We start from the raw sequence: 72,089 nt of genomic DNA on the forward strand, positions 1-72,089 counted from the left end.
AACAATGTGCACAACAATGTGAAAACAAATTTGTGCACAACATTTTAGAGAAATAAGCTTTTTGTGCGTATGGAACATTTCTGGGATCTTTTATTGCAGCTCATGAAACATGGGACCAACACTTTACATGTTGCGTTTATATTTTTGTTCAGTGTACATGGTCCTCCCGGATCAGCCTTTAGTATTTTTCATATTTGTAATTATGTTCCAGCCCCTGACCATCCAGTCAAAAAGAAATCAGCCGGCGGCCTCTGACCTCTGTTTTCACCTGACAGGTTGATCGTACCAGGTGATGAGCATAGAAATTGAATCCATATCCAATTCTAATTCTATTTCCATGGTGATGAGGAGACGATCAGTGTTTGCACCAAAGAAGTGTTCTTTCTCAGCACCATAATTTCTCCTTATGTGCTCTCTTACCACTGTTAAACTGACCATATACCATGCCTTTTAGAAAGTAGTCATACCCCTCGACTTATTCCACATTTTGTTGTGTAACCCATTTATACACAATACCTCATAGTGGCAAAGTGAAAACATGTTTAGACATTTTTGCTAATTTATTGAAAATTAAATATAGAAATATCTTATTTACATAAATAATCACACCCCTGAGTCGATACTTTGTAGAAGCACCTTTTGCAGAGAGTACAGCTTTGAGTCATCTTTGGTATGTCTGTACCAGTTCAGAGAGTACAGCTTTGAGTCATCTTTGGTATGTCTGTACCAGTTCAGAGAGTACAGCTTTGAGTCATCTTTGGTATGTCTGTACCAGTTCAGAGAGTACAGCTTTGAGTCATCTTTGGTATGTCTGTACCAGTTCAGAGAGTACAGCTTTGAGTCATCTTTGGTATGTCTGTACTGAGACAGCTTTGAGTTCATGTCTGTACCAGTTCAGAGAGTACAGCTTTGAGTCATCTTTGGTATGTCTGTACCAGTTCAGAGAGTACAGCTTTGAGTCATCTTTGGTATGTCTGTACCAGTTCAGAGAGTACAGCTTTGAGTCATCTTTGGTATGTCTGTACCAGTTTTGCACATCTGGATTTGTTTTTATTTTGTTCTCCCATTCTTCCTTGCAGATTTTCTCAAGCTCGGTTAAATTGGATGGAGAGTGGCGGTGAACAGCAATCTTTAAGCCTTTCAACAGATTTTCAATGAGATTGAAGTTTGGGCTTTGGCTGGGCCACTCAAGGACTTTCACATTCTTGTTCCGAAACCATTGCAGCATTGCTTTGGCTATATGCTTGGGGCCATTGTCCTGTTGGAACGTACATTTTCGCCCCAGTCTAAGTTTGTTTTCACTCTGAAGTAGGTACTCATCAAGAATTGGCCTGTATTTGGGTCCTTTCAAGTCAAATCAAATGTTGTCACATGCACCGAATACAACAGGTGTAGGTAGACCTTACAGTGAAATGCTTACTGACAAGCCCTTAACCAACAATGCAGTTTTAAGAAAATACCCACACCCCCCCAAAAAAAGTAAGAGATAAGAAAAATAAATTAATTAAAGAGCATCAGTAAATAACAATAGCGGGCTATATACAGGGGGTACCGGTTCAGAGCCAATGTGTCAACGGGCGGGGGCACCGGTGTCGAGGTAGTTGAGGTAAATATGTACATGTGGGTAGGGTTATTAAAGTGACTATGCATAGATGATAACAGAGAGTAGCAGCAGCGTAGGGGTGGGGTCCTTCCTCTGACACCGCCTGGTATAGAGGTCCTAGATGGCAGGAAGCTTGGCCTCGGTGATGTACTGGGCCGTACGCACCAACCTCTGTAGTGCCTTGCGGTCGGAGGCCGAGCAGTTGCCATACCAGGCAGTGATGCAACTCGTCAGGATGCTCTCGATGGTGCAGCTGTAAAACCTTTTGAGAATCTGAGGACCCATGCCAAATCTTTTCAGTCTCCTGAGAGGGAATAGGTTTTGTCGTGCCCTCTTCACAACTGTCTTGGTGTGCTTGGACCATGTTAGTTTGTTGGTGATGTGGACGCCAAGGAACTTGAAGCTCTCAACCTGCTCCACTACAGCCCCGTCAATGAGAATAGGGACGTGCTCAGTCCTATTTTTCCTGTAGTCTACAATCATCTCCTTTGTCTTGATCACATTGAGGGAGAGGTTGTTGTCCTTGCATAACACTGTCAGGTCTCTGACCTCCTCCCTATAGGCTGTCTCATCATTGTCGGTGATCAGGCCTACCACTGTTGTGTCATCAGCCAACTTAATGATGGTGTTGGAGCTGTACCTGGCCGTGCAGGCATGAGTGAACAGGGAGTACAGGAGGGGACTGAGCACACACCCCTGAGGGGCCCCCTGTTGAGGATCAGTGTGGCGGGTGTATTGTTACCTACCCTTTCCACCTGGGGGCGGCCCATCAGGACGTCCAGGATCCAGTTGCAGAGGGAGGTGTTTAGTCCCCGGGTCCTTAGCTTAGTGATGAGCTTTGAGGGGACTGATCGCTGAGCTGTAGTCATGGAATAGCATTCTCAAATAGGTGTTCCTTTTGTCTAGGTGGGAGGGTAGTATGGAGTGCAATAGAGATTGCATCATCTGTGGATCTGTTGGTGCGGTATGAAAATTGTAGTGGGTCTAGGGTTCATTGTCCCCTCTATCCTTACCAGTCTTCCAGTCCCTGATGCTGAAAAGCATCCCAATAGCATTATGCTGCGACCACCATGCTTTACGCTAGTAACCGAAAGGTTGCAAGTTCAAATCCCCGAGCTGACAAGGTACAACTCTGTCGTTCTGCCCCTGAACAGGCAGTTAACCCACTGTTCCTAGGCCGTCATTGAAAATAATAATTTGTTCTTAACTGACTTGCCTAGTTAAATAAAGGTCAAATAAAAAAGGGGTGGTGTTAAACAGGTGATGAACTGTGCCTGGTTTTCGCCAGACATAGCTCTTTGCATTCAGGCCAAACAGTTAAATTTTTGTCTCCTCAGACAACAAAATCTTTTGCCTTATGATCTCAGTCTTTCACGTGCCTTTTTGCAAACTCCAGGCTTGCTGTCGTGAGTGGCTTCCGTCTGGCCACTCTCCCAAAAAGCCCAGATTGTTTAATTGCTGTAGTGACGGTTGTCCTTCTGGCAGGGTCTTCCATCTCAGCCAAGGAACTCTATAGTTCTGTCAGAGTGGTCATTGGGTTATTGGTCACCTTTCTGACCAAGGTCCTTCTTGCCCAGTTGCTCAATTTGGTTGGATAGCCAGCTCTATGCAGGGATGCAAATACTTTCAAAATTTCTCAATGATGGAGAAACTTTCAACACTCTTGAAATTGTTTAATACCCTTCCCCAGATACATGCTTAGTCACAATTCTATCTTGGAGATCTACAGACAGTTGCTTGGACTGCTCTGACATGCACTGTCCACTGTGGGACCTTATATAGACAGGTGTGTTTCTTTCTTAATCAAGTCCAAACAATTTAATTGGCCCACAGGCGGACTCCAATCAAGTTGTAGCGACATCTCAAGGATGATCAAAGGAAATTGAATGCACCCAAGCTCAGTTTGGACTGTAATAGCAAAGGGGTGTGAATACTTATGTAAATTAGATTTCTGTATTCATCTAGGTAGGCCTCCCTGATACTGCCTGATCTAAGACCTCTCCATCCCTGGCGACAAAGCTTTAGTAGTGTCTCCATCCCTCACTATGAAGCGCTGGTGTGACCAGCTGACTTCCTCTGCAAAAATGATCCTGGTGTTTGGCTACAGAGAAGCAATGTAAATTGCTCTTCACTACCTCTTCTGGCTGAGGCCTAGAGCTTGGATGAGTGCCATTTCCCATCACAAAAGTGTTCTTAACAGAAGTCCACCGGCACATTCAGATAATCAGTCACAATATACTGACAGCAGTGGTTCGAAGCTAGTCATTCTCCTCCAGCAGCTGACTACCATTTTAAGGAGCTCAGGTAGCTTGTTAGTTGATCAGGCCCAGATGTGGCAGACCTGGACTAACTCCCGTCTCCAAGGAGACCAGCCAAGGGGGAGGAGTCTACAATACGTCAATTACAAAACACAAAAAGATGAAGAGGCACAGCAAACCATAGAAATTCATGCAAATTAGAATAAGGCACAGAAAATACATTAATTCAATAAAAGATCACTGTAAAGTCCTAAATAAGTAATACATGCACACAAAAAGGTCTGGTCTCCAATTGGGTAAAACTAGGTAGGGCAACATGTCACCAGCAGTAAAACAAAAAATACAAAAATATAAAGACATGATAACATCAATCATAACTACAACAAATACATTCTATATACAAATGACACTGGACCGGAATGGGAAAAGAGGACCCTATTTTATTGAACCATTATTTAACTTGGCAAATCAGTTACAATGACAGCCTAGGAACAGCTTGGGGATTCAATCTATGTCACGCGCTGACCTTAGAGATCCTTTTTATTTCTCTATTTAGTTAGGTTGGGGTGTGAGTTGGGTGGGCATTCTTTTCTATTTCTTTGTTGGCCGGGTATGGTTCCCAATCAGAGGCGGCAGCTGTCTATCGTTGTCTCTGATTGGGGATCATACTTAGGCAGCCTTTTTTTTTTTCACCTTTAGTTGTGGGATTCTGACTATGTTAGTGTGTAGTTGCGTTCTGCACTGCATGTAGCTTTTACGTTTGTTTTTGTATTTTTTTGGGGTGTCATTTAAAATAAAGGATAAATGTACGCCTACCATGCTGCACCTTGGTCCAATCCATCAAACGACGGACGTGACAATCTAGCAACCTTTCAGTTACTGGCCCAATGCTCTAACCACTAGGCAACCTATCACCCCTATAGGGCAACATTACCCAAACAAAAGGGTCCTAATTTGAAAATGGGGTCACCGGAGAAAGCGGTTGGGACGAACGAAACGGTTTCTGTTAACTTCCTACAAATTTGACTCTGACTTTTGAACGGTTGGAAGTAAAAAACCAGTGGGCACGAACTGATTGAATCCCTTTTCTGTGGAGAACATGTGGAACTCAAGCTGTCACTGTCATCAGGTTTCTACTCAGATGCAGCTAAACTATCAAGCTCAATCTATAAATGATCACTGTCGCTGTCCTCCATGTACGTCTAATATTGAAATGAAAACAATCAAATTTCAACTACAAAAAAATATTCAATGTGATGACATTCGATCAATGTGGGAAACTGATAGGATTTGCTAACAGTCATCACTGTAAAGGAATTTTAGGAATGTTTGTCTTTTTTTTTACCCAACTTTTAACCTAAATCTAATGACAAGGTTTTTTTTTTTTAATTTAACGTTCAATTCCCGTTAGACGACTCAGTCATATGTGAATCAAAATTAGACGTTGATCTTCCCATGACCTCTTGGCTGCATTTCATAATTTTTTAAAATGTATTTTCCTTCAGATTGAAATACTGTCAAAAATACTGTCACACTGACTTGTTATAACTGTCATTGCCCCAAATAAAAATGAACACTTGCTGGGTTTTTTTACATGGTGGGGTCACAATACTTTTCTGATATCAAAATAGAGTCGTGGGCCAAACAAGTTTGGTAACACCTGACCTGAGGTGTGTTGCAAAGAGGGGAACATGTATTGTATCTTCTCTGGTTGTGTAAAAACCTGTTAGTGATTCTACCACCAGGGGGTGCCAAAGTCCCATAACACAAACATAAACATCCCAGCATTGCAAATAAGAAAATGACTTTCAACCAGATTTAATCCCAAATTGGTGTATGATACACGTCAGTATTGACTTTTCTCTCATGTCTGAAATGTAAGGTGTTGGGCCAGTGCTGTGTTTAAACCAAGGGCCAAAACTTTGAGCGGTGAACAAATATACCATATTATTGCAATTTACGCAAAACCTTAACAGCAAAAAAATACTTTGGAAGACTGAGTTGTGTATTGTTTGTCACAGTAAGAATATAAGTGTAAAACGACATTCCAGTAGTTCGCATTCGATGCAGTGTTTCATGTGACCAGTGGGTGTGCTTGTTTAATGTCTCGTTTAGTTTGCACGTCGACCTTGGTTTCTCAAATTACTGCCTCGCCTGGTTCACCAACTTCTTCTCAGATAGAATTCAGTGTGTTAAATCGGAGGGCATGTTGTCTGGACCTCTGGCAGTCTCTATGGGGGTGCCACAGGGTTCAATTCTCGGGCTGACTCTTTTCTCTGTATACATCAATGGTGTCGCTCTTGCGGCTGGTGATTCTCTGATCCACCTCTACACAGCCGACACCATCCTGTATACATCTGGCCCTTCTTTGGATACTGTGTTAACTAACCTCCAGATGAGCTTCAATGCCATACAACACTCCTTCTGTGGCCTCCAACTGCTCATAAAGCAAGTAAAACTAAATGCATGGTCTTCAACCGATCGCTGCCTGCACATGCCTGCCCGCCTAGCACCACTACTCTGGAGGGTTCTGACTTAGAATATGTGGACAACTACAAATACATAGGTGTCTGGCTGTAAACTCTCCTTCCAGACTCATATTAAGCATCTCCAACCCAAAATGAAATCTAGAATCGGCTTCCTATTTCGCAAGAAAGCATCCTTCATTCATGCTGCCAAACATACCCTCGTCAAACTGACTATCCTACCGATTCTTGACTTCGGCGATTTACAAAATAGCCTCCAACATTCTACTCAGCAAATTGGATGCAGTCTAAGTCTATCACAGTGCCATCCGTTTTGTCACCAAAACCCCATACACTACCCGCCACGGCGACCTGTATGCTCTCGTTGGCTGGCCCTCGCTATATTTTCGTTGCCAAACCCACTGGCTCCAGGTCATCTATAAGTCCTTGCTAGGTAAAGCCACACCTTATTTCAGCTCACTCATCACCATAGCAGCAAATCAAATCAAATCAAAGTTTATTTGTCACGTGCGCCGAATACAACTTACAGTGAAATGCTTACTTACAAGCTCTAACCAATAGTGCGAAACCCGTAGCACGGGCTCCAGCAGGTATATTTCATTGGTCACCCCCAAAGCCAATTCCTCATTTGGCCACCTTTCCTTCCAGTTCTCTGCTGCCAATGACTGGAATGAATTGCAAAAAAATCACTGAATCTGGAGACTCATATCTCCCCCACTAACTTTAAGCATCAGTTATCAGAGCAGCTTAAAGATCATTGCACCTGTACATAGCCCATCTGTAAAAAGCCCATCCAACTACCCCATCCCCATATTGTTATTTATTTGATTTAAATGTTATATATTTTTCTCTTTTGCACCCCAGTATCTATACTTGCACATTCATCTTCTGAACATCTATCACTTGAGTGTTTATTTGTGAAATTGTAATTATTTTGCCACTACGGCCTATTTATTGCCTTACCTCCCTAATCTTACTTCATTTGCACACTCTGTATATATACTTTTCTGTTGTGTTATTGACTGTGCGTTTGTTTATTCCATGTGTAACTCAAATCAAATCAAATTCTATTGGTCAAATACACATTGTTAGCAGATGTTAATGCGAATGTAGCGAAATGCTTGTGCTTCTAGTTCCGACCATGCAGTAATATCTAACAAGTAATCTAACAATTTCACAACAACTACCTAATACACACAAGTGTAAAGGAATGAATAAGAATATGTACATATACATATATGAGCGACGGCCGTGCGGTATAGGCAAGATGCAGTAGATGGTATAGTGTACAGTATGTACATAGGCAAGATGCAGTAGATGGTATAGAGTACAGTATGTACATAGGCAAGATGCAGTAGATGGTATAGAGTACAGTATGTACATAGGCAAGATGCTGTAGATGGTATAGAGTACAGTATGTACATAGGCAAGATGCTGTAGATGGTATAGAGTACAGTATGTACATAGGCAAGATGCAGTAGATGGTATAGAGTATAGTATGTACATAGGCAAGATGGTATAGAGTACAGTATGTACATATGAGATGAGTAATGTAGGGTATGTAAACATTATATAAAGTGGCATTGTTTAAAGTGACTAGTGATACATTTATTACATCCAATTTTTTATTATTAAAGTGGCTAGAGATTTGAGTCAGTATTTTGGCAGCAGCCACTCAATGTTAGTGATGGCTCTTTATTAACAGTCTGATGGCCTTGAGATAGAAGCTGTTTTTCAGTCTCTTGGTCCCAGCTTTGATGCACCTGTACTGACCTCGCCTTCTGGATGATAGCGGGGTGAACAGGCAGTGGCACAGCTGGTTGTTGTCCTTGATTATCTTTTTGGCCTTCCTGTGACATCGGGTGGTGTAGGTGTCCTGGAGGGCAGGTAGTTTGCCCCCGATGATGCGTTGTGCAGACCTCACTACCCTCTGGAGAGCCTTACGGTTGTGGGCAGAGCAGTTGCCGTACCAGGCGGTGATACAGCCCGACAGGATGCACTCGATTGTGCATCTGTAAAAGTTTGTGAGTATTTTTGGTGACAAGCCAAATTTCTTCAGCCTCCTGAGGTTGAAGAGGCGCTGTTGCGCCTTCTTCACCATGCTGTCTGTGTGGGTGGAACATTTAAGTTTGTCCGTGATGTGTACGCCGAGGAACTTAAAACTTTCCACCTTCTCCACTTCTGTCCCGTCGATGTGGATAGGGGGGTGCTCTCTCTGCTGTTTCATGAAGTACATAATTTCCTTTGTTTTGTTGACGTTGAGTGTGAGGTTATTTTCCTGACACCACACTCCGGTGTGGTGAGGTGATATGATCCTTGACTAGTCTCCCAAAGCACTTCATGATGACGGAAGTGACCGCTACGGGGCGATAGTCATTTAGCTTAGTTGCCTTAGTTTTCTTGGGAACAGGAACACTGGTGGCCCTCTTGAAGCATGTGGGAACAGCAGACTGTGATAGGGATTGATTGAATATGTCCGTAAACACACCAGTCAGATGGTCTGCGCATGCTCTGAGGACTCGGCTAGGAAGGACGTGGCTAGGGACTGTTGTTGTTTGTGTCACACTCCTTTGCTTTATCTTGGCCAGGTCGCAGTTGTAAATGAGAACACGTTCTCAACTGGCCTACCTGGTTAAATAAAGGTGTTCTCAACTGGCCTACCTGGTTAAATAAAGGTGTTCTCAACTGGCCTACCTGGTTAAATAAAGGTGTTCTCAACTGGCCTACCTGGTTAAATAAAGGTGTTCTCAACTGGCCTACCTGGTTAAATAAAGGTGTTCTCAACTGACCTACCTGGTTAAATAAAGGTGTTCTCAACTGGCCTACCTGGTTAAATAAAGGTGTTCTCAACTGGCCTACCTGGTTAAATAAAAAACTTGAACTGTGTAAAGAACTTGGTGTAGTACAATGACCAAACCAGGCTCTTCATAGGCAAGGGAATCTACATTTTACTGGTGTCTTGACTTAATATGATATATTATAACATTAATATTATATATTATATAACAGTAATATATTATATTACAATATATAGTATCATATAACATTAATATAGGAACAGTCTCTATTTGAGTACATTAATCATTATGTATCAGTCGTGACATTTTTCCACTACATCTCAAACATCATTTATAGTGCTACGTCTTTGGGCAACTTACCTCTCCAAAACTCTGCAAATGTTGGATACTTGAAATAGGACATAGCCTTTGGTGCTAGGGAGGCTCATGAAAGGAATGGGCCCAGTACACTTACTGCATGAGTTTCAAAGGCAATTGAATGGGCTGTTCTTCTGGCCCAGATCCTCTCAGGCATCCCTCACCCATACTCTGGGGACCCCCCCCCAACACACACACACACACACACATTGTCACATATGGGCCACTGTTGATCAAACGGGTTCACTTCCTTTCATGAACTAATGAGTGGGACTAGTGCCCCCTGCCAGCCTGCACTTAGCTTAACCCTCCACTTGCAATTTTACCTCACTCCCAGTGGCCATCCACTTAGTGATCAGCCACTTGGGGATATCTATGGTAGCTTTGCAGGGGAGCTGGGTAACAAGGGTAAATGGTGCAACGGGTAAAAGTGGTAACTGGTTTGCTTGGCCTGCTATTGGCTGGTGTGAGACCGAGCTGAAAGGACCTCTTTCTTTATTTTTTCAGTGACTGAAGCGGACACACTTGCACGCACACACACACACAAACAACATTTTAGCCAAAGTGATGTGGCCCATCACACCAGAATCACGTGGTTGTATTTCCACCAGGCAGAGAGCATTGACCAGTGTTCCCATTCCATTTATTAGATACGTTTATAAATATCACATACTCAGATACATATGATGAAAGTAGAAAAAATACAACAAACAACATTTTCTAAACATTTTTTCATTTGAGGTCTCTTTATTTCCTTGTTTTAACTTGAATGGCTGACACAATCAAAAATATCAATATTCTTTTCTATAGTATAATAGTTCTCAACCATGTTTAAATATCAAATCATCAAGCAGGTTATTGTATTTTGTCATCATTGAGGTTATGATAAAGCTGAGGAAAAGAAATACAACGACATGCAGTCAGTTCGTTCTCATTGCATCTGTACACATCCAGTCAGCCAAACAAGTGTATCTGAAATATGTGCTACAGGCTATAAACAATAGTCCTTCCCCAGAAAGTGTTGAGCTATGATATGAATGAACTCTATGTAAACCTGCTGCTGACAGATAGTTGAGCTCAAAAGAGCAGAAGATACTGAACATTGGTTTAAAATAAACTGTAGAATTCATAGAGTAATGAAAAATGGTCAATTTCACGCAGAAACCATATATATGTATGTGAGTCCCTTGTCAAAGAGATCTGTCTAAAATAACATTTTAGAGAAATGCTCTCTTTGTAACATTTTCTGGATACTGAGGTTTTGTTCGATATTTTAATCTGCAAACTAAGGCTAAATAAAATTATAATTATGAGACAACATAGCTGTTCATATCCCATTTTCTTTTTGAAGGTTCTCATTCTCATACAAAAAATATCACACACGTAATCAACCTAGTGCAGCACAAATACACAACTAACTTCTTCAAGCATTTAAACTTTACATACCATACAGCTACTGTTGCCAAACCTGGCTCACCTTTTTCTAAGGACAATAACTGTAACAAATCTCGCTCGCTAATTCATATATATTATGCTCTGTAAATGATGTAAAAATAGCAATTTATAAACTAGCTTATGTGAGATTGCATGATTCCACAGTACCAACCATGTCTAAAGTTGATGAATGATTGACTTATTTTACTATTCACAGTGTTTCAAATTGAACAGTACAAGCCAACACCTATTGTGTATAACACACGACTGGTACCATATCAATCATTTAACGTTTATCTTCAAGTCCGTTATTGCTCCAGTAATTCTACCAAGCATACATTAAGCACCATTGAAATAATGAAACTCACGTCAATAAAACCCCTTTCAGGAACAAGGTAACCATTTACAGCACTACCAATCTAAGCAGTGAGACTTTGAAACCCCTTTCTAAGACAATTAGATTAGCACAGCTTTCCTTTTTTTCATTAAACAGTGTCTTTCTGAGCATTCTGAGGAACTAGTAGTTTAAATCCACCCAAAGTATTGTATTTTGTTCATCTCATTCATTTCAATTACATCAAAAACTGTTTATTTTTGTTAGAGTTTAATAAAATATGTGAAATTCTAAAAGAAGGATAGTTATGTCCTGTGGATACTGGATAATATAATATAATATTGTATAATATAATATAAATAGTATTTCTGTATCCTTTTATCAAGCGCAAATAACAGTTTTACTAGAATGTGGAAATGATCCTATTAAGCATTTTCCTTTGCATAGAAAGTATTTGAGTAGCTAAGAAAATAATACGTTTTAAAATGTTCTGCATTATATGCCACTTCAATCAGATATGAAAAATAGTCACGTTTTACTTAGTCACTTGTTACTTAGCCTCAAATAATGCATTTAGAAATGTTTAATTAATACCAAAAAAAAGTTTTACTACCAAAAGTCCTGCCCCAAAATGAATAATGCAGAATAATAGAATAGAAAATGACCTGGCACCAATAAATGATTAATGTTGTGAATACATTTACTAAATGGTGAATTAAGTTCAAAGATGAAAATAAATAAATAATGGAGCCGATTGTACTCATATCCGCATCTGACAGGCAATATTCCAAGAATGAATAATACTGACCACACAGACATGAATATATCTCTTTTCAATAGTAAAATACATATCTACAAACATTTATAATAAATAGGCTTGATATATAGATATGTATAACAATATATATGTATTTCTATACATATATATGTACAACCAAAGGTGCACTTAAATAATGTCATCGAGGAGATGGGGGGTGCCTACCCAGTCCAGTGTTCTGGGCTCAGAAGCAGCCATGATCATGCACATGAACTGCTTACCAGTCCTCTTGTCAATGGGGTAGATGGTTGTGGGGGTGAACCTCCTGTTACTTTCCACAAACTCGCAGAGCTGCTGGTATACCTTTGGATATTCGTGGCGTAGAAAAACTCCTCGAATTCGCAGCTCCCGCTGGATGTTGATGAAGCAGATCTCCCTGGCCTTCCTGCCCTCCTCTCCCTCATTGTCGATGTCAGCCATTCCAGGGGGTGGCGTGAGGATCAACGTCTCCATATCCCTCTCTTTCTTAAGAACCTTACTCTTCTCCGGGCTGTAGGAGGCGAGCGCCACCTTGGCATATTTCCTGACAGTTGGGGCTTGATTCCTTGGTGAAGGTCCGTCAGGCATTTGTTCGCCAACGGCAATGGATACATTCAAGAGGAAACATTCGTTTGGGTCATAGTCCTTGCCTGCCTCCTGGAGCTCCTTGCAATACTCCCCCAGGTTGTCCTTGAAGCCGTCCAGCTCCCGTAGAGACAGGTAAGTCGGGGACATCTGGAGGCTCTCCAGGCCGTACTGTAGGAAGTTACCGGACAGCCCTGGGTTTGGGAATCCCAGGAAGAGCACTCCCCTTCCCCGGGAAAGGAAGCCAACTTTGGCAATGCGCGAGAAGGCTTTGTGGACCTCGACAGTCTCCCGGCAGTGCTTGATGATATGGCGGCACACGCTGCCGATTCGGCCATAAAGGCAACTCTCTTTGTGAATGTCCCAGTCCTCCCTGCGGCAGTTGCGGGAGCAGTAGTAAGTGTAGCAGCTGTGGCAGGATTTGAAGTAGAGGCAAGCATTGAATAGGGTCTCTGTCCGTCGGCATTTGTTGTTTGAGCACATCATGCTATCGTCCTCGTCTGGGCTCTGGTCTGGGGAGCACTCGTCTCCACTCCTCAGGGCATCACTGCTGCAGTCCATATCTCGAAGGGCGTCAGGGTTCATTCTAATAGAGGTGGGTTGCTTGTCCAGGGGTGGTTCCTCTGACCCTGCCTTTGAACCTTTTCTGGACAGAGATGCTGCTTCTTCTTCATCGATCAGCTTCTTGAGTTGGTCCAGCAAATCCTCACTTGGCCTCCTAGTGGCAGGCGGTTTGTAGTCAGTAACAAGATCAGCTAGAAGCTCATCAAGTTGCTCCAGGCTTTGCTGTAGAGAGGCGCTGTTGTGCGTCTTTTCTTTGGTAGAGTCCACAGAGCAGGACATAGTGTCTGGCTGAGAAGCTTCTGGAACCACAGCACTTTTAGAGTGCAGCACATCCCAGCTGGCTCTTCGTGCCTCAAATTTGTTAAGGTTGCCTGGTCGAATGTCATTATCAGTGATGGTGATCTCAGGGGCGACGAACCAGAGCTTACTAGAAGTGGTCTTCCCTGACTCCGATGTTGGGCTTTTGTCAATTAGAGAGTTATCAGACAAAGACAAGGCTGCATAACGTCTCGGTGAACTGGAAAGGTTGACAACTACTGGCTGTGGTCTGTCATCTTCGGACGCAGTGCGCTTTGCTTGGGCAATAAGATTCTCATAACTCCGACCCCGCTGAACTGGAATAGGCTGCTCCCTCTCCACACGGGAGTTGAGGATATTATCCCAAGACCTCGAGTAAGGTTTGGAATCGGTGCCGATTCGTGGTGGCTCAATGCACGGGTTAGCATACCATGGTGTTAGCGCTGGCTCTTGCCTAACAGCTCTGGTCGGGGTGACCTGAGAGCCATACGAGGCAGGGTGATGGGTGGAATAACCAGACACCTCAGAGCCGTACCAGTCATCTGGTTGAGGCTGGACGACTCGCGCATGTCGACGTCCCTCTGTATAATATGCCCTTGCTGGAATGTGATGCTCCTGTGAAGGTGTATACATCTCATTTGCGTAATATATCCGCGGGGGAACAGACTGAATTTGATAAGTCCTTAGATCATCTCCATAGAATGTTCTTGCCGGCGGGGTTTGAATGATATATGGCCCTGGTTCACTTGCTGCATAGGCTTTCGGATATGCAGCTTGAACTGGGTATGGGTAAGATTCTACCTCTGTGTAATAGGATCGGGCTGGTACAGTATGCACCACGCGGGTCCTTGGATCCTGTACATACTGCATTTTGGGAGTGAGGTTTTGGCTTGGCATACTATAGCGATCATCCTGATAGTAAGTCCTTGGTTGGGGAGGGGCTGTGGCCACATACCTCCCAGGGTCGTCTGCATAAAATAATTTGGTTGGCACATTGGGGCTGGAATGAGCCCTGCGTTCCCTGCCATAGTAATCACCTGGGGAAGGCATTCTTTGCAGAGGCATCTCCATGGGCTGAATGTAACTATTTGGCATGCTGCGGGAATACTGGTATGCCTGCCCATACTCACCACCAAAAGAGTCAGTGGGAGTTGAGGTCCTTGAGAAGGTGAAATGGCGAGGTACTGTCAGGCTCCTGCTTCCTCCACTAGGGTACCTCTGCCAAGGTATGTCAACTCTGGGTGTAGCAGGCTTCCGTCCAGTATTTTGCAAGACAGCCACATCTGGTTTGATGTCCACCCGACACCTGACGTGAGGGCTGGTGGCTGGCTTATCCGGCCCTCCCTCTTCTACATTCTCAGCAACATAGAGGGGTGAATATCGGCTAGCATCACTCCTCTGTGGCTGGAGCTTGATGGGATGCACCTCATGCATTAGTGCCCTGGTTGCTGCGTAGGAGCACTCCCTACGTGGTGACACCTCTGGTCTCCAGTTAGGGTCCCTAGGTGCCCTCCGGGCCTCCCTACCCCTCCTCCCCATGGAAGGGGACTCCTCAAAGGACACAGGGGTAAGGTTAGTTTGGACTCTGGGGGCACTTTTTGACCTGGTCCTTTTCCTTTGCACTGGAACAACCACCTCACTAGCCATGTCTGAGACCAATGGCTGAGGGGTCAGTCTGTGGTTGAAAATGTCCGGTGCAGAAAAGCGGTATCCCTGCTGGCGGCCCAAGGCATTCCAGGCCATGTCTGGATTAGCAGCATGCCTGTCAGCCCTCCTGTAAGGGTGCTCCATTGAGAATGTGTGGTGTTTAGGGTACTCCAGTGACTTGTAGTCAAAGGTACGGCAGTGCCTCTTGTTATCCTGATTGTTGTCCAGTGTGCTTCGGTTTGGGGAATCACATTGTTCGGGGGGTTGGGAGGACTTGGAGTGCGAAGAAACAGGGAACACTTTTATATCTTTATACACAGTCGATACCAGTATGTCAGGCGGGTCTGTGCGTGTCATCTTAAAGGGACTCTCCTAGTTTTCCCCATCAAGTTGATTTAAGGTTGACGTTCCCTGCAGAGGTAAAAAGAAAGAAACGTGTGTAAGCAAAATTCTTGTTCATGTGTGCAATGTAATATGCATCACACGTATTGAATATACAAATTCATAAAGGATGATTGTCAGAGTAGAGGGTGAAGAGCTTGACGTAAAACGTGGGACCATTATATAGTACACTCACATAGACAAAGAACTGGAATTACCACAGATTGAAAATCTCTACTGGTAAATCAAAGATATCCTCGATCAACATGAATTTGCTGTTGACACTGCATCTAGCCCTAAGGTTAAAATAAAACATTACTCAACACTTTTTGCCCATGGTGTACAGGAGAAGCACACAGAGCTATCTTAATCCTGATCCCCATAGATAGACCGATTAGAGCTCTAGCAAGCAGTCAACACTGTCTATCTAACTGGGCCTTGTTTACGCTAACACACACCCACACAAGCTTCACACTAAATAAACCAGCGTAAATAATTCTGTCAAATCCCCAAATAAGATGAAATGAGTTACGGATGAGTTACAGATGAGTTACGGATGAGTTACGGATGAGTTACGGATGAGTTAAGGATGGGTTACGGATGAGTTACGGATGAGTTACGGATGAGTTAAGGATGAGTTACGGATGAGTTAAGGATGAGTTAAGGATGCGTTACGGATGCGTTACGGATGAGTTACAGATGAGTTACGGATGAGTTAAGGATGGGTTACGGATGAGTTACGGATGTTTGTAAATAGAATGGCAGTTAAAACCCCATAGACATAAATAATAAAAGGGTTAGTAAACATTTCTTTATGCATTTTAATCTTAATGTTGTTTGAGTATTGCATAGTAGGTTTGATTCATAACAGGCCTGTAATGACTACGTAATTACTCATATCAAAGCCGTGTGGATGGAACATTAATGGTATCAATGTGTTACATCTGCAACTGTTTTTCCATTATCATAAAGTATTCATATTTTGTGTATAAATGTAGATTGTTTTATAAACTTTTATCTGATCCCCAAATTAATATAAACTGCTGTATATTCCTAAACTGAAAATACTCCATTTCAAAAGATGTAACTTCTCTCACTAAATGTTCCATTTGCACAACTTCATTAAAACACTTTTCTCAACTACTTGTTCTTATCACAGTTGACAGCAGAACAGCAAGAAATGGATTCAAGGCTCAAAATAGTTTCCCTTGAGGCTTTTCACTTCATCTCGTCTTAGCTAAATGTCAAGGGACCAAGCTGCCAACACTGCCAGAGACGGGACAACAATCTCATTTACTAACGACAACAACCATGACATCAAGAGTACACCAAAGTTCAAGAACACCATCGATTTACAAACGCCTGAAATAGTACTGAGCTCACTAACATACCTAATCTATTTGACAACAGACAAAGATAATGGATTTATGATTTAATTAAATACTTGGAAGCATAGCATGTTTTAAGGATTTGACCTACAGATAACCTTTGCTCCCAGTCAATGGGGGTTTAGTTATATTAGGGGATGTGTAAATACAGGTGTTCCCACAGCTTGGTGCTAAATCCATTTCCTCAGTCTAGACAGATATGCAGTGAAAAATGTGCTGTACGTTCATATGGGCACCTGCAACGTAGCAACACCGCAACAACACCAGCTCTGTGACTCCTATGGGGCCCCAGGTAAGAGAACCAGAAACGGTTACCGCTGCTAAGGTGCATTATTCTACCTAAAGGGCACACGGTTGTTGTGGTATAATGTACACGTTGATTGAGAGACAGCATCTAGATATACCTGAAACGCCTCGCTGGCACATTAAAAAGCATGACACACTATGATACACATAATACACCTATGGCTAAAAGCATGACACACTATGATACACGTGATAAACCTATGGCTAAAAGCATGACACACTATGATACACATGATACACCTATGGTTAAAAGCATGACACACTATGATACACATGATACACCTATGGTTAAAAGCATTAATGCTTGATGTAAGGTGAAGACTTATAGAAGTTGATGGCTAAATGTTAAATAAGACAATACTTGTCATATACAATACTTGTCATGTACCTCCTATTAATGCCTTCAGCCAAACCACAAGCTGCAACTGTGTTCCTGTGACACACAAGATGAAAAAGAAAACTGGATTAAATTCGCTGTCCTCTGTCTACAAGAGAGGGAGGTTAAAACCAAGCCCCCCCCCCCCCCCCCCTATCCTTTAAGGGTTAACTGTTTTCAGCATTCATTAAAAACACGCTCAAGTGTGAGGAACAAGAAGCTCGTATTGTTTTGTATTTCTGGTCCGACCTCAGAGATATGTAAATGAAGAGCATCAAGCATCACACCCGTTCCCCACTGGATTATGTTCATCCGTTCCGTGGTGTGTCTCACTTGGCGGCTTCTCATGATCCCTCAAGATCACGTGACCATCATGTGGCCCACAGCACTCAACCTCTGCAAAGAAAAATGTCTAAAAACAACCCTGTATACATCACACCGATCCACAACGGAATCCCCACGTGATCTTTCATGAATACGGCTGCATGTATTACGTGCCAACGCGGGAATGGAGATGCATTCTCAGCTCTCGTAACAGGATTATCTCGCCCTGTTTTAAATGGCTCAGCACAACTGGAACATAAAAGTGAATGACAGAGACACGCAGTTGGCAAAGAGAGAGAAATGCACTGTAATAGTATTAGTAGTGACGTCAGTGTTTCCACTAAATTAGTTGCCACCACTGCAATTATTATTTTTAAAAAAAATCGTTTCTGCTAAGACTCACTTTTAACATCAGAGTGACAAGTTACAACAAGTTACATATCTCAGTTTCTACCCCTGGACCCCTCCAGGAAGGAGCTAACTAGCGTTAGTGCAATGACTGGAAGCCTATGGTAACTGCTAGCATGCTAGTAGATACCATAGACTTACAGTCATTTTGCTAGCGCTAGTTAACATTGGCTCGCCTAACTTCCTTCATACTGGATACAGAGACATAACAATCGTATCCATGAGTTCATCTGACTCTGGGGAACTAAATAAAGGGCTTCATTGCCAAAATCCCGATGTATCCCTTTAAGGTCTAGCCATTCGATTACTACTCTAGCATAGCACTACTGGGCCTCTCCATCCACCGTTCTCTTCCACGGCACTATGCTTTATTGGGGTCTTCACATCTGACGTGATCGTGTGAATGTGTGTGAATGGTTGCAGGTGCTAGCTGAGCCTACCTGCCCGTACTTCTGCCTGCGCAGATGGACATGAATTATTCAGCTAAGATTCCTCCTGGCTGTGCAGTTCATTCATGAGCAAAATTCCTTACATGGCTCATACAATCGCTACGCTGATCTGGCATGTGCACCGTCCCTATTTGCCAATTATTACAACAAACCTGGTCGTTCCAAAATGCTATTTTGGGAGAGAGAACTAAGTGGTCTGCTGCTGAAAATGTATTCAATGCCATATGGATACATTAAAATGCACCCGCATTGCCACCATGTCTGTACCAAGCTCATGCAGGCAGGTTCTTTGTACAGTATTGTCCCCATATAGCATGTGACACAAACATTTTTGAAAAACAAGCTAACAAACAAACTAAACAGCGAAGATATGAATAAGAGCCTTGTCTCTCAATCTTAAGGGACCGCGTAAAACAACGAGCTTTGGTATGAAATGCAGTGATGTCACTTTGGTGAACAAGCAGTGGTGTGTAAAGCGAACTCAGCAGATGTTCACGTCATTCAGCACATGGAAGGAGAAATAGGCCTATGCATTGTCACAGAGGGCTCTATTTTAACAAACCTAATGCAATGGTCAATCTAAGCGTTGGTGGTAGAGCTATAGGTTCGGGGGGGGGAGGTGTCAGAAATATTTGGGCTATTTTCACAACCACAATTATCGGTGGACTTGCTGGCATTGGTGCAAAAGGGCTTAGTTTTGATAAATAAACAAGTTGGCCAATCAGAACGTGTTTCATCCGAAAATATGTGGTTGCTTCAAGTTGTGTATTTACGGTCTTTTATGTATTGCCTTGGAATCAACTCCAATTCCAATGTCAGGCCGTTACGGTTTGTTAAATAGCTTACAGAAACGAAATAACAACTTGTTTTAAATATCACACTTACAGGCACCATCATTTCTCCATGTGGGCATTTCATATTCAAACAACACAGACGATGGAGGGTTTTAAGCACATCCAAACATTTCACAGTAGCTGGACAAGGATCCAATATAAAGAGAAAGGGAGAATGTCCAATCACTGTTGTACTGCTCCCAAATATGTTTCAAGAACATAATCGCAACCATTTTACAGATCAGATCCCATTCACACAACTCCAGAAGTTGATTTGTACACGTGCCACGGACGTCGTCACCATAAAACCAAGGTGAATCATTCTAATATGTTTGGTTGTAATAAATCAAAACAAACAATCTTATATTGATTTTTTTACAACAATAAATACATGTGAAATGTAATGATATCATAACATGGCCATTGCTGTTGAACCAGCCTTCATTATAGTAGGCCTGGGGTAAAGGCAGCAGTTTCTAAATAGGAAATATACAAGCACCAAAAGCATATTATGCCATGTGCATATGGGCAGTGTGTGTCTAGACTGGTTAAGCTGCGTTACCAATGTCAAAATTCAAAATGTTCTTAAGGACACACCTCAAATAGTTCCACCCCTCCTATCTGAGAACAAACGAGCTGCTATAAGACAGGTCAATTACCAATCCTTGCGCAACTTTTTGAAAATAGCAGATCGCTGTCTTTAATTGGTCGAAAATGCAAACTAACGTGCGTTTGACACTTGCGCCTCATTAACGCCAGCTGAAAATACAGACCAGAATGGACGCGCTTAGGACTAGGTTTAAATGGTCTCTTCCACAACTTGCTGAACCCAGCTGTGTGCTACTACAGTATGTGAAGACACTAGAAGCACTTAAGTCACCAAGAGGCATCACGTTCCTGTTGAAAGGCAATGGCCGTTACGATTCAAAGCCAGGGAGTCAAATCAATGGCTCCAATGAAAGCCCCTTATCCATCTGAATGTGTAACACTTAAAGACTAGTGCACTTGGAGCATTCAGTTTCCCTAAGCATTTCCCCTGCCAACCATAGTATTACGGCCTTCACTTGTTTCTGTGTTAAACCATTCATTCAAATCTAATAGACACTGATGAGCTGCTGTGTAACAGATCTGGAAAGATAAAGTGGTATGAGTGACACGCATTGTAGCAACCCCCCCCCCAATTTTAAAGATACAAATATTTTCATATACTGTATCTTGGCCAAATTTAGACTTAGCAGCCTGCATTTTGAACAAGACGTCAGCTGTGATTTCATGAATATGAGAACAGAATGTAAGAAACTTAACCTCGAAAAAATGTCCAAACAAAGTCAACCCCACCACTTGACAGTTACTTACAGAGTTGCCTCTTCCTATAGTAGACATTGCGCTGTGCGTAGGGCCATGACCCCCCCACCCCTTTTTGGAGGGGGAACTGTTGAATTAGAAAAGTTGAATACACAAGGTGCCATTTTGAAATGTGGTAGTGCATCAGCAGTTTCCTACTTGTTATGTCAGTCACTCAACTAGCTATGTCAAAAAAATACAAAATAAGTTAGTCTAGCCAGCTATCTAAACCTTGGCCTAATTATCACCAAATTACCGATCAGGAATGCAGGGCATGTGTTCAGGGTCCCTGACCTGCAGGGGGCCCCCATTGATTTTGTTAGTCACTTGCACACAGATATCATATGAACATGGCATAAGTCGAGGCAAACTGTGTTTTTTTAAAGGCAACATTTTCTCCCCTAGAAAATGTGCAACATTGTCTTTACACACCATGGCAAAATGTGTAGAATTACAGGTAATTCATTTTAACACTGCAAAAAAACGCTAGAAGTGGGCGGCACTGACTACTTACTATGACAATGGTGAGATAGCAGCGGATAGCTAATTGTGGGATCATAAAAGCCTCCATCATCACTTCCTCATCCACATGTTTCTGTCTGGTGCCACTGTGTTGCCTATTAAATCATATGCAGCCTTGCATACTGTCTAACCTCTTTCTGCCAAATGAGCTGAGTGTCAAAGTAATAGGTCAGCTCCATGAAAGACCTGGCTCTCCAGCAATTCCTGTGTAACCCGCCCATTTGTAAAATAGCACAATGGCCAGCCTTGTGAATGGCATATAGAACCCAAGCCCTGCTCACAATTACAACATACTGTCTATCTATATACGTGCGATGACCTGGACCTTCACTGTGTACAAAACAGTGCGGGCACAATAAGGACTAGCAGTACTTCCTCGTCGTATGGGAATTTGCAATTCTATGCAATTCTATTTTGTGGGAATCGTTTGAAAGAAGCAAAAAACAAGTGAGTGGTGCAACGGGATGTTTTGTGAGGACACTATTGGAGTCCCATCAGTGGAAGGCTGATAAGTACCTCTCCAATGTCCTCCTATTATTGGCTCCCTCCTGTCAGATCTTTCATAAGACCATCTGGCCATGCTGATCTGCCTGGTGACCAATCACAGCCACTCCACACCTCCCTCTAACACCACACCCTAAACCTCATCTGACCTCTAGCCTGACTCAGGGGACCACCTGGGACTTCTTCTTCACCGCACACAACATTCTCAAATGCACATTAGCAGACACTTTACCTCATAGTAATTTACAGTAGTGAGTGCATACATTGTCCCCTGTGGGGATTGAACCCACAACCTTGACATTTGCAAGTACCATGTGCTACCAACTGAGCCGCATCAGAGTAACAACACAACTAAACCTTTGTTTACCTAATAACACCTGGGGCTTTTTGAGTGGCGTACAACTTTCCAGAGCTTTGCAGATACTGGGAAAAGGAAATCTCCCTCCAACATTACACAGACTGTAATGAGACATGTTTTTCATTCAGTGGCTTTCATCAAAACTCCTGAGTGTCTGAGCTTCTGACCATGGTAACACCGCAAGATGTAGTGTAGTGTGGAGTATTCCCTTTCCACGGAGACTTCTTTGCACCTGCAGCTTCTCTAGCAGGTGTGCAGAGAATTATGCAGATCTGAATGTAGGCTAATGTATGGAGGTGAGACACTTCTTCATTCTAAATGACAGTGAAGCATGTCTGTTCTACACCATGTATTTCTCTGTAGGATCTTTCTGTGACATCGTGCCCTCAAGAATAGTCCCTCCTGGCCTCATGTAATGTCAAGTTGTGAGTTGGAGAACTACTTCTGTCTTGATGTGTAACATCTTCCAGCTGGTTGTCATTCTGCTTAGCCATCTCACATGCAATATTACAACACATGATGTTACGTCGACTGTAGTCCACATACAGAGTGGACAAACTGCTTGCTGAGGAGCAGAGAGAGCCTTTCTGAAAAGGTACCACTCGATCACGAAACAGTTTTAGAAGAGCTAGGCTCATATATAGGATAGGGGAAATGTTCAATCACTAGAGCTTAATATGTCACTTAACTGCGACAGCTGTCCAGGGGCAGTCACTCTAAAGTGTATTGGTGTAGCATGATTTGTAATCGAAAAGACATCTGCTGTCTCCACCCTCCCCCCTCCCCCCCAACATGCAAGGCTACTATCATTCTGAAGTCTTATTTTTTTTTAGATTATATATTATTAATGATCCAATATTATGCATTTTATCACAATTTCCCCCACATTTTCATTAATGTAACAGTCCAAAACAGTTAAAAACAAATAAATGTTTTATATTTTTTAACATTGCTCCCCTAATGAAAAGGCCTGAGTTAAACATAACACTGAAAATAGAAATATTTCAAATGAAATTCTATTAAAATGAAATCAGACTTTTTTTCTTCCAAATTTGAGCTTTTTTAGCCGTTTCAGTAATGAGAAGCCAAGTGGGGTGAAGGGGTGTTTGAGAATAATAACCTAATTCTGAAGGCATATAAATTAATAAACTAACTTAGCTTCTACTACTCCACTAGCTAGACGATGCATCGTGGGTAAATAAAACTTTATTTAAAACTGATTGGTTTTTACAGGAACTTGAAAAAGTATTACGTTAATGACATACATGTCCACAGAAACTGTGTTTGATTATAATAAATATTATAGTTTAACGTAAACTTCAACTGGTATACAATTTTTGTGATTTATGGACAAACTACAACATGTTTTGTGTTTCATGAGAATCACCCACATAGAGATCTCTTGATAGAGAACTTTTAGCTTGGAGTAGAGATGCTCTATTATAAACACATTCATCACCTCTTCGTCTTGATACTCTGAGACCTCTATTAGCAAATGCCTGTCTTGTCTTCATCATAAGAGCTACAGCTTTGTGTCACCGCTGGCTGGGTAACAACAGATGAGAATGAGTGATCAACGTTGAGTTTGGGGCTAAGCATGCAGAGGACACACTGGATGGTCTTTCTACGAAAGGTTCTGTTGGGACGTCATTCGGGGCCTAGCAGTCCAGCTTACCATGCATTGCCAAAGGCCTCTCTCTCTTTCACTCTCTCTTTCCATCACCATATCCCTGTCTTTCTCTCTTTATCTATCCCCCCATCTCATTCCCCAGTTGCCCCATTTTCATAGCCCCTAACCGGTCTCGTTAATTCCATCGCAATCAGACTCTCTGACAGCATTCTATCTGCCCTGTCGGAGGCTCGTCCCATCCCAATATTTGCCCTGTCACTCAATCCACCCCTCCACTTTCTAATCTGTCTAATCCAGCCAGAGGCCCCGGGTACTGCATGAAGTCATCTAAACAAACCCACTAAAAACGCAGAGCAAAGGCACCCAACGCCACTCCAGTCTTTCCACTAACATTGCTTTCCAGGCGGGGCGCAGACACACCAATGAAACAGCTCTTTTAGGTGCAAGTTGGTGCAAGTTGCAACAGAGTGGTTGAGGAAACACTGAAACTGCATAAATAGAACAGTCAGATATTGAGATTGGACCACACTTCATTGTAAAATCAATAGCACCAAAACCGGGTTCTTCGTTACAGAATATCACTATGTTGCCAGGTTTGTCATATTATGGCAATGTACGGTATATCCATTGAAAGGATTTCAATGGCCAATTTAAGGCTTGGACCTTCTTTATAGTCAAGTGATAATAAAATGTTTATATGTTAGGAGTGATAATCCTGATATGTAGCTGTTGATTCTGCAGCCCAACAATACAAGTGTGTTTCAGCCTTTCTATCTGTGAGAGCTGGACAGTACAAGCTGTCGTGCTGTGTACTACAGTGGAAGCTATGTGTCGGGGAGTATACAAATGGTAAATCTCTTACAAAAAAAGAGGACAACATATTAATGGGCGCAACTTTGACATAATCTCATATTCTCTCCATCTGTATAGGTTGGCAAGCTCATGATCCAATCATCTTCTTACTTTAACCACCACATTGTTTTTCTTCCAAAGCGTGTTGCGGCCTCAGCCATGCTTCTGTTCCAGGGTTTCCCATCCTCAAAGGTGCAATGCATCAGTTTTACATCTGGTAGTCCTAGTGATCGCTCATGCCGACTGCGTCAATGGATTTGTCCTCGAAAGGAGTTCAGAATTATACAGTGCATTCGGGAAGTATTCAGACCCATTGACTTTTTCCACATTTTGTTACATTATAGCCTTATTATAAAATTGATGAAATTGTTTTTTTCCCCCTTTATCAATCTACAAGCTTTCCCCTTAATCAATCTTGTAGGCGTGCCAAGCTTGTAGCATCATACCCAAGAAGACTCAAGGCTGTAATCGATGCCAAAGGTGCTTCAACAAAATACTGAGTGAAGGGTCTGAATACTTACGTAAATGTGATACTTCATTTTTTTTCTCACCATTTTTTAAATGTGCAAACATTTCTAAAAACCTGTTTTCACTTTGTCATTATGGGCTATTGTGTGTAGATTGATGAGGGAAATGTTTTTATTTAATAAGGCTGTAATGTAACAAAATCTGGAAAAAGTCAAGGGGTCTGAATACTTTCTGAATGCACTGTACATTCCAGATGTGGAATATGTGTCATTTTCTGTATGTTCAAAAGACCTCAAATCAGTTTGTTCAGTTATTAAATGTTGCACAAAATGTTTGGAGTTCAGATATCCATAACTACACTTCAAGGGGAATTTCACCCTGGGGGAATCTGGGCTTGTTGTCATCATATCTGAGGCATTTCTAGGACAGTGAGATGTGTTTCACGTATATTTGCCCTGAAGGAAGGCAGGTCAGGGCTTCGCGTGCTGAATGATACACCCTATGACGGCTTCCGGTGTATTGAAGGGGGGGACGAGATCATTTCGCGAAGGCTCTATGTTACACGGATCAGACTATACATTTTTGTGGGTGTAGATATGTTGTCCTTGTTCGATAGAGCCATTGGACTTCTTTCAGCGATGTTCCTATCGGTGGATTCATTGCTAAATATACAAGCAGACATATTTTTTCCAGTCTCTGAAAGGCTACAGCTTGTGTTGGGAGGCCTTCAGTTCTCTGGCCCCCGTCCCTCCCCCAAGACGGCCTTTATTTAAAAGGTGGACACTAACAACAATAATTTGAGCAAAACTGAAAGAACTGACCAGTCGCAATGGCTTCAAGTGATTCCTCTCATTAACATAAATTTGATGATGAAGCATCTATTAGCTAAGAGGAATCGAAAAAAAAAGTTGAATTTAGCTTACGTTTGAAGCTCAGCTACAGCCGATGCCAGCACCAAGCGGGCAGATGAGAAATACGGTGCCTAGCTAAGTAATTTATTTTTCCTGAAAGCCACATAGCTAACTTTAGTTTATCTACTAAAACCCATATCGTCTATTGCTGGCTAACATACTGCTGTGTTACAGTGGGGGAAAATCAAATAATTCAGCCAGCTTTGTAGCTAGCTAGAGTGCTAAGTTAGCTAGCTAAACAACTACCGGTAGCCATATCTATGACTAAAAATATATATTTTGTATCTTGATTGTAAAACCTCTTTTCTTTTTAGTCATAGATATGGCTAACTACCAAACAGCAAGCTACAACATTACAATCTGCCAACTAAATCTAGGTTTACCAGCAAACAATAGCACATGACTGGAGTTGGCTAGCTAATTAGCCTGGCGCCTGCTAACAAATGCGCCACACCTAGCATTTGTAACTTTTTTAGCAAACATTTCACATCAGCAACTTTAAATAATTTACTAGCTAGCTATGTAGCACAATTGACAAGAGTTGACATTGGTTATGATTATGATTATTATTTCAATCACAAAATTATAGGCATGACGCAAGATACGATTCCAAACAGATGTAAATAACAATTATTGCATATCCAGCAAGCTCGCTAAGTTTACTAGCAAACAGTGAGGAGAAACAATAATACAACAATTTACAGTTATAAACTTCTAAAATTGTAGCTGGTATTACTTTAAAAATCATTGCCTAAGCATGCCTGATAGACATAGCTGTAGGTAGATACTGTCTGCCTACCTACCTAAGCTCATTTGTACGGTCTGGTCACTGTGCAAAGGTTGAGGGTTATGCCCTATCTCTTTCTATTAGTCTAGATATTGTTGTACATGTCATCTCTGTGTGTGTGCACATGTATGCATGTTCAACTAGTCTACCCTGAGGTTGACATTATGCTGGCACGGTTAAACTGTTGTCCAAACTGTATAATAGAGTATAATTTGTTTAGTTTTTTGTCTTACAGACAATACCGTGTGGTGCCTGGGTATCTTCCTGGAGTGGATTCTAGATACAGAAACATAATTCCTTTAACTGGGTGTGCCATTGTAGCAGAACTGTATCCTGTGAACTGTATCCCTCTCGAGGGATTAGACATTATGCTGGATTTTTCAAGCAGATGACTCACGAGGAGCTGAATGGCAGCTTGATCATAACACTCCTCCCACAGCTTTACAAGTATTCCCTGAACTTACTGTATGTTTCTTTGGAATGGCAATTTCATCATGACCACCTCTTCCATCATCTGCTGATCACCAGTTCTCTTAGCTACAGATTGTTACACCAGATAATGTGATTTAACGTTGGACTCAGTTTGGGGAAACAGGAGTCTCATAAAATGTATGTGACCAGCTGCAGGGGGTCAGTTAGAATTTAGAAAATTCTCCATTATGAAAATACATTTTTTGCTCCATAAAGTAATCCAATAACATGTGTGCCGCTATCGTGTCTATTTCAAGACTTCTCACTCATTGATCAAGACAGGCCTCTGTCATCATGACATGCAGCCCTTTGGGGTGGACACCCACCTGTCTCGATCAATGAAAGAAGACATGAAATAGACAAGACGTCTGCAAAAATCTTTGGGTAAATCACATTATCTGGTGTAACAATCTGTAGCTACAGTTCTCTGCGCTTGTGTCTCTACAGCTGAGACACACTCGGACACACTGAACTAGTGTTCATATAAATGGTTTTGTATGTTACTTGTACCATTTAACATTGTTGTTGAGTTAGCATTACATAGTGTACACTCTTGTGTTTTAGAAATCCCAAAGACCGTTTGTTTATTTGTCAATCTGAATGTCTAGCATCTGTTTGGTGCTACAGAGCCATGCTTATACTGTATAAATATCTTCTGTGAATCCATAAAGGCTGACACATTTTAAAGATTGATAGAAAATATCCACATTTATTTTATGATGGTTCTACATCAGGGCTCTCCAACCCTGTTCCTGGAGAGCTACCATCCTGTAGGTTTGCTGATATATATTTTTTATTGAACCTTTATTTCACTAGGCAAGTCAGTTAAGAACTAATTCTAATTCACAATGACGGCCTACCCCAGGCAAACCTGGACAACACTGTCCCAATTGTGCACCGCCCTACGAGACTTCCAATCACGGCCGGATGTGATACAGCCTGGATTCATGCTATTCAACCGATCACTGCCCGCACCTGCTCGCCCGTCCAGCATAACTACTCTGGATGGCTCTGACTTAGAATACGTGGACAACGACAAATACCTAGGTGTCTGGTTAGACTGTAAACTCTCCTTCCAGACTTACATTAAGCATCTCCAATCCAAAATTAAATCTAGAATTGGCTTCCTATATCGCAACAAAGCATCCTTCACTCATGCTGTCAAACATACCCTCGTAAAACTGACCATCCTACCAATCCTCGACTTCGGTGATGTCATCTATAAAATAGCCTCCAACACTCTACTCAACAAACTGGATGCAGTCTATCACAGTGCCATCTGTTTTGTCACCAAAGCCCCATACACTACCCACCATTGCGACCTGTACGCTCTCGTTGGTTGGCCCTCGCTTCATACTCGTCGCCAAACCCACTGGCTACAGGTTATCTACAAGTCTCTGCTAGGTAAAGCCCCGCCTTATCTCAGCTCACTGGTCACCATAGCAGTACCCACTCGTAGCACACGCTCCAGCAGGTATATCTCACTGGTCACCCCCAAAGCCAATTGCTACTTTGGTCGTCTTTTCTTCCAGTTCTCTGCCGCCAATGACTGGAACGAACTGCAAAAATCTCTGAAGCTGGAGACTCTCCCTAACTAGCTTTAAGCACCATCTGTCAGAGCAGCTCACAGATCAATGCACCTGTACATAGCCCATCTGGAAACAGCCCATCTATCTACCTACCTCATCCCCATACAGTATTTTTTTTTTCTTGCTCCTTTGCACCCCAGTAACTATACTTGCACATTCATCTTATGCACATCTACCATTCCAGTGTTTAATTGCTATAATGTAATTACTTTGCCACCATGGCCTATTTATTGCCTTAACTACCTTATCTTACCTCATTTGCACTCACTGTATATAGACTTTTTGTTTTCTATTGTTCTACTGTATTATTGACTATGTTTTGTTTATTCCATGTGTAACTCTGTGTTGTTGTATGTGTCGAATTGCTATGCTTTATCTTGGCCAGGTCGCAGTTGCAAATGAGAACTTGTTCTCAACTAGCCTACCTGGTTAAATAAAGGTGAAATAAAAAAAATTCACACCAGGAACTATAGTGATGACTCTTGCACTGAACTGCAGTGCCTTAGACCGCTGCGCCACTAGGCGCATATCTAAGCCTTTACACTTAGGCAAGAACAAATCCACATATTTTCAGAAATGTATCATTACCTGATCATTTAAGTATTTGAACCCCCCCCCCCTCCCCAAAAATAATAATTTCAACAGAAATCGTTACATGATATGTACTATTCATCCTCATATGTCTAAATTGAAATTATGAAATGTCCAGCCAAATTATTTTACCTGTTCAGGTGCCAAAATCATAGTCCTTCTTCACAAGAAGGTGATGTATCTGAGCATACATTTGCACCATATTCAGTAGTTGTCACGCTCTGACCATAGAGAGCCCTTGTTTCTCTATGGTGTAGTAGGTCAGGGCGTGACAGGGGGTGTTCTAGTTTATAATTTCTATGTTGGTGTTTTGTATGATTCCCAATTAGAGGCAGCTGGTTATCGTTGTCTCTAATTGGGGATCATATTTAAGTAGCTATTTTTCCCACCTGTGTTTGTGGGATATTGTTTTGTGTTTGTGCATGTGCACCACATAGTCATGTTTAGTTGTTTGTTTATTGATTTATATATTTTTTTCTTTGTTTCACTTTGCAATAAACATGTGGAACTCAACATCCGCTGCGCCATGGTCCCGTTCTTAAGACAACCGTGATAGAATATCCCACCCACAAAGGACCAAGCAGCGTGAAAATGAGGCAAGGAAGTTTTGGACTTGGGAGGACACGAGAGCCTTCCTTGGCGGGAGTCGCCAAGGAGCATGGAAGGACAGCGACGACACCGGGGACCACGGCCACAGAAACCCCAAGATTTTTTGGGGGGGAGGCACATGGAGCTGGCGATCGAGCAGCGGAGAGTGCCAGACCCTGTTTGGGAGTCGGAGGAGGAATTTGAAGAAAGATTCCGGAGAGAGGTGGTAGCGATGAGAATGCTGCCGTAAAGGTGTGCTGAAGAGCGTGACGCCAGTCCAGTGCCATCTGCACCGGTTTCATGCACCGGTTGCGCCTTCCCAGTCCGGTACGTCCTGTGTCAGCTTCCCGCACTTGCCCTGAAGTGCGTGTAACCAGTCCGGTGCCACCTGTACCAGCTCCACGCACTAGGCCCCCAGTGCGCATAGACAGTGCAGAGCTTTCGGCGACGGTTCACAGTCCAGAGCTTCCGGCGACGGTCCAGAGCTCCCGGCGACGGTCAACGGTCCGGACCTCCCGGCGACGGTCAACGGTCCGGAACCTCCAGCGACGGTCAGCGGTCCGGAGCTTCCAGGCAAAGCGTCCAGTCCCGCTCCAAGGCCGGAGCCTTCCTCTGCACCGATGCCCAGTCCAGGCACGGCGTCTAGTCCCGCTCCATGGCAGGAGCCTTCCTCAGCGCCGGTGCCATCCAGGCAGTGACCAGCCCAGCTCCAAGGTGGGAGCCTTCCTCTGCGCCGGTGCCCAGTCCAGGCATGGCGGCCAGTCCAGCTCCATGGCCGGAGCCTTCCTCAGCGCCAGTGCCATCCAGGCACAGCGACCAGCCCAGCTCCAAGGCGGGAGCCTTCCTCTGCGCCGGTGCCCAGTCCAGGCACGGTGTCCAACCCAGCTCCAGGGCCGGAGGCCTCCTCTGGTCGGATCCGGGGTCTGGGGGGGGGCTACGACCCGCACCGGAGCCGCCACCAACACTAGTCACCCATCCTAACACCCCCATTTGGTTTCAGGTTTTGCGGCAGGAGTCCGCACCTTAGGGGTGGGTACTGTCACGCCCTGACCGTAGAGAGCCTTTGTTTCTCTATGGTGTAGTAGGCACAGAAAGGCTATACAAGGCACAGAAAGGCAAACATCGTCATATTTAATCTAAGTAAATATTTCCAAAGTACCACTATTTCTGTTTAAAAATGCAGCATAGCAAATCCAGAGCTCCAATCAAAACATGTTTTCTGTAAAGATGCAAAAGTAGGCCAATCTTTGCTAAAAATGTATTTAATTTATTTAACAGAAAATAAAAGTTGCACACCCTCAATCCCCCTGTCTGCCCTGTTTGTTATGGACGATGGATGCAGATTGGGTCGTCAGCGATGGTCCCTCGCAGTCCAGATCCAACGTGGTGGTAGTGTTGGTCTGTGATCCACTCCAAACTGTCAATGCCTAAAACATGAATCCAAATTGTGTCGATATTGCAAAAAAATATTGTCATTTCACATAACCATCTACCTGCTTCATTCATGATGAGAAAACTAACTGGAACAAGCTAGCTATCTTATATTAACCAGCAATACAAAAACCAGTAATACAATATTAACCAGTAATTAAATGTTAGCTGTCACGTATTTTGTTATTTGTTAGCTAGCTAGGCTACCAGTTATCTTTTACTTCCCAAACAAGTCTGGATAGCTAGGTCTCCCTACTGTCTGCTGGCCAATTTAGCTACATTTCTTGATTCTAGTTACTAAAATAAATAAAACATCTCACTTTAGCGTTAGGTGAGGTATTTTCTGAACAGCTTCTCACTTCTTTGTTTCTCCAGTCCTCAGTTTGAGCACACACCGTTTACACACTAATTTGTGGCGCCCCAATAAAAAAAACGACAGTTGGAACTCTTGTTGCTAGGCTACCAGTTACAATGCTTTTAGGTTTGTGCACTCTTTATCCAGAGGGAAAACAAACATTATAGCTAGTGTCTGAAAGAATTATATGAATGTCATATTGGTCAAATTACTGACGATGTCGTCAACTCAAATAACCATCAGAAATGTATTTAGCTAATCGAAATGCATATCAAGACCCTAATATGGTCCTCAGTCAAGAGAATATGCATTGTATTGTAGCGACCCGCACAGACAGCTGTGTGTTATGTGCTAGGCTAGGAGGTGGTTGTGTTGTACTGACCAGTACCCGGTGTTCGCGGGGTCCGACATGTCAATCAACCTGCTATCTGCCAATCACGGGAATGCCTGGAATGTTCTGATGCCGGGCATCCTGGTGGTTGGCGGAGTGGCGTGGAGGGGGGTTGGGCATTGGAAGTTAAGACCAGGTTCAGCCTTTGTTCTCTCTCTCTTACATCTGGGCTTCACAAGAGAAGGTCACGATTGGCTTGTGGGTTATCTGTCATCTATTTGGCGTGTGCTACGGCCCAAACAGTAGCCTGTGTAAAGTTGGTTCAATAAACCGTCAATTCGCAAACTCAAGCCTCTGTCTGGACAATTGTTCATTTATGATCTAGTCAGGTCATTACAGTATGTTCTGAGAAAATATACGATGTAGGCCTACTGTCAGTATTTGTAGGCTTACTGTCAGTAATAAAATGTCCACATAGGCCTATCACAAGATATCTAATGAGTCAATATCCGCCCATACCATGTATGATATCCAATGGGAATCTAAAACTGATTTGTGCATTAAAGAAAAATATGGATTGAGCATGTGCTCATTTTCAGCATATCAAAAAGCATATCAATATCCAGATATGGACCTCAGCCAAGGGAAGCATATCTGGAATCAATCTAGCTTCATATCTTGAATGTGTTGAGAAAACCAAGATATGCGATGTATACAGTCAATATTCGTCAACATGAAGAGAGAACATAGGATGTCTCATATCTCAGGATATTCAATGAGTCACAGGAAATGCCCATGTGCGATATTGGGAGTAATCCCAATATCATATATGTCTAAAAGACACATCTAGATTCAGAATTTGTCAGGATATGGTGCAAATCCACAAATGTAAAATATGCATTGGAAATGGTCTGTATTCTGTAGAATATCAAAAATGTGTCATGTAAATATATCCCCTGATATGGAAACATTTTGCCCAGTGATAAAGCTTGTAAACAGTGGGGATGTGTCATTGTTATTAGGCCAAGGTAGGGTAGGGGCGAAGGACACAGAAGGCCATGTTTTTCAATTTGTAGAAACACACATTACATGGCATACTCCAGCCCTCCGGGCAGTTCAGCTGGCCTAGTGAGTCAGGCTAGCGGCTAACCATTAGCAACTGAGCTGTACTCAAATAAATGGTATGGATACTTAGCAACATGCTACACGTGGATAGTGTAGGTCAAGTGAGTGAAGCCCATTTTAATTTAGCCATGCAGTCAACCAAACATTGCCAGTGCTCCATGATCCTTAGAGCTGAACATAAAGACATGGCCAGCTACAGGGGGAAATATCAGGGCTTTCATGTACTGGGTTATGTGTGAGACAGTGATATCTAGGCCAACATGGATGAAGGAATGAATGACTGAAAAATAAGTCATCACAGCTGTACAGTGAGGCTATGTTCAAGATCACTTGGTCGTCTTGGGTTTCCAAGAGGTTAGGCCTATGTTAATTCTAAGGTGTTAAAGTACATCATGTATTACTGGTCATGAGTTGAGAAGTATTGAGAACTTTGATATGCCCGTAGAGTACATTATGTTAAACAATATATTGGAAAATTTGCCAAATTAACAATTTCATATTTGTATATTCATGAACGCAGCAAAACAACAAACGTCCTCACACTGTCGACTGAGTTTATTTTCAGCAAACTTAAAATGTGTAAATATTTGTATGAACATAACAAGATTCAACAACTGAGACATAAGCTGAACAAATTCCACAGACATGTGACTAACAGAAATGAAATAATGTGTCCCTGAACAAAGGGGGGTCAAAATCAAAAGTAACAGTCAGTATCTGGTGTGGCCACCAGCTGCATTAAGTACTGTACTGCATCTCCTCCTCATGGGCTGAGCCAGATTTGCCAGTTCTTGCTGCGAGATGTTGCCCCACTCTTCCACCAAGGCACCTGCAAGTTCCCAGACATTTCTGTGTGGAATGGCACTAGCCCTCACCCTCCGATCCAACAGGTCCCAGACGTGCTCAATGGGAATGAGGTCCGGGCTCTTCGCTGGCCATGGTAGAACACTGACATTCATGTCTTGCAGGAAATCATGCACAGAACAAGCAGTATGGCTGGTGGCATTGTCATGCTGGAGGGTCATGTCAGGATGAGCCTGCATGAAGGGTACCACATGAGAGAGGAGGATGTCTTCCCTGTAACACACAGCGTTGAGATTGCCTGCAACAAGCTCAGTCCAATGATGCTATGATGGACCCTCCACCTCAAAATCGATCCCACTCCAGAGTACAGGCCTCGGTGTAATTTTCATTCCTTCAACAATAAACACGAATCCGACCATCACCCCACGTGAGACAAAAATGCGACTCGTCAGTGAAGAGCACTTTTTGGCAGTCCTGTCTGGTCCAGTGACAATGGGTTTGTGCCCATAGGCGACGTTGTTGCCGGTGATGTTTGGTGAGGTCCTGCCTTACAACAGGCCTACAAGCCCTCAGTCCAGCCTCTTTCAGCCTATTGCGGACAGTCTGAGAACTGATGGAGGGATTGTGCATTCCTGGTGTAACTTGGGCAGTTGTTGTTGCCCTCCTGTACCTGTCCAGCAGGTGTGATGTTCAGATGTACCGATCCTGTGCAGGTGCTGTTACACGTGGTCTGCCACTGCGAGTCTCCCTGTAGCGCTGTCTTAGGAGTCTTACAGAACGGGCATTGCAATTTATTGCCCTGGCCACATCTGCAGTCCTCATGCCACCTTGCAGCGTGCCTAAGGCACGTTCACGCAGATGAGCAGGGACCCTGGGCATCTTTCTTTTGGTGTTTTTCAGGCAGTAGAAAGGCCTCTTTAGTGTCCTAAATGTTCATAACTGTGACCTTAATTGCCTACCGTCTGTAAACTGTTAGTGTCTTAACAACCGTTCCACAGGTTCATGTTCATTAATTGTTTATGGTTCAATGAACAAGCATGGGAAACAGTGTTAAAACCCTTTACAATGAAGATCTGTGAAGTTATTTTGATTTTTTACAAATTATCTTTGAAATATAGGTTCCTTAAAAAGAGACGTTTCTTTTTTTGCTGAGTTTATATTAGAGGTCGACCGATTATGATTTTTCAGCGCCGATACCAATACCAATTATTGGAGGACCAAAAAACCAGATACCGATTAATCGGACGATTTTTAAAAAATGTATTTGTAATGATGACAATTACAACAATACTGAATGAACACTTATTTTAACTTAATATAATACATCAATAAAATCAATTTAGCCTCAAATAAATAACGAAACATGTTCAATTTGGTTTAAATAATGAAAAACAAAGTGTTGGAGAAGAAAGTAAAAGTGCCATGTAAGAAAGCTAACGTTTCAGTTCCTTGTTCAGAACATGAGAACATATGAAAGCTGGTGGTTCCTTTTAACATGAGTCTTCAATATTCCCAGGTAAGAAGTTTTAGGTTGTACTTATTATAGGAATTATAGGACTATTTCTCTCTATACCATTTGTATTTCTTTGACTATTGGATGTTCTTATAGGCACTTTAGTACTGCCAGTGTAACAGTATAGTTTCCGTCCCTGTCCTCGCTCCTCCCTGGGCTCGAACCAGGAACACAATGACAACAGCCACCCTCGAAGCCGAGTTACCCATGCAGAGCAAGGGGAACAACTACAGGCTCAGAGCGAGTGACGTTTGAAACGCTATTAGCGCGCACTAACTAGCTAGCCATTTCACTTCGGTTACACCAGCCTCATCTCGGGAGTTGATAGGCTTGAAGTCATAAACAGCGTGATGCTTAACGCACAACGAAGAGTTGCTGGCAAAACGCACGAAAGTGCTGTTTGAATGAATGTTTACGCACCTGCTTCTGCCTACCACCACTCAGTCAGATACTTAGATACTTGTATGCTCAGTCAGATTATATGCAACACAGGACACGCTAGATAATATCTAGTAATATCATCAACCATGTGTAGTTAACTAGTGATTATGATTGATTGATTGTTTTTATAAGATAAGTGTAATGCTAGCTAGCAACTAACCTTGGCTTACTGCATTCGCGTAACAGGCAGTCTCCTTGTGGAGTGCACAAGGACTAGTTAACTGTAAGGTTGCAAGATTGAATCCCCCGAGCTGACAAGGTGAAAATCTGTCGTTCTGCCCCTGAACGAGGTAGTTAATCCACCGTTCCTAGACCGCCATTGAAAATAAGAATGTGTTTTTAACTGACTTGCCTAGTTAAATAAAGATTAAATAAAGGTGTAAAAAAAAGCAAGATGTAAAGAGGACAGAGGAAACATTATGGAGTCTTAAAAGAGGCCTAGGTAAGGCTAAAATGTCATTAATATGCCAACTTTAATTATTTCTCAATTATGCTTTTATATACAAATGTCAAACATGTGTCAACAATTCTTCCTCCAAAAGGACTTTTCTATGGATTACACTTTGGGTTTCATAGGGAATCATAAGGAATCCCTCAAAAGCAGTGTGTGTGTGTGTGTGTCTGTCACATGCCACGTGTGAGTTCATGTAAGCATGGCTGGTCCATGTGTAGTGTACATAAAGAACAATCATTTTTCACATGCCAACCTCAAGGGACACTTTGAGTCCAGAGAAACAGACTAATAATACCATCTACCACTTAGGCATATTGTGATAAAAATATTATTTATGAATTTTAACAAACTTTACAAAAATAACTCAAGACCAGGGCTGGACTACAGCATTTGGGGCCCCCTGACACCGACCGCCCCCACCCCCCAAAAAATACTTTAATATTTTGTTTGTTTTTTACTATTATTTTTGGAAATAAGTGCATTTCCTGCTATTACACACATTTTGCCATGAGGCTGAGAGAAAATGTTGCAGTTTAAAAGCTAATTTCCTGTAATTCTATATGCTCTCTGAGGGCCCCCCGACTTCCAGGGGGGCCCCAGCGCTGCGTGCCCATTCGGTTATCTGTCCCTGCTCAAGACAAATGATATCTACTCTTCATCCACAGTGAAAGGTGTGCACGGTGCCTACAAAAAAGCATGCTGGCTGTGGCATGTGTGTGTGACTAAGTATCACTTAATTCATAAGAGTGATTAGTGATCGATATTAGGACTTCACTTACTCTAGGAAGGTCCAATGCAATGTTGGCCCTGTGCCATTTGTCACTTCACATTGATGATTGTTCACTGTTAGCCTGGTCACAGATCCGTTTGTTTTATCTTGCCAACTCCTATGGTTGTTGTCAGGCCAAACAATGACCATTGGAGTTGCAAAGACAGCACAAACAGATCTGGGACCAGGCCAGTCCACTGCCACTGATGCAAGCTGGCCTGGCCCTTTCTTAAATACCACAGACCATTCATTTCATATCCCTAATCATGGCATTGAGTATATTTATTCATATTGCATATTTTATACGAATATAATTTCACGGTCAACAGCAATACTGCCTGTGGATGTTTTTTTTAAATGTATTTAACTAGGCAAGTCCGTTAAGAACAAATTCTTATTTTCAATGACGGCCTAGGAACAGTGGGTTAACTGCCTGTTCAGGGGCAGAACGAGAGATTTGAACCTTGTCAGCTCGGGGATTTGAACTTGCAACCTTTCGGTTACTAGTCCAACACTCTAACCACTAGGCTACCCTACCTTTTCTACAAACCTATCCTTAAAACGGATCTCTCAATTGTAGCCTAAACATGTAATAATTTATACTCAACAGTGATGAGCCAAGAAAAAGGCATCATACCTCCTGGAGTTGTATGCTTCATTGACTGCACCCAGTAATGCATTATGGACCTATAACACTCTGCTCTTGTTGCAAGGCAAGGCATGATTTGAGTCTCAGCATCCAGCGCCACGTGACCTGAGCAGGCCATTTCATCATGCTTAGCTGGAGGTTAATCTCAGTTGGGAAACCCATGAAGCTTGTTTTTTTTTTTCGAGTCACGTGGTTACTGTGTAGTAACAGTGTAGTAAAGCTACGTGCTTGGGGGATGATAAGGTTATTACCATGACAGCACATGCTTTGAATTCGTCGAGTTGTGAGGTCCCACGTTATCAATTCCAGATGTGAAACAGGCTATTGCGGGAACCAGATGGTTTTATTGTGGAGGAAGAATGCTATATTTAAGGATATTTGACCTCTCTATAAGAACGCAAAATGCAGCAGTAAGCATTAGCCTATATTCGGTGAAAACAGATGAGTTGGTAGTCTATATGGTTGTGAATAGGACAGATGCTGACTATTAATGATGGTCTTATAGGTTATGATGGTAGAGTTCAAACACATTTGATGCGCATTTTAAGCACATCGAAATTGCGTTAGGCTACCAAAGTGTAAAATTTATTTTAAAACGTAAATTAATTGTAATCGATCCAGTATGGAGTATGGACGCAGTCGCTATGTGAAGCGCGCTCAAAATCATTGCATGATGATCTGTCCTTCCCGTGATTAGTTTAAGCATGCATCCATAGTTTGCCAATGAGTAGATGAACGCTAGAAAATGGGGATGCGGGGACAGAGGACGCTTGAGATGCAAACGATAGTTTAGGATAGACAACTATAGAATGTTACACCCCCTGAAATGTATTTTCTTATGTCGATATCTGTTGAAAGAACCGTGAAGAACCAATAACGTGACTCTTACCGCTTTAGTCCATATTCCAAGCGAATGCTTGTCCATTTTTGACAGGGATGCAATGCTGCTACACAATGACGACATCGAGCATCTTTAGAGGTAGAACTGTAATCCGCCTTATCGGTGAACCATGTACTACTCTTCCTTCTTTCCCAACTGCTAGTGGATTTCTGCGTATGCTCTGCACCATCTAGCCTACGATGGATGACTGACTACACACTACCTGCACCCGGGGCTTCCAATGCGTCTAATATGCATTTAAAAGGGGCGTGCCAATTCGCGCGTGCGTGTGTGTGCGTGCGTGCGTGCGTGTGCAAAAGAGAGAGACTACACGCTAGGCTACCGCTACACTGACGCACTACATTATTACTGCTCATCCAAGGACCTATCTATATAACATCTAGTACTGATGTTAGACCTATGTGCTATCGACGCATGACAATCAACCTTGACATTTTCTAATTCTAGGCATACATTTCGTAGATGTATTATATAGCCTTCATAATAAATGTGTATTATGACAGGACTGTAGGCCACATTTGTACATGGTTACATTTATAATGATTGCCTCATGATCTCGCTCATCAATTTAATTATTGAACTTGATTAATTACTTAAAGATACAAGCATACATTATATACCCTTTCTTTTAAAGTATCGCCCTACATTTTTTGGAGGACTGAGTCTAAGGGGGAGGGTCTTTGAATATAAAGCCAAGGAAGAAGAGGTGCAGTCATTGGCATGGTAAATCGAACTATATTCCTGTAAGTGTGTTTTGTTCTTGGTGTTTGTTCAACAATATCCATAGTGGAGTTTAAGATAGTTTCCATGACCATGATTGTACATCTTACCCAGGAGAGCAAGATGTAAAGGGTTATTGTGATTGAGGAGCTTACTGCTGGTCATGGAGTGTCAACTTGGAGTATATCCCAATGGACTATGTTATTTCTGCAGCATGGTTACCAACAGCAGTGTAAAGTGTCGGCTAGTACAGTGGTTTGTAAGCCTTGACCTTAAAGAGACACGTGGTATGTGCTGATTGCAAAACAATTGAACTGAACATTCCCTGTTCAAGAGTATTTGTTGAAATAAATGATATTTCCTGATAAAACAAAGCAAATGAAATGGCACATACTTATGTCTAGACTCCAAAACAACATTGTGCCTAATTTCAACAATGTCAACAATGTTACAAACATTCACACAAAGGGAATCAACGATGGAATCTGAGCTCACTGTTTCACAGCTTAAAATAAATTGTGTCTGCCTTCTGATTCTGTTTAGATATGGGTTTTTAGAAATGGAAACTCATTACTACATCATTAATATTCATAAGTAATGTGTATCTGGAATTGTGGAGGCAGGCCTTGCTGTCTCAAGTGACTGGATATGCTTTGAGATTAACTCTCAGTACGAACCCTGGGGGGATATTTTTGAAAGTAGGGACCTTATCATGAACAAGCCCAGACTTGTAGTTAGGTCAGGTGGATCGAGAAACGTTCCCATCTTATCAACAGCAAGGACTTGGTTAACTCTAGTTATATATTACTTAGCCTCTGCCTGTCCATCTAGTCAAGGACACACACCACTGTGCCAGCAGGTTACTCTATTAGTAAGTAAAGTAATTGGGATGAGTAATCCCTCTCTGGGGTTTGTGTAGCTGTTGGGACAATAGTTAACATGCTGATACCTGATTCAGACTAGCGCCGACCCAAACTGTACCGCGCTGGCCTGTTATTGTCCTTTCATATTGTCCTGCATGCTTCCGGGAACTATAAACCAGGCTTCCGATTGTTCCTCAGAAGTGCAGTAGTAGGATGCTGAATCATAGTAATGTCCATACTTTGAGGTTTCACCATAAATAATGTTGAAGATGCTGTCCATCAATATATTTTACTGTAGCTGTTTAACCTCTATATACAGTGCATTCGGAAAGTATTCAGACCCCTTGACTTTTTCCAAATTTTTTTACATTACAGCATCATTCTTAAATGGATACAATACTTTTTCCCCTCATCAATCTACACACAATATCCCATAATGACAAAGTGAAAACAGGTTTTTAGAAATGTTTGCAGATTTATAAAAAAACAAACAGAAATACCTTATTTACATAAGTATTCAGACCCTTTACTATGAGAATGAGCTCAGGTGCATCCTGTTTCCATTGATCATCCTTGTGATGTTTCTACAACTTGATTGGAGTCTACCTGTGGTAAATTCAATTGATTGGACATGATTTGGAAAGGCACATACCTGTCTATATAAGGTCCCACAGTTGACAGTGCATGTCAGAGCAAAAACCAAGCCATGAGGTCGAATAAATTGTCCGTAGAGCTCCGAGACAGGATTGTGTCAGATCAGGGGAAGGGTACAGATCAGGGGAAGGGTACCAAAACATTTCTGCAGCATTGAAGGTCCCAAAGAACACAGTGGCCTCCATCATTCTTAAACGGAAGAAGATTGGAACCACCAAGACTCTTCCTAGAGATGGCCGCCCGGACAAACTGAGCAATCGTGGGAGAAGGGCCTTGGTCAGGGAGGTGACCAAGAACCCGATGGTCACTCTGACAGAGCTCCAGAGTTCCTCTTTGGAGATGGGAGAACCATCCAGAAGGACAACCATCTCTGCAGCACTCCACCAATCAGGCCTTTATGGTAGAGTGGCCATTAAAGAAGCCACTCCTCAGTAAAAGGCACATGACAGCCCGCTTGGAGTTTACCAAAAGGCACATAAAGGACTCTGACCATGAGAAACAAGATTCTCTGGTCTGATGAAACCAAGATTGAACTCTTTGGCCTGAATGCCAAGCGTCACATCTCAAGGAAACCTGGCACCATCCCTACGATGAAGCATGGTGGCAGCATCATGCTGTTGGGATGTTTTTCAGCGGCAGGGACTGGGAGACTAGTCAGGTTCGAGGTATTTCCTTTAGCGTCTCCTTATTTGATTCAAGTGTGAATTATCTCAAAGTGATAGTAGATCTTTAGATGGTTGGACGCTCCAGGTTTACAACACCTAGGAGAAACACAAACAGAAGAGCACCTCCTTTAACAGGCCATTAAACAAGTGATTTGTGCCTGTTTGACTGAGGGTCTACCACAGTGGGATGAGTCATGTGTGGGGGGTTGTGTGTGTGTGTGTGTGTGTGTGTGTGTGTGTGTGTGTGTGTGTGTGTGTGTGTGTGTGTGTGTGTGTGTGTGTGTGTGTGTGTGTGTGAGAGAGAGAGAGAGAGTGTGTGTGTGTGTGTGCATGTCTACAATGGAAGAAGATTGCCTCCCGTCCTTGGGGTGTGTGTGTGTGTGTGTGTGTGTGTGTACTGTATCCCGATCACTCATTACTGTTTGAATAGAATGACCTTAGGGTTTCCAATTTTCATGCCCTCTCTTTCATTCAAAAAAGGAGGAAAAAAATTGTGCTTTTAAATGTAACACTCTAAAATGCATTTTGTTTGGTTCAAATGGAATTATTTATGACAACGTAATTTATGAAATGTGGATGACTTCATGCTGCGTTGAATCTCTCTTCAATTCAAATCACAAGAATTTCAGGGTTCTAAGTGGGTGGTAGATACTTCAATTTAAGAGCTGGCTTATCAGTTGCTATGCTGGTTTATCAGTTGCTATGCTGGTTTATCAGTTGCTATGCCAGTGAGTTCATGTCTACCTATTGCTAGTATTGACTTCTCAAATTCCTAGGGAGAATTTCTCCCATGTTTGCTGTGTTTTGTGGAGATTACATGGATTTGCCAAGGCCTTCAGGGCTCTCATTGTACAGTAATGTGATTATTTTCTAGGCTCTTATTTCTACAGTCATGATGCAATAGATTCTTTATTTTGCTTGGAAAATAGAAATATGGAATTGATAATGAATGTACACAACAATACATAGTTAAGTACATGTAGGCTGTTGGTTTCCTACCTTATCGTTGTTCCACAATATGCGATAAATGCATCATATCAAACTTATCCCAATGTTTTCTTAAACCCATAAACCATATTTGACCTAATATTGCAGTCCCCTGCATGTCACCATGCAGATATAATCCAATCGGGGTATCATACTCCAAACCTACAACCTAATTTTGACCAAAATTAACCCGGAGAGATTACTGCTTCCAAGGTTTCCTTTTTCCAAGCTATACGGAGGGTGCTCTAGACAAAACAAACAGCAGAGACCTGTGGACACCATCCAACCTGGAATTGAGTGAGTAGTGTTTGGTCTGATGCTATTTTGAAAGCCAAGAATATATATATATTTTTAAAAAGGATATTACAATGATATATTTGACTTTATGGGGACTGAATGCTGAGTTAAGGCTGCCATTCTTGCAAGGACAGACAAGATACAACTTCACTTAGCACTAAAGGTGTGAAGTAAAAGGTGTCGAGGCCTTGTGGACCAACAAGTGGCAGGAGTCTTTGAAGCGTCCTCTGAAGCCCCCACCTGATGTTCAAAGACCATTCACTGGCATTTTCTACAAGAAGTCTGCACTGTTGGTGCGAGTGACTGAGCTTACAATGGCTAGCCCCAAGGCTATATTTAATTTTGTTCTTGTTCATTTAGCTATTTGCCTCATGACTCCTGCATACTTTGTTGACTACAAACTTTCTTTACCCAACCGTGGAACAGACATCGTTTGTTCCCACACTCGGGACTCTGACTCTCTATTTGTTACATAGACTTTTGGCCTCCCATCCTATTCTAACCACCTCTCGCCGGCTTTGTATTCATGTTACCTGATGCAATTGCTGTACAATATGATCTTGTTACCATCTGATTCACATTCAGATGTCATAAATCGGCAATGCGGATCTCTCCCTGTCCTATGCAGTGCCTTGATTGTATTACTGTTGATGATATCTGGAATGTGCATGTACACCCTGGCCCATCTACTGTTGATGATATCTGGAAATGTGCATGTACACCCTGGCACATCTACTGTTGATGATATCTGGAAATGTGCATGTACACCCTGGCCCATCTACTATTGATGATATCTGGAAATGTGCATGTACACCCTGGCCCATCTACTGTTGATGATATCTGGAAATGTGCATGTACACCCTGGCCCATCTACTGTTGATGATATCTGGAAATGTGCATGTACACCCTGGCCCATCTGCTGTTGATGATATCTGGAAATGTGCATGTACACCCTGGCCCATCTACTGTTGATGATATCTGGAAATGTGCATGTACACCCTGGCCCATCTACTGTTGCTAGCCCCAATTCTGACTTGTGCTCTGATATCTGCTTCACTGATTTCTGCTCTCATAAAAGCCTGGGTTTTCTGAAGCTTATTCGTTAACAGTAGAAGCTTATTACGTAAAATGGATCAATTGAAAGTGTGGGTTCACAGCTTCAATCCAGATGTGTTGGTCAATACTGAGATGTGGTTAAGGAAGAGTTGTTTGAATACTGATGTTAACCTTTCTGGTTATAACCTTTTTCAGATTATTACCAATCCAACATGGTATGACTCCAAACACCCAGAAAAGGCAACTCTCCTCGATGTTATCCTCACAAATTATCATGATGGGTATCAGTCTGGTGTTTTCTGTAATGACCTTAGTGATCACTGTTTTACATCTTGTGTTTGTAATGGCTGATCAGTGAAACAACCTGTCCTGATTTGTCATAGACGCTTGCTAAAAAACTTTAATGAGCAAGCCTTCATGAACTGGCCTCTGCAAAATGGTATAGAATCAGTTTGATCCCCTCTGTCGAAGACGCTTGGACCTTCTTTTTTTATATTTTCAGTGGTATTGTTAACAAACACACACCCATAAAGAAAATGAGAATTAGAAACAGGTTCAGCCCCTGGTCGACCGTGATCTTGCAGAGTTACTCCCCCTCAAGAATTGCATTTGGCGAAAGGCTCGGCACACACATACTCAGGCTGACTGGCTCTTGTTCAGGCAAATGAGAAAAAAGTGCATTCAGGCTATCCAGAAGGCCAAAGTTAGTTACTTTAAGGAGCAGTTCTCTCTCGGTGGGTCTTATCCCAAGAAGTTCTGGAAAACGGTTAAAGACCTGGAGAATAAACCCTCCTCCTCACAGCTGCCCATGTCCCTTAATGTTGATGATGTGGTTGTTACTGACAAGAAGCACATCGCTGAGCTCTTTAATTAAGTCAGGATTCCTATTTGACTCAGTCATGCCTCCTTGCCTGTCCAACATTTCCTCATCTCCCATCCCTTCTAATGCGCCTATCCCCGATGCTTCTCCCTCTTTCTCCACTGTCCCACTACAAAGTTTCTCCCTGCAGGCAGTCACTGAGTCCGAGGTGCTAAAGGAGCTCCTTAAACTTGGCCCCCAAAAAACATCTGGGTCAAATGGTTTAAACCCTTTCTTCTTTAAGGTTTTTTATTTATTTTTTATTTCACCTTTATTTAACCAGGTAGGCTAGTTGAGAACAAGTTCTCATTTGCAACTGCGACCTGGCCAAGATAAAGCATAGCAGTGTGAACAGACAACACAGAGTTACACATGGAGTAAACAATTAACAAGTCAATAACACAGTAGAAAAAAAGGGGAGTCTATATACAATGTGTGCAAAAGGCATGAGGTAGGCGAATAATTACAATATTGCAGATTAACACTGGAGTGATAAATGATCAGATGTACAGGTAGAGATATTGGTGTGCAAAAGAGCAGAAAAGTAAATAAATAAAAACTGTGGGGATGAGGTAGGTGAAAATGGGCTGTTTACCAATAGATTATGTACAGCTGCAGCGATCGGTTAGCTGCTCAGATAGCAGATGTTTGAAGTTGGTGAGGGAGATAAAAGTCTCCAACTTCAGCGATTTTTGCAATTCGTTCCAGTCACAGGCAGCAGAGTACTGGAACGAAAGGCGGCCGAATGAGGTGTTGGCTTTAGGGATGATCAGTGAGATACACCTGCTGGAGCGCATGCTACGGATGGGTGTTGCCATCGTGACCAGTGAACTGAGGTAAGGCGGAGCTTTACCTAGCATGGCCTTGTAGATGACCTGGAGCCAGTGGGTCTGGCGACGAATATGTAGCGGGGGCCAGCCGACTAGAGCATACAAGTCGCAGTGGTGGGTAGTATAAGGTGCTTTAGTGACAAAACGGATGGCACTGTGATAAACTGCATCCAGTTTGCTGAGTAGAGTGTTGGAAGCAATTTTGTAGATGACATCGCGAAGTCGAGGATCGGTAGGATAGTCAGTTTTACTAGGGTAAGCTTGGCAGCGTGAGTGAAGGAGGCTTTGTTGCGGAATAGAAAGCCGACTCTTGATTTGATTTTCGATTGGAGATGTTTGATATGGGTCTGGAAGGAGAGTTTGCAGTCTAGCCAGACACCTAGGTACTTATAGGTGTCCACATATTCAAGGTCGGAACCATCCAGTGTGGTGATGCTAGTCGGGCATGCGGGTGCAGGCAGCGATCGGTTGAAAAGCATGCATTTGGTTTTTACTAGCGTTTAAGAGCAGTTGGAGGCCACGGAAGGAGTGTTGTATGGCATTGAAGCTCGTTTGGAGGTTAGATAGCACAGTGTCCAATGACGGGCCGAAAGTATATAGAATGGTGTCGTCTGCGTAGAGGTGGATCAGGGAATCGCCCGCAGCAAGAGCAACATCATTGATATATACAGAGAAAAGAGTCGGCCCGAGAATTGAACCCTGTGGCACCCCCATAGAGACTGCCAGAGGACCGGACAGCATGCCCTCCGATTTGACACACTGAACTCTGTCTGCAAAGTAATTGGTGAACCAGGCAAGGCAGTCATCCGAAAAACCGAGGCTACTGAGTCTGCCGATAAGAATATGGTGATTGACAGAGTCGAAAGCCTTGGCAAGGTCGATGAAGACGGCTGCACAGTCTTTTATCAAATCAAATCAAATCAAATCAAATTTATTTATATAGCCCTTCGTACATCAGCTGATATCTCAAAGTGCTGTACAGAAACCCAGCCTAAAACCCCAAACAGCAAGCAATGCAGGTGTAAAAGCACGGTGGCTAGGAAAAACTCCCTAGAAAGGCCAAAACCTAGGAAGAAACCTAGAGAGGAACCAGGCTATGTGGGGTGGCCAGTCCTCTTCTGGCTGTGCCGGGTAGAGATTATAACAGAACATGGCCAAGATGTTCAAATGTTCATAAATGACCAGCATGGTCGAATAATAATAAGGCAGAACAGTTGAAACTGGAGCAGCAGCACAGTCAGGTGGACTGGGGACAGCAAGGAGTCATCATGTCAGGTCGTCCTGGGGCACGGTCCTAGGGCTCAGGTCCTCCGAGAGAGAGAAAGAAAGAGAGAATTAGAGAGAGCATATGTGGGGTGGCCAGTCCTCTTCTGGCTGTGCCGGGTGGAGATTATAACAGAACATGGCCAAGATGTTCAAATGTTCATAAATGACCAGCATGGTCGAATAATAGTAAGGCAGAACAGTTGAAACTGGAGCAGCAGCATGGCCAGGTGGACTGGGGACAGCAAGGAGTCATCATGTCAGGTAGTCCTGGGGCATGGTCCTAGGGCTCAGGTCTTCCGAGAGAGAGAAAGAAAGAGAGAAGGAGAGAATTAGAGAACGCACACTTAGATTCACACAGGACACCGAATAGGACAGGAGAAGTACTCCAGATATAACAAACTGACCCTAGCCCCCCGACACATAAACTACTGCAGCATAAATACTGGAGGCTGAGACAGGAGGGGTCAGGAGACACTGTGGCCCCATCCGAGGACACCCCCGGACAGGGCCAAACAGGAAGGATATAACCCCACCCACTTTGCCAAAGCACAGCCCCCACACCACTAGAGGGATATCTTCAACCACCAACTTACCATCCTGAGACAAGGCCGAGTATAGCCCACAAAGATCTCCGCCACGGCACAACCCAAGGGGGGGGCGCCAACCCAGACAGGCTGACCACAACAGTGAATCAACCCACTCAGGTGACGCACCCCCCAGGGACGGCATGAGAGAGCCCCAGTAAGCCAGTGACTCAGCCCCTGTAACAGGGTTAGAGGCAGAGAATCCCAGTGGAAGACGGGAACCGGCCAGGCAGAGACAGCAAGGGCGGTTCGTTGCTCCAGAGCCTTTCTGTTCACCTTCCCACTCCTGGGCCAGACTACACTCAATCATATGACCCACTGAAGAGATGAGTCTTCAGTAAAGACTTAAAGGTTGAGACCGAGTTTGGGTCTCTGACATGGGTAGGCAGACCGTTCCATAAAAATGGAGCTCTATAGGAGAAAGCCCTGCCTCCAGCTGTTTGCTTAGAAAATCTAGGGACAATTAGGAGGCCTGCGTCTTGTGACCGTAGTGTATGTGTAGGTATGTACGGCAGGACCAAATCAGAGAGATAGGTAGGAGCAAGCCCATGTAATGCTTTGTAGGTTAGCAGTAAAACCTTGAAATCAGCCCTTGCTTTGACAGGAAGCCAGTGTAGAGAGGCTAGCACTGGAGTAATATGATCAAATTTTTTGGTTCTAGTCAGGATTCTAGCAGCCGTATTTAGCACTAACTGAAGTTTATTTAGTGCTTTATCCGGGTAGCCGGAAAGTAGAGCATTGCAGTAGTCTAACCTAGAAGTGACAAAAGCATGGATAAATTTTTCTGCATCATTTTTGGACAGAAAGTTTCTGATTTTTGCAATGTTACGTAGATGGAAAAAAGCTGTCCTCGAAATGGTCTTGATATGTTCTTCAAAAGAGAGATCAGGGTCCAGAGTAACGCCGAGGTCCTTCACAGTTTTATTTGAGACGACTGTACAACCATTAAGATTAATTGTCAGATTCAACAGAAGATCTCTTTGTTTCTTGGGACCTAGAACAAGCATCTCTGTTTTGTCCGAGTTTAATAGTAGAAAGTTTGCAGCCATCCACATCCTTATGTCTGAAACACATGCTTCTAGCGAGGGCAATTTTGGGGCTTCACCATGTTTCATTGAAATGTACAGCTGTGTGTCATCCGCATAGCAGTGAAAGTTTACATTATGTTTTCGAATAACATCCCCAAGAGGTAAAATATATAGTGAAAACAATAGTGGTCCTAAAACGGAACCTTGAGGAACACCGCAATTTACAGTTGATTTGTCAGAGGACAAACCATTCACAGAGACAAACTGATATCTTTCCGACAGATAAGATCTAAACCAGGCCAGAACATGTCCGTGTAGACCAATTTGGGTTTCCAATCTCTTTTATCGATGGCGGTTATGATGTCGTTTAGTACCTTGAGTGTGGCTTAGGTTGCTACCCCTATCATCACCAAGCCTATCTCCAACCTTTTTAACCTGTCTCTCCTTTCTGGGGAGATTCCAATTGCTTGAAAGGCAGCCACGCTTCGTCCTTCATTTAAAGGGGGAGATCAAGCTGATCTTAACGTTATAGGCCTATTTCTATTTTGCGATGTTTATCAAAAGTGTTGGAAAAACTTGTCAATAATCAACTGACTGGCTTTCTTGATGTCTATAGTATTCTTTCAGGTATGCAATCTGGTTTCTGCTCAGGTTTTGGATGTGTCACTGTAGCCTTAACTGTCCTCAATGATGTCACCATTGTCCTTGATTCTAAGCAATGTTGTGCTGCTATTTTTATTGACTTGGCCAAAGCTTTTGATACGGTAGACAATTCCATTCTTGTGGACCGGCTAAGGAGTATTGGTGTCTCTGAGGGGTCTTTGGTCTGGTTTGCTAACTACCTCTCTCAAAGAGTGCAGTGTATTAAGACAGAAAATCTGCTGTCTCTGCTGCTGCCTGTCACCAAGGGAGTTCCCCAAGGCTCAATCCTAGGCCCCACGCTCTTCTCAATTTACATCAACAAAATACCTCAGGCAGTAGGAAGCTCTCTCATCCATTTATATGCAGATGATACAGTCTTATACTCAGCTGGCCCCTCCCCGGATTTTGTGTTAAATGCTCTACAACAACGCTTTCTTAGTGTCCAACAAGCTTTCTCTACCCTTAACCTTGTTCTGAACACCTCCAAAACAAAGCTCATGTGGTTTGGTAAGAAGAATGCCCCTCTTCCCACAGGTGTTATTACAACCTCTGAGGGTTTAGAGCTTGATGTAGTCACCTCATACAAGTACTTGGGAGTATGACTAGACCGTGCACTGTCCTTCTCTCAGCACATATCAAAGCTGCAAGCTAAAGTTAAATTTAGACTTGGTTTCCTCTATCGTAATCGCTCCTCTTTCACCCCAGCTGCCAAACTAACCCTGACTCAGATGACCATCCTACCCATGCTAGATTACGGAGACAAAATTTATAGATCAGTACTTAAGGGTGCTTTCGAGAGGCTAGATGTCCTTTACCATTCGGCCATAAGATTTGCCACCAATGCTCCTTATAGGACACATCACTGCACTCTATACTCCTCTGTAAACTGGTCATACCTGTATACCCGTCGCAAGACCCACTTGTTGATGTTTATTTTTTAAACCCTCTTAGACCTCACTCCCCCCTATCTGAGACTTCTACTGCAGCCCTCATCCTCCACATACAACACCTGTTCTGCCAGTCACATTATGTCAAAGGTTCCCAAAGCACACACATCCCTGGGTAGCTCCTCTTTTCAGTTCGCTGCAGCTAGCAACTGGAATGAGCTGCAACAAACACTCAAACTGGACAGTTTTATCTCAATCTCTTCATTCAAAGACTCAATCATGGGCACTCTTACTGACAGTTGTGGCTGCTTTGTGTGATGTATTGTTGTCTCTACCTTCTTGCCCTTTGTGCTGTTGTCTGTGCTCAATAATGTTTGCACCATGTTTTGTGCTGCTACCATGCTGGGTTGCTACCATTCTGTTGTTATGTTGTGTTGCTACCATTCTGTTGTTATGTTGTGTTGCTACCATTCTGTTGTTATGTTGTGTTGCTACCATGCTGTGCTGTCATGTGTTGCTGCCTTGCTATGTTGTTGTCTTAGGTCTCTCTTTATGTAGTGTTGTGTTGTCTCTCTTGTCGTGATGTGTGTTTTGTCCTATATTTATATTGTTTTGTTTTTTTAAATCCCAGGCCCCTGTCCCCACTGGAGGCCTTTTGCCTTTTGGTAGGCCGTCATTGTAAGTAAGAATTAGTTCTTAACTGACTTGCCTAGTTAAATAAAGGTTAAATAAATCAAATACGCTTCATGCTAGCATTAGTGATAGATAGCATCCCTGTAGATAGATACTTAACATGTTTGCACTCCACTAGCTTAGCCTTAGCGCCTGCTAACCACATGCAGATGGATTCTTAATGGGCTATACACCAGTAACATTAGCGCAAGCCAGCTGTGCAGTCACCGAGCTATCAGTGTGTAGAATGGAGGCGGCTGCAGGACAGGATCAATGCCCCTCTTCCATTCGGCCTGCCTTGGTGAAGAGGCCTCTCAGGAACTATCAGTCAATCTAGCGCTGGCAGGACCAAAGAGCATAATCTGCCTCAAATAGGATTATGCAGGGATTTGCAGAGTATAGTTTAATCAATGATTATCATAGGGGACAAACATGCATGCTTCCCAGACAGATAGTATTATTTGGGGGGAGGGGTTGTTGGTATATGGGTGGTGAAAATCCCAATAATATTGATTTACATTAACTAGTTTCGATCAATATGAAGAGTAATGTGCTTGCATGTACAGTACAGTATGGGATGTATGATGGATATCCACCCCGTTTTTTTACACGCAACAATTGACAGCAATAATATTCTATACAGTGTATTACTCATGCTAGGCCACTGGTCTACCATTACTAAACAAAACTTGCTTTTTGCAATAGGAGGAGAACACTTTAGTAGATATTGACTAAAGACCAGATCTTTTGGCCCATTGTAGCTAGACTAAGATAAGCTATACGTGCCATGGGATGTAAGGGTGCTGAGCCTGAAAAATCTTAATTAAACAACATTCTATGAGAGGGACAACAACAAAAAATCTCACGGAAGTTGTGCCCTGGGGCTTTACTAGACCTGTATTAGTGGTCTGATACAGCACCCCCACCCCCAAACTACTTCCTCCGACCATTTACACGTGGTAAGTAACAGGTCACATTTCTGCTTGTGCTCCTCAAAGTTAATTGATATCTACTGTGTATCATTTAACACTACTGAAGCAATTCTGTAAAGGTCTGATATACCCCCTTCGATTAAATCATTTCCGGACAGAAAGAGCTACAACATAGTCTAGACATACTATCTGGCATCAAAATCGCCAATGCTTGCAATGACCTTGGAATGAATGCACACATTGGCCACGTTAATTCCCATAAGCGCTCATATGGATATACGATTCCCCCAGACCCACAGCAACACGCATAATGTAGGAAGCTACAGCAGGATCTGGTGAAACAAAGTATTGATTGGACTCTGCAGGGGAAATGTGCAACTTGACAACACCCACATGCCTTCATATCACAAGACGGGCAGCTAGTATATTTGGCAGGTTTGAGAAATACAACCAAAATGGAGGGGAAAACCAATGCTAGCCTAGCTAGCGTGGCATAGCCTAGCGCGTTGCTAATAACTTAGCCCATTAGCCTATTAGCATTCATCCCATTCTGCTCTGTGGGAGAGGGTTTCCCCCAATCATGAGCGCTCTGCAGTGCTGATGCTCAGCTAACGCTCAGCCCTGTCCATGAATTATTAATGCGCCCTGCTCCTTGTCTATGACTGCTGTGCCCATCAGCCTCCTATACACCCCTGGGTCGACGAAGAAAAGGAGACAGAAATACAGGCGAAAAAGAGCCTGCTAAGCAGATCAACTTCTGAATGGAATCCATCGGTACGACACACACACACACACACACACACACACACACACACACACACACACACACACACACACACACACACACACACACACACACACACACACATACACACATACACACACACTCTCTCTCTCTCACACACACACACATACTCAATAGGTCATTAATCTCGGCAGGTTCCTCCACTGGCTCAAGATCTATCACAGTCAGGTCTTTGGTATTGACCTGGAATACAGCCATCTCCTGCTGGGTAACAATGTACAGAGTGAATACAGCATCTCCTGCTGGGTAACATAATGTACATAGTGAATACAGCATCTCCTGCTGGGTAACATACTGTACATGTTGAATGCAGCATATCCTGCTGGGTAACATACTTTATATGGTGAGTACAGCATCTCCTGCTGGGTAACATACTTTATATGGTGAATACAGCATCTCCTACTGGGTAACATACGGCTCATGATGAATACAGCATCTCCTGCTGGGTAACATACTTCTCATGGTGAGTACAGCATCTCCTACTGAGTAACATACTTTATATGGTGAATGCAGCATCTCCTACTGAGTAACATACTTTATATGGTGAGTACAGCATCTCCTGCTGGGCAACATACTTTATATGGTGAATACAACATCTCCTACTGGGTAACATACTTTATATGGTGAATGCAGCATCTCCTGCTGGGTAACATACTTTATATGGTGAATACATCATCTCCTGCTGGGTAACATACTTTATATGGTGAATACAGCATTTCCTGCTGGGTAACATACTGCTCATGGTGAATGCAGCATCTTCTGCTGGGTAACATACTTTATATGGTGAATGCAGCATCTCCTGCTGGGTAACATACTGCTCATGGTGAATGCAGCATCTCCTGCTGGGTAACATACTTTATATGATGAATACAGCATCTCCTGCTGGGTAACATACTTTATATGGTGAATACAGCATCTCCTGCTGGGTAACATATTTTATATGGTGAGTACAGCATCTCCTGCTGGGTAACATACTTTATATGGTGAGTACAGCATCTCCTGCTGGGTAACATACTTTATATGTTGCTAGCCAATGATGATCATGTCATAGGATGTCTGTTGTAAATTTACTTACAGAAATTAAGTTTATTTGACCACTGTCTCTAAACACACCGCATTTCAGTATGAATTCCGTACCCAACTAAGGTCCTGCATTCTCCATTCAATGCTTTACATGTACCAGTGTTACACCAGACAGCACCGATAGAACACCTCAATTATAAACTACACTATTTCAATGGTGGAAGTGACCTTACTCACCAGGGGTTCTCAATGTTGTGGTGTTTAGAATATTTAAGTCTATCTAAAGCCCCTTACACCCCTACAAGAACTGATGATTGTTTTTGGCATTCAGGACATCATGTGGTAGACAGCCCAAACCAGATGCTCATTATTAATAGATTAACCCCGCCATAGAGTTTGGCGATGGATTATTGTCATTTCCACACTCTGAGGGTTTGTTTAAAGGGGGAGCACTTCCAGCCGCCTCACAAATCTGTAAAATGTTGTGATTTTGATTGTTTAGTTACAGTCTACGGCAATAGCGGTGGAGGCTACTGAAGGAAGAACGGCTTATAATAATGCCTGGAATGGTGCAAATGGAATAGAAACCATGTTTGATACCATTCCAATGATTTCACTCCAGCCATTACCACGAGCCTGCCCTCCCCAATTAAGGTGCCACCAACCTCCTGTAGTCAATAGCATTTCTGTAAACCCTTGATGTAGCCTGCCATTATTAGTTGCTGTGAACGCTCTATGAACCTCTTTCTCTCTTGCCAAGTTTGGGTCAGTTCCGCGATGCTTGGGAGCCTGGCGCCCTCGAGCTCCAGGGGGCAAGCCGGCTGGGCGTAAACTCCCGACGAACCGGCAGAGGCATGGGACCCTGGCAAGCCGGCTAAGGCATAGGATCCCGACAATCCAGCTGAGGCGTGAATGGCTGTTGATCCCGCTGGGCAAGCCGGCTGGGCGTTAACTCCCAACGAACCGGCAGAGGCATGGGAGCCTAGCAAGCCAGCTGAGGCATATGATCCCAACAATCCGGATGAGACTTGAATGGCTGTCGATCCCGCTGCGGCGTGGGAGCCCGATGAACTGGCGGAGACGTAGCAGTCTGACAAGCCGGCTGGGCGTAAAAACCTGAGGCCCGACGTGGGAAGGGTGCCTTCGGAGCCAACCGGGGCAAGAACCTTTTGATCCATATAGGGTGGTGTGACATCCCGACGAGCTGGCTTAGGTACCCTCGGTTCCATCGGTGTCGGCCCCCAGACCAGACGTCACCACCAACCGGAACGCCAGCACTCCCCGATGCTTCGTATGGTGGCTTCAGCATTCTATTAGAACCGACGCCGGAGATGAGAAGCAGGTACAGGGAGTCAACATTTAATCAGGAACAAACCGTTAACAAGACAGGCACACAGGTAAACAGGGACATACGACAATCATTACTGAAGCCGGGAACAGAGCGGGGAACCAGACACATATAGGGATGGTAATGACAGAGGTGATAAAGACCAGGTGAGTCCAATAATCGCTGATGCACGTGACGGGCGGAAGGCCGGTGTGCGTAATGATGGTGGGCGGAGTGAGCAATGCTGGGGAGCCTGGCGCCCTCGAGCTCCAGGGGGGAAGAGCGAGAGCAGGCATGACAATGCCCATGTGTTACATTGAAAGGAAATTAAACCAACCAATCAATCAGTCAATCAAGTTGTCTTCGTACAGCTCATGAAACCTGCTGGGATCTGACCTTGTTGGGTGACAAGGTCAAAGTAATTGACCTGAAGGGACATTCGTGTAAAAACCAAGTTAAGCAACATGTGGGTGAATGTCTCGGCAACACATTTCATAAATTCGTTCATTTTTGGGGCCCACTTGAGAGAAGTTGCAAAAATGTAATCAAATGGATCAGTTAATTGGAAGATGATTTGTTGCAATGGGGTCCATCAAGGCCAAACTTGTCTGAGAGCAGAGCTGGGAGACTGGGTCATGCTGGTGGGTTAGTCATAGTCAGTTATGTAGACAAACACAGCGTCTGCTCAAAGGGCACATCCCTGGGATCAGACGACGCTTTGATCAGCTAATAGCATCTCTGCTCTGATGAAATGCACACACACACACACACACACACACCAGGGTTTATGTTAGGAAAATGTGGCTCTGGACATTTGACCGGCAGCATTTTAATTTACCAGCCCCGTATGCATCCTTACCAAATTCCTATGCACAAAGATGATAGAATAACTGTCCACATTAACTTTTCCTCAACCAACAAGATGAGTAACACACAGAAAAATCCCTAGCCTATGTCAATCTACTATCCCCCATAGTAGAAACGTTTGCCTATTCTATTGGTCAGCTTGTCATTCTGTTCGAGAAAGGGATAAGCTAGCCTATTCCAAACAGACTCTTGGGACATTTGTGGAACGATAGATCCCAAATTCATACAACCAGTCGGCCACATAAAAATAAACGTTAAAAACCAAGGAGGCTCATGCAACAGAGCAGAATGTTTAGCTTAAAATGTGCAGCAATGTGCACAAGGCAGTAGGCTTCATTCCATAATGCAATTAGCCAGAAAACACTGTTGTCAAAAGCGCACCGCACATGCGAGCGATTTCATGAAACAGAGATAAAAATGTAGAAAGCCTGGAGATCTAAAGATGCAACAACATGGGTTGCTAATATGACTAGGATTGTGCCTTTGGCTACTGGACAATGAAAGAAAGTCGATTTGAATAGCGATAGAACATGTCTTTATAAAATAATGGCCTGCACGTTTGGTTGGATTTTGGCTAAGCTACTTTGAAGCAAGGTAAGACATGCCTCATTATATGTAGTGAAGCTTTCAGGTTTCAAAGATATTAAGTATATATTTTAAAAATGCATACTGCCTCCAGATCACCTGCTCCCGAGTGGCGCAGCGGTCTAAGGCACTGCATCTCAGTGCTAGATGTGTCACTACAGACCCTGGTTTGATTCCAGGCTGTATCACAACCGGCCGTGATTGGGAGTCCCGAAGGGCGGCACACAATTGGCCCAGCATCGTCTGGGTTAGGGTTTGGCCAGGGTAGGACGTCATTGTAAATAAGAATTTGTTCTTAACTGACTTGCCTGGTTAAATAAAAAAACATTTAAAAAATATAAAAAACAGCTCATTGCAAAGTGGTGTGTGACTCGCTAAAGCCTAGATGCTTATGCACTTGAATGGCAAATGGGAAGTGCGCTTCAATAACCAGTTGAGAAAGCAGCCCTTTAGTATGGGCTCTGGGTAGAAAGTGATCCTATAGGCAGAGATCTAGGATCAGCTTACCCTACTCCCATCCTTACTTTAACAATCAATGACCGTTTGCACCAGTTGGGCGGAAAACATTTAGTCTTAATTGCTAGGTCAGGCGTAGCTATGTCCGATTTTAGGATCAGAATTTACACCTGTTGCACCAACCAAAAATAAGACTAGTCGTAGCTAAGTCCGATGTAAGCAATATGCGTAGGTACCCGTTATCCCTTTCATGAGATTTGAGGCTTCATAATGATGGTTGCTAGGCAGCCCTCATTACTAGGCTGTTACCATCCTCGTGGCAGTTCTAAACATAGGCTATGGATCATTTGATTGAGACCACACTAAATAGCCTATAGGCACATTTGATATTGTGTGCCCAGCGGAGAATCAGAGATGAGACGGGCATCGGCAACACATCAATATATAGCCTAATAAGCAACAAATTCTAAAACACTGACAAATATTGACATTTCATCAATAACAAATTACATGACCCTCCCCTGGACTACATTTAATAAATAACTAAACCCTAAGCATGATCCTTCACCCATTTCCCTCCAGGTAATCGTTCTGTAAATTGTGAACATCCCTTACTGAAACTCCCAAAGTCATCCAACCGGTTTAAATACTTTTAAGCAATAGCCGTGTGTGGTCAACCATAATTTCAGCACCGTTATGATTGGGACAGCGTTATTACATTGCTGTAATGAATACTTGGGGAGAAAAAGCTTAGATTCACGGCAGGTGTTTATTTCGTCTTCACGGAAGGCAGGAATCGTGGTCACAGGCAGGCAAACAGGCAGGTGAGTCAAAACTGAAGGCTATAACTGGTTCTCACAAACAAGCTAGGAAAAGGCTTAGTAAAGTCAAAACTAACAAAATCTCACAAAGGCACAAACAGAATGAACTGAACTAAATAAGGAGCTGATGAGACCAGCTGAGTAACTAACACAGGTGAAATCAATGAACAAAAATGACAGACAGGGCTACGTTCAAGAACACAAAGAAACAGGGCTACGTTCAAGAACACAATGAAACAGAACACAAGGTTGACTAAGAAAATACATACAGAACCTTACAGTTGCTTTGAGACAGTGTGGTGTAGTGGTGCCTGGGTATACACTTCCCAAACGACCCACCCGGCGAAGGAAAGGCACCCTGTGTGAAAAATGATATGACAAACAGTGACATACACTCTGAATGACCTAAAATTATGAATCCCATATGGGTTTTTGACAGTCAGGCCAACCCCAGTTGTACTGTGCAAGTAGGCTAATAGTAGTCCTACTATTGAAACAGATAAATAAGGCTGTTAAAGGAGTAAAAAATTCACAGGTTTCAGATTTTGTGCTCTCAAAGTCACACTTTATTAAAAATAGAAAAACATCAACATTGGCTGTTCTAAGTCCATAACAACAGTTTAAACCAAATCGGGAGACCACTGTTGTTAGGTTAGAGGCGATTCATTCCGTTACTTAGATTTGTGTGTATTAGGTATTTCTTGTGAAATTGTTAGATATTTTTTTTACCTTTAATAAACTAGGCAAGTCAGTTAAGAACAAATTCTTATTTTCAATGACGGCCTACGAACAGTGGGTTAACTGCCTTGTTCAGGGGCACAACAACAGATGTTTATCTTGTCAGCTTGGGGATTCAATCTTGCTATCTCTCGGTTACAAGTCCAATGCTCTTACCACTAGGCTACCTGCCGCCCATATTGCTGCACTGTTGGAACTAGAAGCACAAGAATTTTGCTACACCCGCAATAATATCTGTTAAACACGTGTATGTGACAAATACAATTTGATTTGATTTGATTTCTGTAGCACATGACATACTTTGTAGCTAGTTAACATTTAATTGAGAAGGTTTTTAGGAAAGCCTTTTTATCTACCAAAAGATGGTTAGGCCAATCATTAGCATGTTTTTGTCACTTCAAGATGTTTCCTGTTCCTGTTCCTGTTCCTTGTTTGAAACCTGGACCTTAAATTTCCATCTCTGTCCATGAAATCAAATCAAATGTTATTTGTTACCGTGAAATGCTTACTTTACAAGCCCTTAACCAGCAATGCAGTTGAATAAATAGTGTTAAAATAATAAGTAAAATAAAATCGAATCAATCAAAAAGTAACACAATACATTTACATTACAATAACGAGGCTATAAACAGAGGGTACTGGTAACAAATCAATGTGAGGGGGTACAGGTCAGTTGAGGTAAAGTGACTATGCATAGATAATAAACAGCAAGTAGCAGCAGTGTGAAAACAAAGGGGGAGGGGGGGCAATGTAAATAGTCCAGGTGGCCATTTGATTAGTTGTTCAGTAATCTTATGGCTTGGGGGTAAAAGCTGTTCATGAGACTTTTGGTCCTAGACTTGGCGCTCCGGTACCGCTTGCCGTGCGGTAGCTGAGAGAACAGTCTTTAACTTGGGTGACTGGAGTCTGACAATTTTTAGGGCCTTCCTCTGACACCGCCTAGTATATACAGTGGGGCAAAAAAGTATTTAGTCAGCCACCAATTGTGAAAGTTTTCCCACTTAAAAAGATGAGAGAGGCCTGTAATTTTCATCATAGGTACACTTCAACTATGACTGACAAAATTAGAAGAAAAAAAATTATTTGGTCAATAACAAAAGTTTATCTCAATACTTTGTTATATATCCTTTGTTGGCAATGACAGAGGTCAAACATTTTCTGTAAGTCTTCACAAGGTTTTCACACACTGTTGCTGGTATTTTGGCCCATTCCTCCATGCAGATCTCCTATAGAGCAGTGATGTTTTGGGGCTGTTGCTGGGCAACACAGACTTTCAACTCCTTCCAAAGATTTTCTATGGGGTTGAGATCTGGAGACTGACTAGGCCACTCCAGGACCTTGAAATGCTTCTTACGAAGCCACTCCTTCGTTGCCCGGGCGGTGTGTTTGGGATCATTGTCATGCTGAAAGACCCAGCCACGTTTCATCTTCAATGCCCTTGCTGATGGAAGGAGGTTTTCACTCAAAATCTCACGATACATGGCCCCATTCATTCTTTCCTTTACACGGATCAGTCGTCCTGGTCCCTTCGCAGAAAAACAGCCCCAAAGCATGATGTTTCCACCCCCATGATTCACAGTAGGTATGGTGTTCTTTGGATGCAACTCAGCATTCTTTGTCCTCCAAACACGACGAGTTCAGTTTTTACCAAAAAGTTCTATTTTGGTTTCATCTGACCATATGACATTCTCCCAATCTTCTTCTGGATTATCCAGATGCTCTCTAGCAAACTTCAGACGGGCCTGGACATGTACTGGCTTAAGCAGGGGGACACGTCTGGCACTGATGATTTGAGTCCCTGGCGGCGTAGTGTGTTACTGATGGTAGGCTTTGTTACTTTGGTCCCAGCTCTCTGCAGGTCATTCACTAGGTCCCCCCGTGTGGTTCTGGGATTTTTGCTCACCATTCTTGTGATCATTTTGACCCCACGGGGTGAGATCTTGCGTGGAGCCCCAGATCGAGGGAGATTATCAGTGGTCTTGTATATCTTCCATTTCCTAATAATTGCTCCCATAGTTGATTTCTTCAAACCAAGCTGCTTACCTATTGCAGAGTCAGTCTTCCCAGCCTGGTGCAGGTCTACAATTTTATTTCTGGTGTCCTTTGACAGCTCTTTGGTCTTGGCCATAGCGGAGTTTGGAGGGTGACTGTTTGAGGTTGTGGACAGGTGTCTTTTACACTGATAACAAGTTCAAACAGGTGCCATTAATACAGGTAACGAGTGGAGAACAGAGGAGCCTCTTAAAGAAGAAGTTACAGGTCTGTGAGAGACAGAAATCTTGCTTGTTTGCAGGTGACCAAATACTTATTTTCCACCATAATTTGCAAATAAATTCATAAAAAATCCTACAATGGGATTTTCTGGATTTTTTCCCCTCATTTTGTCTGTCATGGTTGAAGTGTACCTATGATGAAAATTACAGGCCTCTCTCATCTTTTTAAGTGGGGGAACTTGCACAATTGGTGGCTGACTAAATACTTTTTTGCCCCACTGTATATGTACTGGATGTAAGGAAGCTTGGCCTCAGTGATGTACTGGGCCGCACGTGTAGCGCCTTACGTTCAGATGCCGAGCAGCTGCCATACCAGGCGGTGATGCAACCGGTCAAGATGCTCACGATGGTGCAGCTGCAGAACTTTTTGAGGATCTGGGGACCCATGCCAAATCATTTCAGTCTCCTGAGGGGGAAAAGGTGTTGTAGTGCCCTCTTCAGAACTGTCTTGGTGTGTTTGGACCATGTTAGTTTGTTGGTGATGTGGACACCATGGAACTTGAAACTCTCGACCCGCTCCACTTCAGTCCTGTTGATGTTAATGATGTCCTTTTCAACTTGCATGGGTGCGCATTTTAGAATGGTGTTTTCCCGCAAATTGCATTTTAGAACATTCACACATAGGCCAAACGCTGTGTGCACATTGCTGCACATGAAGAAATAATGGTTTGTTAACCTTTTAAGATAAACATTCTGATCTGTTCCTCCACTATACAACTTTTATAAGCATCGTGGGGATTAAGAAGTGAGTATACGCAATGACCACAAAAATCAGCATATACCTGCCTATACCCTCCACTACACTACTGCTCATCATGATAAATCAATCCATGTCAGATTTTTTGTTTTCACAGAATCAACATTTTGATATTTGGTAACAATTAGACTGGGAAAATATTTGCCAAATTGAGGTGCGTTTTCCTGATGATAATCTTTAGTGTAGTTTGGTCCATCAGTGGATTAGGGGATCTTCGGCTGGATTAGGGGATCTTTGGCTGGATTAGGGGAGATTAGTCACAGAGTTTGTCCAGAAACATCACAAGAAAGGAATTTGGGTCATTCTGCTAGCATGTTAGCCATCTAGCTATGCCTACGCTAGCCTAGTAAAACAGGTGGATTATTTGCCTTTGACTCCCAAGAAACAAAGACATCTCCTGTTTGATCTGACACTAAATCTTGATGGTTGTACAGTCGTCTCAAATAAAACTGTGAAGGACCTCAGCGTTACTCTGGACCCTGATCTCGACGACGAACATATAAAAAATATTTCAAAAGCAGTCTTATTTCCATCTACGTAACATTGCAAAAATCAGGAACTTTTTGTCAAAATGTTTTGCAGAAAAACTAATCCATGTTTTTGTCATTTCAAGATTAAACTACTGCAATGCTTTACTCTCCAGCTACCCAGATAAGGCCCTAAATAAACTTCAGGTAGTGCTAAATACGTCTGCTAGAATCTTAACTAGGACCCCAATAATGTATCATATTACCCCAGTGCTAGCCTCTCTAGACTGGCTTCCTGTTAAGGATAGGGCTGATTTCAAGGTTTTACTGCTAACCTACAAAGCATTACATGGGCTTGCTCCTACCTATCTCTCGGATTTGGTCCTGCCGTATATACCTACAAGTACGCTACGGTCACAAGACGCAGGCCTCCTAATTGTCCCTAGAATTTCTAAGCAAACAGCTAGAGGCAGGGCTTTCTCCTATAGAGATCATTTTTTGTGGAATGGTCTGCCTTTCCATGTGAGAGACGCAGACTCGGTCTCAAACTTTAAGTCTTTACTGAAGACTCATCTCTTCAGTAGGTCCTATGACTGAGTGTAGTCTGGCCCAGGGTTGCTAAGGAGAACGGCAAGGCACTGGAGTGACAAACTACCCTCGCTGTCTCTGCCTGGCCGGTTCCCCACTCTCCACTGGGATTCTCTGACCCTATTACAGGGGCTGAGTCACTGGTTTGCTCGAGCTCTTACATCCTTTCTGTCCTTGGGCTTGTGCGGTCAGGAGCTCTTCATGGGCTATACTCGGCCTTGTCTCAGGGTAGTAAATTAGTGGCCTGTTTATTTCCATTTAGTGGTGTAAGGCTGTGCTTTGGCAAAGTGGGTGGGGTTATATCCTGCCTGGTTCTCCCTATCCGGGGGTAACTTTAGACGGGGCCACAGTGTCTCCGACCCCCCCCGGTCTCCTGTATCTATGCTGCAATAGTCTATGTGCCGGGGGGCTAGGGTCAGTCTGTCATATCTAGTGTAATTCTCCTGTTATCTGGTGTCCTGTGTGATCTTAGATACGCTCCCTCTAATTCTCCCATCTCTCTCTCTCCCCCCTCCCGGAGGACCTGAGCCCTAGGATCATGCCTCATGACTACTTGGCCTGACAACTCCTAGCTGTCCCCATCCCTAGTCCACCTGGACGGGCTGCTGACCCAGTTTCTGCTGTTCTGCCTGCAGTTATGGAACCCTGACCTGTTAGAGCCTGGTTCTTCTCTAGTTTTTTTCCCTAGTTTTTCCTGGCCACTGTGCTTTTACGTCTGCATTGCTGTCTCTCTGGGGTTTTAGGCTGGGTATAAGCACTTTGTGACAACTGCTGTTGTAAAACAGGCTCTATAAATACATTTGATTGATTGATTGACTCATGTAGTAGCCTAGCCTAGACTATAACCTGACTAAAAGCCCTTGACTTGACTGATAATCAATCAATGTGATTTTGTTTCACTGAATCTGTATATTTGGCTATTTGATCTCTGCCTGGGCAAATACGTGGAGGTGACAGCTCATACATTAGTTCGCTAACATCTGATCAGACACATTTAGCATGCTATGTAGCATAAATCAAGTGTTTTGCTACTGAATTGCGCATAGGCAACTCGAAAAGCCCTTAGAGATTATGAAATTTGAACACGAGACTCACATTCTTTTGAAAATAGAGATTGCTATTATATTCTGTGCATATCATGAAAGAAGATAGTTGCCATCTAACACCCTTCGTATGCTCCCTACTAGGGGTAGAATCTATTCCCAATCTAACACCCTTCGTATGCTCCCTACTAGGGGTAGAATCGAGTCCCAATCTAACACCCTTCATATGCTCCCTACTAGGGGTAGAATCTATTCCCAATCTAACACCCTTCGTATGCTCCCTACTAGGGGTAGAATCGAGTCCCAATCTAACACCCTTCGTATGCTCCCTACTAGAGGTAGAATCGAGTCCCAATCTAACACCCTTCGTATGCTCCCTACTAGGGGTAGAATCTATTCCCAATCTAACACCCTTCGTATGCTCCCTACTAGGGGTAGAATCGAGTCCCAATCTAACACCCTTCGTATGCTGCCTACTAGGGGTAGAATCTATTCCCAATCTAACACCCTTCGTATGCTCCCTACTAGGGGTAGAATCTAGTCCCAATCTAACACCCTTCGTATGCTGCCTACTAGGGGTAGAATTGAGTCCCAATCTAACACCCTTCGTATGCTCCCTACTAGGGGTAGAATCTATTCCCAATCTAACACCCTTCGTATGCTCCCTACTAGGGGTAGAATCGAGTCCCAATCTAACACCTTTCGTATGCTCCCTACTAGGGGTAGAATCGAGTCCCAATCTAACACCCTTCATATGCTCCCTACTAGGTGTACAATCTAGTTTATCAATCTAGTTTATCTAGCGTAGTTTATAGGAGGGTGACGCCCAAGTGGTGCAACTGGTCAAATGTTTAGTTCCGGCGTAGAGCACATTTTACGAAGTAGAGTTACGAACCACTGGTGCAACCGGCCCCAGGAGGAATAACACAAAACTGACCTTAATTCACTATGTATCCAGGGACGGTATCACCCTACATTCTCAGTTTGGCAAGGAGATCTTTGGCTGGATTAGGGGATCTTTGGCTGGATTAGGGGATCTTTGGCTGGATTAGGGGATATGTGGCTGGATTAGGGGATCTTTGGCTGGATTAGGGGATATGTGGCTGGATTAGGGGATATGTGGCTGGATTAGGGGATCTTTGTCTGGACAAGGGGATCTTTGGCTGGGTAAGGGGATCTTTGGCTGGATTAGGGGATATTTGGCTGGATTAGGGGATCTTTGGCTAGATTAGGGGATCTTTGGCTGGACAAGGGGATCTTTGGCTGGATTAGGGGATCTTTGGCTGGATTAGGGGATATGTGGCTGGATTAGGGGATATGTGGCTGGATTAGGGGATCTTTGGCTGGATTAGGGGATATGTGGCTGGATTAGGGGATATTTGGCTGGATTAGGGGATCTTTGTCTGGACAAGGGGATCTTTGGCTTGGTAAGGGGATCTTTGGCTGGATTAGGGGATATGTGGCTGGATTAGGGGATCTTTGTCTGGACAAGGGGATCTTTGGCTGGGTAAGGGGATCTTTGGCTGGATTAGGGGATCTTTGGCTGGATTAGGGGATATTTGGCTGGATTAGGGGATCTTTGGCTAGATTAGGGGATATGTGGCTGGATTAGGGGATATTTGGCTGGATTAGGGGATCTTTGTCTGGACAAGGGGATCTTTGGCTGGGTAAGGGGATCTTTGGCTGGATTAGGGGATATGTGGCTGGATTAGGGGATCTTTGTCTGGACAAGGGGATCTTTGGCTGGGTAAGGGGATCTTTGGCTGGATTAGGGGATATTTGGCTGGATTAGGGGATCTTTGGCTAGATTAGGGGATCTTTGGCTGGACAAGGGGATCTTTGGCTGGATTAGGGGATCTTTGGCTGGATTAGGGGATCTTTGGCTGGATTAGGGGATATGTGGCTGGATTAGGGGATATGTGGCTGGATTAGGGGATCTTTGGCTGGATTAGGGGATATGTGGCTGGATTAGGGGATATTTGGCTGGATTAGGGGATCTTTGTCTGGACAAGGGGATCTTTGGCTGGGTAAGGGGATCTTTGGCTGGATTAGGGGATATGTGGCTGGATTAGGGGATCTTTGTCTGGACAAGGGGATCTTTGGCTGGGTAAGGGGATCTTTGGCTGGATTAGGGGATCTTTGGCTGGATTAGGGATATTTGGCTGGATTAGGGGATCTTTGGCTAGATTAGGGGGATATGTGGCTGGATTAGGGGATATTTGGCTGGATTAGGGGATCTTTGTCTGGACAAGGGGATCTTTGGCTGGGTAAGGGATCTTTGGCTGGATTAGGGGATATGTGGCTGGATTAGGGGATCTTTGTCTGGACAAGGGGATCTTTGGCTGGGTAAGGGGATCTTTGGCTGGATTAGGGGATATTTGGCTGGATTAGGGGATCTTTGGCTAGATTAGGGGATCTTTGGCTGGACAAGGGGATCTTTGGCTGGATTAGGGGATCTTTGTCTGGACAAGGGGATCTTTGGCTGGGTAAGGGGATCTTTGGCTGGATTAGGGGATCTTTGGCTAGATTAGGGGAGATTAGTCACAGAGTTTGTCCAGAAACATCACAAGAAAGGAATTTGGGATTTTAAAAGGAATTTCATCACCATATCTCCAATGCAACAGAGTTGGTTCGGTTAACAACTGACGTGATCAGTAACCTTGGCTAGGAACTTGCCTTGACTAATACCTAGACTTTAGGTCAGCCACCTAACACAGTCCTGTGGCACCCAGGGGACCTGGGATCCGGCCAGGCCCACAAATAAACAGACATGGAATTGCCTATCGTACCAGGCCAAATGTATTCCCAATTCATCTTCAGCAGTGGCTTGCAGCACTGGCATGCAGATTAGTCAGTGAAACGGAAAATCAAATGGATTACCCTATGTTCTCTCTTTCAGTGGTAGTACAGTGAGTGCGCACAAGACAACACAGCTCCACACGGCTGCAGTAAAAATCCCAGTTTGCCTAGTGACAGTGCAGCAAGCAGCTTGTGCAAAAGGACTGGGAGGATATGTGGAATGGGTGAGAGAGTATGTGAGAGAGACAGGCAGCACAGCTATTTGTTACCACCAAGTGACATCCTAGACTGGGTTGGAAAGGACTGCAGTATGTGGTGATGGCTATTCACTCTAACCACAAAGTTGGTTCATACGATTCACTCTGACCTAGAGGGTTGGTTCATATGATTCACTCTGATTACATAATTGGTTCATATGATTCCTTCTGACCACAGAGTTGGTTCATACGATTCATTGTGCTGCATTGGCACTCCCTATGCACTGTTGGTATTCAACAGGGGTCTAACCTGGCCCCCACAATATGGTGTGTGTGTGTGTGTGTGTGTGTGTGTGTGTGTGTCTGAGCGTGTGTGTGAACGTGTTTGTGTACACGCTCCGTTACGTGTGTCTGTGTGTGTTTGTGCATGCATGCGTACCTGCCTGCATTTCTGTGTGCACGTGTATAGAACTATGAATAAGGGGATCCCATTGATCTCCAATCCCAACAGGAATGCTGCATTGCAGCTCCTCTCACTGCTGCAGCATCAGGTAATTACAGTAGCAAGGAGGGAACCTCTGCCATCTGCTCAGGCTCTGACAGCTCCACTAGAAAAGGGGGGGGCGACACACATATACAACCACGACACGCTGAGAGATTGCAATGTGGAAGTACTGTAAATAACCCTTGCATTGGGGAGACCAGAGAGTTGAGTTATTGCTGCTTGAACTCACTGAGCTAGAAGGAAAATGGCTGCTCACACAAGCGTGTCTAGAGAGGGAGTTAGCTCTCTTGCTTTGTCCCCCAAAATAGGTTCTGACAGCAGCACAAAAGCAGGCGACAGACAAGAGGAGACCAGGCTTTTCTGCTTGCAGGCCTTTAGAGCAGGTCTCAGCGGTTTGTGGAAACATCCCTCCTGCAGCATGCTATATGTGACATGTACATTCCAGGGAGGAAATAGAGGTGGGAAACAGAGGGAGGAAACAGAGGGAGGAAACAGAGGTGGAAAACAGAGGGAGGAAACAGAGGGAGGAAACAGAGAGGAAACAGAGGTGGGAAACAGAGGTGGGAAACAGAGTGAGGAAACAGAGAGAGGAAACAGAGAGAGGAAACAGAGGTGGGAAACAGAGGGAGGAAACAGAGGGAGGAAACAGAGAGGAAACAGATGTGGGAAACAGAGAGGAAACAGATGTGGAAAACAGAGGTGGGAAACAGAGGGAGGAAACAGAGGTGGGAAACAGAGGGAGGAAACAGAGGTGGGAAACAGAGGGAGGAAACAGAGGGAGGAAACAGAGGTGGGAAACAGAGGTGGGAAACAGAGGGAGGAAACAGAGAGGAAACAGAGGTGGGAAACAGAGGGAGGAAACAGAGGTGGGAAACAGAGGGGGGAAACAGAGGGAGGACTGGGAAAGGTGCTGGTGGCATACATTCACAATTCGGTATGTTGAAGGGATTTTGAGTGTGTGTGTGTGACTGTCTAAACAGCATATAGAGTTGCTTGTCAGATGCAAACTATTTTATATTCTCCTTTAATATGCACAGTGGAAGAGAGGCTCCCTTCTTTGTTGCAGCATGACTAAGTAAAGGTTTGACCATTGTCACTGAACCCCTAGGACCAACCACATGGAACGACACATAATATTATGGATTATGCAGTGTAGTTGTGTTTGACAACTTGAAGTCATTTTGATAAATGGAATCTGACATATAGATACAATGAGTGTACAAAGCATAATGAACACCTGCTCTTTCCATGACATAGTCTTACAAGGTGAATCCAGGGGAATCCAGTAGGTGCCAGGTGCACCGGTTTGTGTCAAGAACTGCAACGCTGCTGTGTTTTTTCATACAGTTTCCTCTCTCTCTCTCTCTCTCTCTCTCTCTCTCTCTCTCTCTCTCAGCCAGCCAGCCAGCCAGCCAGCCAGCCAGTCAGTCAGCCAGTCAGCCAGCCAGCCAGCCAGCCAGTCAGTCAGCCAGTCAGCCAGCCAGCACTCAACAAAAGTGGACGGAGGAGGACTGGTGTGTAGTATGAATGTGAAGGAGATAGAAACAGAGAGAGAGAGAGAATAAGAAAGATTGAAACAATAGTTTGTGCATGTGTGAATGTGATTGTGTAAGTGTGATTGTGTACATGTGTGCCCGCTGGTGTATATTTGTGTGTGTCTGTGCATGCATGCTGTGCTGGTGCCTGGGGCTTGGTGGTTTTAAATAGGCTGCAGCAGAACAAGGAAGACCAGCTCCACAGAGTCAGTATGTCCTCTACACAGGGTTTCCCTGGCCCTGTCTCACAGATTCAGCCCTTCACTGGTTTCCCTGGCCCTGTTTCACAGATTCAGCCCTTCTCTGGTTTCCCTGGCCCTGTCTCACAGATTCAGCCCTTCACTGGTTTCCCTGGCCCTGTTTCACAGATTCAGCTCTTCACTGGTTTCCCTGGCCCTGTCTCACAGATTCAGCCCTTCACTGGTTTCCCTGGCCCTGTTTCACAGATTCAGCTCTTCACTGGTTTCCCTGGCCCTGTCTCACAGATTCAGCCCTTCTCTGGTTTCCCTGGCCCGGTTTCACAGATTCAGCCCTTCACTGGTTTCCCTGGCCCTGTCTCACAGATTCAGCCCTTCACTGGTTTCCCTGGCCCTGTTTCACAGATTCAGCTCTTCACTGGTTTCCCTGGCCCTGTCTCACAGATTCAGCCCTTCTCTGGTTTCCCTGGCCCGGTTTCACAGATTCAGCCCTTCACTGGTTTCCCTGGCCCTGTTTCACAGATTCAGCCCTTTACTGGTTTCCCTGGCCCTGTCTCACAGATTCAGCCCTTCACTGGTTTCCCTGGCCCTGTTTCACAGATTCAGCCCTTCACTGGTTTCCCTGGCCCTGTTTCACAGATTCAGCCCTTTACTGGTTTCCCTGGCCCTGTTTCACAGATTCAGCCCCTCACTGGTTTCCCTGGCCCTGTTTCACAGATTCAGCCCTTTACTGGTTTCCCTGGCCCTGTCTCACAGATTCAGCCCTTCACTGGTTTCCTGGCCCTGTTTCACAGATTCAGCCCTTCACTGGTTTCCTGGCCCTGTTTCACAGATTCAGCCCTTTACTGGTTTCCCTGGCCCTGTTTCACAGATTCAGCCCCTCACTGGTTTCCCTGGCCCTGTTTCACAGATTCAGCCCTTCACTGGTTTCCCTGGCCCTGTTTCACAGATTCAGCCCTTCACTGGTTTCCCTGGCCCTGTTTCACAGATTCAGCCCTTCACTGGTTTCCCTGGCCCTGTTTCACAGATTCAGCCCCTCACTGGTTTCCCTGGCCCTGTCTCACAGATTCAGCCCTTTACTGGTTTCCCTGGCCCTGTTTCACAGATTCAGCCCTTTACTAGTTTCCCTAGCCCTGTCTCACAGATTCAGCCCTTTACTGGTTTCCCTGGCCCTGTTTCACAGATTCAGCCCTTCACTGTCCCTGACAGAAACAGACTTACTGTGCTACATAGTCTTATGCCAACCATATCCATTCTATTACGCTCAGTTTACCCTCTCCACATCCTAACCTTAAGATGGGAACGAAACTGCACCCTCTCAGTCCTCTAGTCCCCTCAACCCGAACCAAGTGGCTTCTGATTTTGACTGTAACCCAATGATGGCCAGGACACACAAGTACCAAGAGAGCCAATAGAAAGCAGGCTGCTCTCTGGTTGGCACTGATAGGGCCTCTGGGATCAAAGCCAGCCAGGCAGCTGCAGTCTGCAGGCTGGAGCTCTGTCCCACGGGCGGACTGGGTGTTTGGCTACAGCTGCTCCCAGGAACCAGGATGCTCCAGATAAGAGTGAGCTGAGCTGCTCCCAGGGGCTACATTAAGATGAACTACATCTCGCTCTTGGACTCTTTCTCTCTCTTTAATTTCTTCCTTACTCTCTATTTTCTCTCAGCCTTTCTCCTTTATTTCACTGTATCTGTCTCTCTCTCTCTCAGTCTCTCTCTTCCCCCTCCCCCTCCTCTCTCAATTCAATTTCAATTTAATGGCTTTATTGGCATGGGAAACATATGTTTACATTGCCAAAGCAAGTGAAATAGATCATAAACAAAAGTGAAATAAACAATACAAATTAACAGTCAACATTACACTCACAAAAGTTCCAAAATAATAAAGACATTTCAAATGTCATATTATGTCTATATACGGTGTTGTAACGATGTCATATTATGTCTATATACAGTGTTGTAATGATGTCATATTATGTCTATATACGGTGTTGTAACGATGTCATATTATGTCTATATACAGTGTTGTAATGATGTCATATTATGTCTATATACGGTGTTGTAACGATGTCATATTATGTCTATATACAGTGTTGTAATGATGTCATATTATGTCTATATACGGTGTTGTAACGATGTGCAAATAGTTCAAAGGGAAAATACATTAATATAACGTAAATATGGGTTGTATTTACAATGGTGTTCGTTCTTCACTGGTTGCCCTTTTCTTGTGGCAACAGGTCACAAATCTTGCTGCTGTGACGGCACACTGTAGTATTTCACCCAATAGATATGGGACTTTATCAAAATTGGGTTTGTTTTCAAATTTTTTGTGGATCTGTGTAATCTAAGGGAAATATGTGTCTCTAATATGGTCATGCATTTGGCAGGAGGTTAGGAAGTACAGCTCAGTTTCCACCTCATTTTGTGGGCAGTATGTACATAGCCTGTTTTCTCTTGAGAGCCAGGTCTGCCTATGGCGGCCTTTCTCAATAGCAAGGCTATCCTCACTGAGTCTGTACTTAGTCAAAGCTTTCCTTAAAAACATCTAGTAACTCCCCATCCCGGGTCCGGGAGCGTAATCATCGACTGACACTAATTAGCATAACGCAACGGACATAAATATTCCTAGAAAATATTCCTATTCATGAAAATCACAAGTGAAATATATTGAGACACAGCTTAGCTGTTAATCACCCTGTCATCTCAGATTTTCAAAATATGCTCTACAGCCAAAGCTAGACAAGCATTTGTGTAAGTTTATCGATAGCCTAGCATAGCATTTTGTCCAGCTAGCAGCAGGTACCTTGGTCACGGAAATCAGAAAAGCAATCAAATGAAATCGTTTACCTTTGATGAGCTTCGGATGTTTTCACTCACGAGACTCCCAGTTAGATAGCCAATGTTTCTTTTTTCCAAAAATATTATTTTTGTAGGCGAAATAGCTCCGTTTGTTCTTCACGTTTGGCTGAGAAATCGCCCGCAAACGTTGTTTATAATCAATCCTCAAGGTGTTTTTCAAATATCTATTTGATAATATATCCACCGGGACAATTGGTTTTTCAGTAGGACCGATTGGAATAATGGCTACCTCTGTATTTTACGGTAGAATCACTCTAAGAGAAATCAGGTGACCACTTGCGCAATGTAG

The 72,089-nt window shown here is 43.5% G+C and overlaps 1 protein-coding gene across 1 annotated transcript; it reads right to left on the minus strand.

Moving 5' to 3' along the window:
- Positions 1-10,150: 10,150 nt before the first annotated feature.
- ajm1 (apical junction component 1 homolog) lies at positions 10,151-39,202 on the minus strand. Its single transcript, XM_029647939.2, has 2 exons — positions 39,001-39,202; positions 10,151-15,570 (listed from the first exon to the last, which is right to left on the minus strand). The coding sequence occupies exon 2, from the start codon at positions 15,514-15,516 to the stop codon at positions 12,217-12,219; it is 3,300 nt and encodes a 1,099-aa protein (XP_029503799.1). The 5' UTR covers positions 15,517-15,570; positions 39,001-39,202; the 3' UTR covers positions 10,151-12,216.
- Between the last annotated feature and the right edge of the window lie 32,887 nt (positions 39,203-72,089).

This window comes from Oncorhynchus nerka, linkage group LG4 (assembly GCF_034236695.1).
Source record: "Oncorhynchus nerka isolate Pitt River linkage group LG4, Oner_Uvic_2.0, whole genome shotgun sequence".
Classification (NCBI taxonomy): Eukaryota; Metazoa; Chordata; class Actinopteri; order Salmoniformes; family Salmonidae; genus Oncorhynchus; species Oncorhynchus nerka.

Excerpts from the sequence above, each read along its gene's own strand:
- ajm1 (XM_029647939.2), bottom strand. The coding sequence starts at position 15,516 with ATGACACGCACAGACCCGCCTGACATACTGGTATCGACTGTGTATAAA.